Source organism: Primulina tabacum, chromosome 15, assembly GCF_025594145.1.
Source record: "Primulina tabacum isolate GXHZ01 chromosome 15, ASM2559414v2, whole genome shotgun sequence".
Lineage (NCBI taxonomy): Eukaryota > Viridiplantae > Streptophyta > Magnoliopsida > Lamiales > Gesneriaceae > Primulina > Primulina tabacum.
The window spans coordinates 21610625-21682713 of record NC_134564.1 but is presented as its reverse complement, the minus strand read 5'-3'; the positions used below and the strand labels follow the sequence as shown (position 1 = coordinate 21682713).

Here is a 72089-nt window from a genome sequence, read left to right as displayed (position 1 = left end):
TTTGTGGCCCGCAAGAAGAGTGCCCCTCCGCCTACGGAAGGCAAGTCTACCTCCATCAATGCCTCTAACACCACTGAGCAAACAACCCATGTTCCTCCACAAGAGATCTCGCCCTCCACTGCAGAAGAAATCACGTTGGCCCAATTTATGGCCAACCTGAAAAATCAGAAAAGTGACGCCCCTGTCGCTCCTGTTGCTCCCCAAGAAACTGAAAAGTCCACTGATTCCAACAATTCTGCTGATACTCCTGCTGCAGTCAATGAAGCCCCTGAAACAAACGAGGCAGTGGACGAGGATACTGTCAACGATGTTGCCGACACCTCTGACAACACTGATCTTAGCGAGTATGATCTAGACGGTAGCTACAACTCCAAGTTTTATACTGAGAAGTCACTCTCCAACTGGGATCTCTATACCAACAGGGAGTTTGTTGAAGAACGCAACGCTGATATGGCAGCCTTCTCCCGAAACAATTTGATCGAGTTTCTTAAAACTCGTGGTCTGCTCTCTACCGTCTCATCTGTATTGCCCTATTGCCATAAAGCTGTGGCTGAATTCTATGGCAATCTCTCATCGGGGGTCAGTGATCCAAGATCGGCCAAATTTGGCAAGGTTTTTGTGCGGAACAAGATATATAACTTTGACCCGCAAATCATTAATGATTACTACAGCACACCATCTGTTCCTGAAGGCCCTTCACCAGATCTTGATGAGGTAGTCTCTGTACTAACTGGTGGATTGATTGGCAAATTCCCTGCCCATCCACACAAGGTCTCAGCTGCTAAACTCACGACCCTATACTCTGTCCTGCACAAGGTTGCCACCTGGAATTGGACGCCGTCCACAAACACCACGGTGGTTACCAAATCTCAAGCACTGACTCTGTTTGCCATTGGCAATGGCACTCTTAATTTTGAGCGTATGGTATTTTACACTGTGATGCAGTATGCTGATGGGGGATTAAAGTCATCCAAACTCCCATTTCCCAGTCTGATCTATGGGATACTGGTGTCTCAAGGTTTTGTTCGCAATGTTGATGAGGGTCTGTCTGATTTTCGAGAAACAATCAAAATTTCCAAGGCCCTGTTCAAAGGAAACCGCAAAGTTGACCTTCCATGGAAAGACTCATCCAACGCACCGACTGCTACTGGACCATCTCCTGCGTCTACCTCTCGACCACCTAAACCTGGTTATGTGAAGATTACCGTAGCGGGTGCCCAGACCCATCTCGATCATGCTATTAAGAAAATTGCCCAGGCTAAGGCCGACTTGGCCTACTATGAGAGTTTGGCTGCTGCCATCAGTGTCATGTTAGATATGGCCGTTCATGGACAAAAAGGGGGAGATGAACAAACTGGTGCTGGTCGTCTGGGACCAAGGATGATGAAGAGGAAGAGGACAGTGAGGATGAAGAAACTGAGGATGAGGAGGATGAAGATGATGATGTTTAGATTTTGTTGGCTTAAATGTTTCTATCTCTGCTCTTAATTGTCTATTAATATTTCTGTTTGTATTCTTGTCTTGGCTAATATCTCTAACTGTCAATGGAACTGCTGCAGGTGTTGTATTAAGTGTTGCCAACAATTCTAACAACACCCCGTACTAACAGTATTTTTTTCAGGGGGAGAAAATCTAAAACTCAGGGGGAGTTGATTTGATCTTAACAAGAATATATGAGAAAATCTAAAACTCAGGGGGAGTTGATTTCATCTTAACAAGGATAAATGAGTTTGATCTCATTTTGTCCAAGAAAGGCAAAAAGGGGGAGAATGAAGGGAAATAAGATTTCGATTTTAAATGATATATTTTATTTATTTGCCTAATAGAGTTTTCCTTGTTAATTTGATTGAGCAAATATTTGATATGATTTTGCCTTCCTTAGATAATGAGATCTTAATTCAAGAGATATGGTATTAGTGTTTAAAAAGAGTTTATTCCTAATAAAACTCTCACTTTCCTTGTATTTTAGGTTTCTTTGAGGAGATATGATTCTTCACCTATAAATAAGAAGAAAAGCTCATTGATAGCCGCCGCTTCAATATCGACCATACATACACACACGTTGTAGAGATTTACAGAGAAAAATTATTCTCGAAGCCGTTGCTGTTTGGAGTGGTGATTCCCGTGTTAAGTTGAATGGTGCCAACATCTATAGACAACATCCGTAACGATGTTGACTGAAGATTGCATCTAGTTGATAGTGGTTTCCGGGATCAAGTTTTTGCTTTCTTGTTTTAGTTTTATTCTGGTTGTTTGTTTTTAGAAAGCATTTGTTTTCTCAACTTGTTGAGGAAATTGATTTTTGTCATAATCACTAGTGTTAGGTTTTTGTAAACGATTTGGTTTTTCTAGTGATTAATTTTTGCCATAAGGCACCGCACAAGTATTTATACTTGTGTATATTTAATCTTGTCCATCTATTTATTTCAAATCAATTTGTGTTATAAAAAGTTAATTTTCCGCTGCATATAGATGTTGTCCGAGATGTTGTAACATCTGGCACAACATTTAATTCTGATAAAACACAAATTTACTGTTTTACATCCTATACTGAAAGTCTTATTATTTGTAGCATCTATCGGACAAAATAATCCTAACAATTGCTACGTCAGCAAATAAATTTGTATTTCAGGAAGAACTAGATATCAAGAATGGTAATATTAAAAATTATTTGTTGGCATGGTGATATTATTTATTTTTCGCTCTTGATTTATATCGCGTACATACAATGTATGTGTCTTGACATCTACATCTTATGTGTTATTGATTTTGGGCATTTCATTTCTTAGGTACACGGTATTCCCGATTGAAAACAAAACATTCAAATCAATTATTTCCCCTAATAAACACGTGCAACTTGATCGAGTGTATTGTGCACACTCATTTTTCCAAATTTCTCACTCATTATCTTTCATCCTTTCATCCTTTCAACTGCCTATATATCATTTATCTTTCCATGTCCCTGCCTCCAATATTTTGCTTGAATTATTCGTTCTCTGGTATTTCTCTTGCAATTTCTAAATATTGTTTGCAAAGACTTCATACCAAATGACCCTAAGTGAAAAGGTTATTTTTCACTTCTTCTTTCTTTCTCCTTTGAGTATTTATTTCAGGAAACCTTGAAATTTTATTACATTTTTTAAAATTTTGTTACTACCAGTCTGGTCCTTGGTTTGACATGAGTGAAATATTTGGATTCAATCATGTTTAATTTATGCGTTTTGAGGCCTATACCCCTGAATAAGCAGATGACTTGTGGCTTGCAAGGTACCTTTAGGTTCTTTTTGTCGTGTTATTGGTTTTGTAGTTGTTTAAATATTAAAGATTGAATTTTTATGTTGCCCTTCTGAAACTATTTTGAGATTTTAAATGGTATCAATTTTCTTTTTAGGTTTCTGGAAAACTTCTATATAATCTGACCAGTTTAACTTATTTTCTTCCTGTTGCACCTTATTTGCATCTATTCAATGTTTTGTGGTTTGATCTGCTAACTAACAATGGAAAAGAATTTATCCTTCTTCCGTAATGTTGAAAATTTTCGGTCTATTTTTCAATTATCATTGAAGTTGCTAAGAAAAAATGTAGTTGAATTGATATGGTTTTATTTTAACCTTTTTGTCTTATAACATGTGCATCCTATCGAATGCTACTGACGTGAAGCCCTCAAATTGTAGTCATCAGGATGATCATTAGATACAAAAAACATAGCATGAGATTTGCGACTTATCTGACACCAATTAAATTCTTCTGTTCATAAACGATATATGTGTGCAACTAGGTTATGTCACTTGTATGTATTTCTGATACAATTTTGTATCACTCTATATGAGTACAGATGCAAGGACATTGTGGTTTGATGTTTTTCGTTTGTTTCAATGATATAAATTTTAAACCAACTTTTATAACTATAGTTATAAATCATTATGGTAAAGTTAATAATTATTTCAAAAACATTTATATGATGAGACATCACATTTGTGATCTTTGCCATTAAAGCAGATGTTTAATTGCATAACAGTATGTATTTGCATAACCCAAAATATTCACCTATTTTGGTATGTGTTCTGTTGATGTTTTCGTTTGTTTCAATGATATGAATTTTAAACAATCTTAATAACTATAGTTAGAAATCATTCTGGTAAAGTTAATAATTATTTCAATAACATTTATATTTTTAATATTGAATCACAACTATTTTGAATGTTATTTTAATTAAATCGTAATAACTTGGTTGTGTATCCTACATGATAAATTTTTCAGTCATTTTTTTTCTTATTTAATGTACGTTGATTCTGTTTCGGAATATTCTTGCATTTCTTAACTGCTTCGTGGGTGTTACTTCTCATTTTGATACCTTCTACATCATTAAGGCTCTTGAATTTGTGGTACACATGTTAATTCAAGCAATATAAAAATGGTGTAGACTTCATTACAGGTTGGGTCATCATTTCATGTATTCATCCCTCATCTCTGCACACCCAACCAAAAAAAAAAAAAAAACAAATCAATGTTGTTAAAAAATGTCTATTTTCTATTTTATCTTATTCTTCTTGGAACCAAATTGAATTCGATAAAACACGAATTCATTTTTTGATATGTCTGAATTCGACAGCACAAATACAAATTTAGGACGAATCGATGAGCAAGGGACATTGTGTATTATCAGATTTCGGCAACAAAGCGAAAGGTTTGATTTATCGAAAATTCACAAAAAATTATTTCTTATTTTTCCCAATTCACACGGTTTTTCATTTTCACCTTTTATTTGATGAAAATTATCAGTTGAAAATAAAAACATCTAATTGTTCTATTTGGTATTCATAAATCACCGTAAAGGAAACGCAGGAGAGCAAAAACTTATGCGACGGCCCTTAAAGGTAATGGTTATCTACTCACTTTTTTATTTTCTTTATTGTTATAAATTTTGTTTTGGTTTATGGGTTTAAATGCAAATGGTTTGCAAAAGAAGCGTATATTTAAGCCTTCCTTGCAATTCATCCATTTTGGTATTATATCTATTTGATTTACTGATGTTGTGCAAGGTTTCCCGTTGTATAATAATGGTTCTTGATATTATACAAAGTTTGCACCAGTTGACACAAAAATAACTGAATTAAATATAAATAGATGAGAACGTGTAGAATCGTCGTTCCCTTTGAAATTTTACAAAATAAAAAAAAAGCTTGAAACAAGTTCTAAATAATATCTTAATTATCTTTTTGGTATTCAAGCAATTTCATCAAATAATGTAAAGTTTTTGTTCTTTTCATTATCATGAGAATGAGATACGGGCTTCAACATTCACACATTAGAATTTTTATTCCTTTGTCACAATTTTGGTTTGGATTCGTAACTCAATTGTTCCCTGATGCCTCTCAATACATGAATGTAATATTCAACAAAAACAAAAAAATATGCTAATATAATGATTTCATTTGTTTTTGGTGTTTTGTTTTGAGGTATGAGATGTGTGAGCTTCTTCATTTACAAAGAAGGTTGTTTTGTTAGACAACTACGACACTCATTTAATTTTAAACTGATTTTGTCAAATTTTAATTTGGATCAAGAATATAATGTTGTCATTATGTATTTTTTTTAATCTTCCTGAAATAAGGTTGGTAATCTTTACTTCTTCTTTTTGGTAATGTACTGGTATAACTGATGTATATATTTAGCTAAACAATGCTAATGGTTGTACTGTACGTAAGGTGCGCATTTTTTGAAGCAAAAGGTCCCTTCTTACAAAGAGGTATTGTATCCGTATGTTTTTTAACTTTTGCTTTCATTTTGGTGTTTTACTTTGTGTTTATTGTTTGGAATGTGAAGCACACAGCATTCGTGTATCATTTGGTACACGATTTTCATGTTCCTTCCCAACGTTGTTTTCGCTGCTGACATTCTCATGCTGTAACAAAATAATGTATGGTATTATCATGATATAATATTTGATACTTATTTTATTTTACATTTTAAAAAAACAAAATATGTATTTTGAATGAAAAAATATAACTCGTATTATACTGTTGCGTATTTTCTTGATTGCTCGCAAGCGCACGACGTAAGTTATAGTAAAATATATTATTGAGTACAAGTGTCGATCCCACGAGAAATGTGTATATAAACTTATATTAATGCTTGTGATTAAAATAGTCCCGACTTTATTTAGAAAAATCAATTTAAGGATTTGATTTTATGAATGACTAAATTGAAAATGGATTTAAAAATAAATAAATATAGATATATATAACACCAAATTTTAGCAAATAACAATGAGATAAAAGATCTAGAGGTCCGATTTCACGCAACTATCTACCATGTGTAATTCTTATTAGCTTTGTTATAAAACTCCTTTTTATTCATTAGCAAAAAATCTTATTGTTATCTACTCCCTCTTCCAAGTAATAAGTAGATATTTGTTATCTAAAAATGAATTGTGACATTCCCATCAACAATTTACTATTAAATAACACAACAAGCACTAGATTCTCTATAGGCTTCGATAGCATTATAGGCCTTCCGAACTCTATAAATACCATTGATGTATTTGATCTTTTTCTTGTTTATAATTTCCTCTTCCGAGTAATAAATTGTAAACATATAAATCATTCAAAATATGGGCAATAAATTGAAAGCATTAAGATTAGAACAATACAAATGAACAATATGAAGAACTTAAATAACTTAATTTATAACTTCTAACACATGGTTTCTAGTTTTGTTCCATAATTCCTCTAGAATTAAAACTTAGTTCATAATAACACAATCAAAACAACAAAACATGGTTTTAAAATAAGACATAACAAATGAAAAACAAAGAAAAGAAGAACTTAGAACAAGAGTTTGAAGAGCTGATTCCGTTCCCGGAGTTGTACAAAAGATTTCTTCCAAACTTGATGAATTTGATCTTCAATCTAGTAGTAGCCTCCTTCACTCTTTCCTTGGCTCCCCAATACCCTAGATAGTAGCAAATGATGTCTTAATATAGTCCAGACAAGATAGAAGTCGTAGCACAAAAAATTCTCAAACTTCCACGCGCAGCACACAAAGTTATAGAATTTCCGGATTCTGTTTTTCGAAGACCGCGGGTGCGGTGAAGAACAGACCGCGGGTGCGGTCCTCTTTCTGGTGTATGAGTGCAGGTGCGCTGCCTATTTCACTGTGGGTGCACTAGCTTACCGCGGGTGCGGTACATGAATAAGCGCGGGTGCACTGCAGCTACTGTATTTTTTTATCTTTTTGCACTTTCCAAGTCAACACTTTTAATACTTCACACTCTTATTCTATACTTCCAAACTATAACAACAAAAACAACAACAAATCAAATAAACTTCTCAAGAATCACATAATTCTAAGTTAAAAACAAGTAATAGAAGTGAAATAAATTACACTTATCAAACTCCCCCAAACTTAGGATTTTGCTAGTCCCGAGCAAAATAAAAACACACAAACAAACAAGTCATGAAATTTTTTTTAAAAGAACATGGCCTCAAGATAATTTAACTAAATCTTCATGCAATCACAAGTTAAATCAATCCAACCAATTTTTCATCCGGATATAATCATGAAATCGATTAATTTTCTTAACTTCTAATCTCTTCAACTCATGTTTCAAAACATTCTCAATCAATTTCAATTTTTATTAACACAAATCAAGAGGTCTTTTCCGGTAAATATTGGGTTCAAAGCAATATTCAAGAAAGGAGTACCCAATAAATATTTAATGCAATGAGGTGTGTGTAAAATTGATTAAAATTCATACTCAATGTAAGTGTTTATCGATTGTCCATAGGCTTGATCCTCCCAATCCCTCTCCACTAGTAATATTGGACAACTATGACTAGGTTAATAGGATTTTCAATGGTTGTAATGTTAGGCCTTGGCTCATGGCTACAAATGAAGATTAGAAATTCAAATAAGAGAGTAAGTTGAATTTTTTTCTCTTTTGCAAACTCCACATTTTTCTTTTATCTCCATTTTTTTTATTCATTTCATATCTTTTTCTCCCATTTTTCTTCAACTTCTTCAATGAAACATCATTCATTTTTCTTTTCTTTTGTAGGAGAATTTCAATTTCTTTGATCCTTTGAATTCTTACTCCCTTGATAAGGTAGGAAATTAATGTGTTCAAACCCTAAGTTTTCGATCTTCAGCGACCACGGGTGCGCTGCTTTTTGTACCGCGGGTGCGGTGTAAATTACACCGCAGGTGCGGTATGGCTACTGGAATTTTATGTTTTTTTTTCATCAACTACCGCAGGTGCGCTCCAAAAGATACCGCGGGTGCGGTGTAGGTACTGGAAAATTTTATTTTTTCTTTCATCAACTACCGCAGGTGCGGTGTTTTTCCAGCGCGGGTGCACTATCAGAAATGGTTTCCTCCTCCAATTTTTTTTTCCTGAAAAACAACTGAAATTCAGAAGATTTGGGAAGATACAAGAACACACTATACCAAAAATACACAACCTAAAATAAGAATACAAGAATAAAAAAAAAAACAAAACCGAAAACGAAATGCAATAGAGAAACAAAAATTTGGGTTGCCTCTCAATAAGCGCTTGGTTTAACGTCTTCAGCCCGACTATGCCAATTTTGTTCATGGTGGTTCGCTCAACCCAATGATGTCGATATTCCTTACTTCTGTCCCATAGTAAGGCTTAATCCGTTGTCCATTCACCTTGAAAGTTCTTCCATCATTACACTTTAGCTCGATAGCCCCATGAGGATACACTGTTTCCACAACAAATGGCCCTGACCAACGCGACTTCAACTTACCAGGAAACAACTTCAGACGAGAATTGAATAATAATACTTGTTGCCCCGGTTTGAGCTCCCTTCGAACAATGATTTTGTCATGCCACTTCTTAGTCTGCTCTTTGTAGATCTTGGCATTCTCATATGCGTCATTTCGGAATTCTTTCATTTCATTTAGTTGCAATTTTCTGACATCGCCAGATGCTTTTAAGTCAAAGTTCAACTTCTTAATTGCCCAGAATGCTCGGTGCTCCAACTCAAGTGGCAAGTGACATGCTTTTCCAAATACGAGCCTATAGGGAGACATCCCAATAGGTGTTTCGAATGCGGTTTGGTATGCCCATAGTGCATCATCCAACTTGAGTGCCCAATCCTTCCGGTTAATGTTGACTGTCTTCTCCAATATTTGTTTAATTTCCCGGTTGGATATTTCAGCTTGTCCATTCGATTGGGGGTTATACGCCAGTGCCACTTTATGCTTCACACTGTATTTAGCCAAAAGTGAGTTGAAAATGTTATTGCAAAAATGCGTACCTTCGTCACTTATAATGGCTCTTGGTGTTCCGAACCTCGTGAAGATGTTCTTATGCACGAATTTAGCTACAACACGAGCATCATTAGTATTGGTGGCGATTGCTTCCAACCATTTTGAAACATAATCCACAGCTAATAAAATATAAGAATTACCAAAAGAAGGGGGAAAAGGTCCCATGAAATCAATGCCCCAAACGTCAAAAAGTTCTACTTCCAAAATATTCGTCAGTGGTAGTTCGTGACGTCTAGAAATGTTTCCTAACCTCTGGCATCTATCACGTGATTTTACTAAGGTATAACTATCTTTAAACATACTAGGCCAATAGAAACCAGATTGCAATACCTTAGCTGCTGTTCGTGTTGCTCCAAAATGTCCACCATAAGGTGACGAGTGGCATTGCTCCAGAATTTGGTGTGCTTCGATGCCATCCACGCATCTCCGTATAACTTGATCAGCACATCTCTTGAATACGTATGGATCATCCCATAGGTTAAACTTTGCATCGTGAAAGAATTTCTTCTTTTGGTGATAACTCAAATCTGGAAGGAGAGTACCACAGGACAAGAAGTTAGCTATATCAGCAAACCAAGGGAGTTTCGAATTTACCTCAAACAGCTGTTCATCTGGAAATGCTTCTTTTATGGTTCCTTCATCTTTTTTATCTTCAAGTTCGAGCCGTGACAAGTGGTCGGCTACTTGATTTTCACACCCCCTCCTATCCTTGACTTCAAAATCAAACTCTTGGAGCAATAAAATCCACCTTATCAAGCGTGTTTTGCATCCTTCTTGGCAAATAGGTATCGAATAGCTGCATGGTTAGTGAAAACAATTACCTTTGTTCCGAACAAGTAGGGTCTAAACTTGTCAAATGCAAACACTACTGCAAGCATCTCCTTTTCAGTAGTTGTGTAATTTTGTTGTGCAGCATCCATGGTTCGACTTGCATAGTAGATTGATCTAAAAAATTTATCACGCCTTTGTCCCAACACCACACCTACTGCATAATCACTAGCATCGCACATCAACTCGAAGGGCTCCTTCCAATCTGGTACTATCATGATTGGTGCTGTCACCAATGCCTTCTTGATCTTCTTAAATGCCTGCAGACAATCATCATCAAAAATAAAAGTGGATTCTTTTTCAAGCAAATTACACAAAGGTTTAGTAATCTTAGAAAAATCTTTAATAAATCTACGATAAAACCCGGCGTGTCCTAAGAAACTCCTTATCCCTTTGATGTTCTTCGGTGGTGGAAGCTTTTCGATTGCAACTACTTTGGCTCTGTCTACATCTAATCCCTTTGAAGACACTTTATGTCCAAGAACAATACCCTCTTGGACCATAAAATGACATTTTTCCCAATTAAGAACTAAGTTCTTTTCTTGACATCTCTGCAAAACAAGGGAAAGGTTATGTAAACAGTGATCAAATGAAGAGTCAAATACCAAGAAATCATCCATGAAAAGTTCCATGATGTCTTCCACCATGTCTGCAAATATGGTTATCATACACCTCTGAAAAGTAGCAGGTGCATTACATAACCCAAAAGGCATCCTCCTAAAAGCAAACGTGCCATAGGGGCACGTGAAAGTTGTCTTCTCTTGATCCTCTGGTGCTATAGCAATCTGGTTATAACCAGAATAACCATCTAAAAAACAGTAGTGACAATAACCAGCAAGTCTATCAAGCATTTGATCAATAAAAGGTAATGGAAAATGATATTTCCGTGTGGCGTTGTTCAACTTCCTATAATCAATACATACTCGCCATCCAGTTACAGTACGAGTAGATATTAGTTCATCATTTTCATTCTTTACCACAGTCATTCCACCCTTTTTAGTCACTACTTGCACAGGAGACACCCAACTGCTGTCAGAAATAGCATATATAACTCCAGCATTTAACAATTTCAACACTTCATTTTTCACTACCTCTTTCATGGCTGGATTTAACCTTCTCTGATGATCCACATAAGGAGCGTATGACTCCTCTATTAAAATCCTATGCATGCATATGGTGGGACTAATCCCCTTGATATCAGAAATCGACCACCCAAATGCAGTTTTAAATTTCCTCAACACTCTCAACAATTTCTCTTTTTCATCTAAAGTAAGAAAGGAAGAGATAATTACCGGATATGTCGACTTCTCACCCAAGAAAGCATAGCAAAGATGACTTGGCAATTCCTTCAAAACAGGGGATGAATGTATAATCTCTGAACACTTTTCTTCATCCAACTTCTCCTTTGCGGCTTCCTTCACCTTTGGCAACTCCTCAAGAGCCAAAAGTTGCTCTCTCAATTCCCAATCATCATCATCAACTCTACCAACAGTACTAGAAAGGCATCTTTCTAATGGATCTTTTACTGTATGACTTATACCAATCTCAGCAATACAAGAGTCAATTATATCAATGCTTTTACAAGTACTCACCTCGTCATTACCTTTAATAGCCTTATAGATGTTGAATATCACAGCTTCCCCACCAACTTTCAAGGTGAGTTCTCCTTTGTGTACATCTATCAATGCTTTCCCAGTGGCTAAGAAGGGTCGCCCAAAAATCAATTGGAGCATCTTGATCTTCCTCCATGTCAAGTATTACAAAATCAGCAGGGAAGATAAACTTGTCAACTTTTACCAAAACATCTTCAACGATTCCACGAGGATAGGTGAGTGACCTATCTGCAAGTTGCAAAGTTATAGTGGTTGGTTTTACCTCCCCAAGCTTCAAGTCCCTGTAAATAGAAAATGGCATAAGATTAATACTTGCTCCAAGATCACATAAAACTTTATTAACATGATTACCACCAATAATGCAAGGAATAGTAAAACTCCCTGGATCTTTTAGTTTTTGTGGTAACTTCTTTTGGAGAATGGCGCTGCACTCTTCGGTCAACTTCACTGTCTCGAACTCTTGCAACTTCCTATTCTTTGACATCACATCTTTGATGAACTTTGCATAGTTTGGCATTTGCTCTAAAGCATCAGCAAATGGAATGTTGATGTGAATCTTCTTGAAAATTTCCAAAAATTTTGCAAATTGATCATCAATAATCTTCTTCCTAAATCTCTGTGGGTATGGAAGAGTCGGCTTAAATACTGGAGGTTGTTCAACTTCAACTTCAACTTCAGCTTTGGATCCCTCGGTTTCAACTTCTTCAACTGTCTTCTCGCTTTCCTCATTCTCTTTGGATTTTTTAACCTCAAGTTATCTTCCACTTCTCAAAGTTACAGCTTTGCATTGCTCCTTTGGATTCACTTCAGTATTACTTGGGAATTGACCTCTATTTTGATCTCTCAATGCATTAGCCAACTGTCCAATCTGTGTCTCCAATGATTTCATTGTGGCACCCATATTTCCCATGTGAGTTTCCATGCCATCAAGACGAGATTCAGTCCTAGCCATCCTTTTACTAGATTCAGCAACAAATGTCCCAACTAGATCCTCAAGTGAAGGTTTTCCTTCCCCTTTTGATGTATTGAACCCCGGTGGAGGATTCAAAACATTCTTATTATTAGCATATGAAAAATTCTCATGATTTCTCAAACCAGGATGATAAGTGTTAGGGGGAGGGTTACCTCGATATCCTCTGTAGCCACCAAAATTCCTATTGTTGATATAATGAGCCTCATCAGGAATATGTGGTTCTTCAGTAACAACCGGTGCATTTTCAACCTCTGTTGTACTAGCTTTATTCATAGCTGCAATTTGAGTTGTTAAAGCCTGAAACTTGTGCGGTGAGTGATGTAATATGATCTATGGCATAAATCCCAGCTGGCTTCTTTTCTCCTGACCTCTCAGATGGCCACTGATAACTGTTAATGGTCATCTGTTCAAGAAAATCATATGCTTGATCAGGTGATTTTGCAAATATCGTGCCACCAGCTGCTGCATCCACAGTGCCTCTTGTTTGTCCATTCAAACCATTGTAAAACAATTCAATCTGTATCCAATCTTCAAAACCATGGTTTGGACACCTCCTCAACAACTCCTTATACCGTTCCCATGCCTCATATAATTGCTCAAAGTCAGTCTGCCTAAAAGTACTTATCTCAATTTTCAACTGTGCAGACTTCGCAGGTGGAAAATATTTAGCAAAGAACTTGGTTGCTAACTCCTGCCATGTAGTGATACTCCCCAAAGGAAGCGATTGGAGCCATCCTCTTGCTTGGTCCCTAAGAGAAAAAGAAAACAAACACAATCGAATTATATCATCAGAAACACCATTTATTTTTACCGTGTCAGTGATTTCAAGGAATGTTCTGAGATGTAGATGAGGATCTGCGGTAGCTGCTCCCCCAAACTGATTCTGTTGAACCATGTTTATTAATGCAGGCTTGAGTTCAAAGTTTTTTGCATTAATAGTCCCTCGTGCTATTCCTGAATAATGAGTATTTAATACCGGCCTAAAATGATCTCTGATGGGTATTGCAGGGGGTGGATTTTCATTATCTCTGTTGTCAGCCATTGCTTGAATCTCTTCTCTTCTTGCCTTTCTTAATCTTCTTGCGGTTCTTTCGATCTCAGGATTAAAGATAAGCAAGTCAAGATCAAGTGATCTTCGCATGCACTGTCAAACAAGGATAAGAAACAAATCAATGTTTAATGTAATACAATAAAAACAACTCTAAATTAAAATCAAGACTAATTGGTAACAATAATAATATAAATTTAAAATAAACACTCCCCCGGTAACGGCGCCAAAAATTTGTTGCGTATTTTCTTGATTGCTCGCAAGCGCACGACGTCAAGTTATAGTAAAATATATTATTGAGTACAAGTGTCGATCCCACGAGGAGTGTGTATATAAACTTATATTAATGCTTGTGATTAAAATAGTCTTGACTTTATTTAGAAAAATCAATTTAAGGATTTGATTTTATGAATGACTAAATTGAAAATAGATTTAAAAATAAATAAATATAGATATATATAACACCAAATTTTAGCAAATAACAATGAGATAAAAGATCTAGAGGTCCGATTTCACGCAACTATCCACCATGTGTAATTTTTATTAGCTTTGTTATAAAAGTCCTTTTTATTCATTAGCAAAAAATTCTATTATTATCTACTCCCTCTTCCAAGTAATAAGTAGATATTTGTTATCTAAAAATGAATTCTGACATTCCCATCAACAATTTACAATTAAATAACACAACAAGCACTAGATTCTCTATAGGCTTCGATAGCATTATAGGCCTTCCGAACTCTATAAATACCATTGATGTATTTGATCTTTTTCTTGTTTATAATTTCCTCTTACGAGTGATAAATTGTAAACATATAAATCATTCAAAATATGGGCAATAAATTGAAAGCATTAAGATTAGAACAATACAAATGAACAATATGAAGAACTTAAATAACTTAATTTATAACTTCTAACACATGGTTTCTAGTTTTGTTCCATAATTCCTCTAGAATTAAAACTTAGTTCATAATAACACAATCAAAACAACAAAATATGGTTTTAAAATAAGACATAACAAATGAAAAACAAAGGAAAGAAGAACTTAGAACAAGAGTTTGAAGAGCTGATTCCGTTCCCGGAGTTGTACAAAAGATTTCTTCCAAACTTGATGAATTTGATCTTCAATCTAGTAGTAGCCTCCTTCACTCTTTCCTTGGCTTCCCAATACCCTAGATAGTAGCAAATGATGTTTAATATAGTCTAGACAAGATAGAAGTCGTAGCACAAAAAATTCTCAAACTTCCACGCGCAGCACACAAAGTTACAGAATTTCCGGATTCTGCTTTTCGAAGACCGCGGGTTCGGTGAAGAACAGACCGCGGGTGCGGTCCTCTTTCTGGTGTATGAGCGCAGGTGCGCTGCCTATTTCAGTGCGGGTCCTCTAGCTTACCGCGGGTGCGGTACATGGATGAGCGCGGGTGCGCTGCAGCTACTGTATTTTTTATCTTTTTGCACTTTCCAATTCAACACTTTTAATACTTCACACTCTCATTCTATACTTCCAAATTATAACAACAAAAACAACAAAAAATCAAATAAACTGCTCAAGAATCACATAATTCTAAGTTAAAAACAAGTAATAAAAGTGAAATAAATTACACTTATCAGATACTAATCTCTCATCTCAAACCTTATTCATATTTCCACAATAGTTTATCCAATTAAAACATGTTACCATCTTCTGTCATCAACTTTCTTCAATGTATACCAATGTAATGCTGGTATCATGTTTTTGGTGAATCTGTACCTTATTGCATTTCTTGAATTATTGAAACTTAAATATGTCGAGACCAAAATTTAAGAGTTGTCTTCTAAATATTGTCACAGATTTAAATACTATTTAGCTTTAATGTCTTCTCCTTCTACACGGGCTACTACTCATACCAATCGCAATGACAATGAAAAGCATCAATTAAACACAACGCGACGACATAAAGATTTAAGATTGCAAGATAAATTTTAGCTTTTTAGGAATTGATATTTATATTTGATCCATTAATAAAGTAGGGGTCTTCTGAGTTTTAGCACAATGTTGTTGTTGAGGATAAGTTTTTTTAGGCATAGTTAGTGTTCATTTTGTAAAATTTAAAGTGTTCAAAAAGTACTTTTTTTATTTTACGAGAATCAAAAATTTATTTTATCTACTAAATATTGAAAAATTAATGCAATTTTTTTTATGAAATATTCAATTAATTGGAACATGGTAGATGATTGGTTAGACAAAATCTTTTGTTACACAACTTGGTTTGAAAATCTAATAATAAAGTACATATATTTTACTATTTTTTCAGCATGTTGCATGGCACGACTAGACATGTGTATTGCATATATTTATATGTATTTTATATTACATACACCGTTACTAGGAATACATATGTATTTTGTTTTAGTAATTATTTGCAGGACGACTTCAATTTGTTGCAGTTGATTCCCCAATGATCAGGTCGAGCAACATGGATATCAGTTTCTTTAATGTGTTTAGAAATGCTTGAGACACACTTTCCATGGTTGAATTAAGTAAAATTAGATGGAAAGTTGTAAAATCATAGTTTCCTTTGAAATTTTACCGAATTTTGATAAAAATCAATTTCGTCAAATAATGTAAAGTTTTTGTTTTTTTCACTTTGAGAATGGGACATGGCCTTCTACATTCACACATTAGATTTCTTAATTCTTTAGTGACTTTGCCACAATTTTGGTTTGGATTCGTAACTCGATGTTCCTTGATGCCTTCTCAATATATGAATGTAACTTTCAACACAAAAAAATTGCACTATGCTGATATAATTATTTCATTTGTTTTTGGTGGTTTTGTTTTGAGGTATGAGTTTTGTGGGCTTTTGCATTTACAAAATGTTAGAAAATAAATACCTCATGTAATTTTACACTTATTTTGTCGAATTTGATTTAGATCTAGAATATAATGTTGTCATTTGGTATTTTTTTTATTTAAGCTTCCAAAATAGGGTTAGTAAACTTTATTTCTTATTTTTGGTGCTATACTGCTATAACTGAGGTATATATTTAGATAAACAATGCTAATGGTTGTACCGTACGTAAGGCGCACATTTTTTCAAGTCAAAGGTTCCTTCTTACAAATAGATATATATTTAAATAGGCAATGCATGTTTTTCTTCTTTTGCTTTCACTTAGGTATTTTACATTTTGTATATTGTTTGGAAAGTGTAGCACACGACATCCGTGTATCATTTAGTTCACACAACACCACTGATCGCTGTTCCTATCAATAAGTATCCCACCATTGTGAGTTCCCATTCATTTTATTATCTTGAATTCAATTTCAAATATTTTTTTGCTTCCATTGAATTTTTGTAAACAAATTTGTTACAGTTTAGAGCCCTTTTGACTACTGGAATCTTGGGATTTTCTGGGGTGGTTTACTTTGTTACAGTATCATTGGCAACTCAATTTTCATTACTGCATTGTGCTTGCGTTGTGCTTAAAATACAGGTTCCGTAGAAAATATAATTTTGGATGGCTTTGTATGTGATTGTTTAGAACACAATTGCATTGTTCAGCTTAATTTTGTTGTCAAACACTTAATATTCTACCATGTTTCACGGAAGGAAAATTTCCATTCATGGTCTTTTTGAGCTGTTAATGCGTAATCCAGAATCATTAATGTTCAAATGGTATGGATCATATGGCTTTCTTTTGTGACAAATTTGGATGCATTTAATATGCTTCCATTCTCGGGACGAGTGAGTGTGTTTGGATTCTTGGGCAGTACTGAGTTGTTCATGATGAGGGATTATTGATCACCGATGATATGTTTATAGTTTTGTTTGTCATGTTAGACGGGATCTTGGGTTCTTGAATTTTTGTTTTATCGTACCATTTTTCAGTTTAGATATGTGGTCATCACTAATGAAATGTGCGGTGATGAAAAGATATTTCTGGGACCTGAAGTTTATATCTCTTTGATCTTGCATTTACCCTTTTCTGTTTTTGTTTTTTTTTTGGATAGAGGTTTTTTTTTTGTTGGGAAAGTTTCCTTTACTACACTGTTGCATTTAACTAGAGAAAAATCCCTCTTCCGGGAGAATGTTCTTTTTATATGAACCAAGAATGTCCTTTTTCAATCATTTCTAAAGTTGAAAATTAGATCAAATAGTCACCATTGTAATCAATATATACATCCTTATGATTCTTTGTTCCATCTGTGAACATTGTGATCAACCATTTATACAATCTCAATTTGACCAATTTGCTGTTGCTGGCCTCTGTCTTCCTCAGAAATATTACTGCCTTAGAAATTTGCTGCAAGTTACTATGCTTAAGGAATTATAGAAAGCGAATTTCAATCTTGGACCATTTAGTGACCTTATTATGTATATTAATATATTTCGTTTTGGTGAAACCACTCTCTGTGTTTATCTCATAACACTGCTTTTCCAGTTTCTACAGGATTGGATCGTCTTTCCACAATAAAGCATTTAGTTTCCTTTGGAGGATGTAGAGCCACGTACATATTTGAGAACAGCTAATAAATTGACCTATGTATATTTACGGCTTTAATAGTCATGGTTTTGATATTACGGCTTCAATTTATTATCACGTAAATATTTTGTATCAGTTTTGCTATATAATTAATTGTTTTGATATTACGGTTTCAAAAGAATATTATTTTTTATGATCAAAACCTATATCATGTAAGGTAACAAATTGAGTTTGTCATATTTATTTAAACTTTGGAATTCACTGCCTTTCATTATTCAAACACAAAATGTTTTGGTGTGACGATGGCTAAGTGTCATGATTATTTAATATATTAGCTCCATATATTCATCTACTTATAATATCTCGGTTTTTTTGGCAAATAAAGTGAGTTTGCCAATTTCTACTTTATTTGTCATGTATTTAGCGAAATCCTTGCAGTAGTTTACATTTTGTTCTGTCATATCGATTTTTTATAGCGCGCTTTAATAGATTGTTCTATTTATTTTGTATGTTTAGGTTGAACTATGGTATGATTCGATAAAATGAATATTTTCTTATTATGCTTGACCATAAAGGGTTTAGCTTATGCATAAAATGCTTAAAGATATCTACAACTTGAATTGTTTTTTCAATTTATCAGGTGAATGTATAAGACAAATTTTATGTTTTTAAATTCAATAAATTTTAGTTTGATGATATTATCGTATTTTTTAGACAAAATTTTTGAGTATTTGTTTACTTCTTTTACATTGAAGTTTATCATTATTTCATATGAGATGATATTACTGTTTCCAAATAATATTATTTTTTATGATCAACACCTACATCATGTGAGATAACAAATTGAGTTTGATATATTTATTTAAGCTTTGGTATCCCTTGCTTTTCATGGATCGAGTACAAATTTTTTAACTGTTATGGTGTTGTAAAATCATGATTGTTTAATATATTAGCCTCATTTATTCATGACACACGCAACGCGTTTGCCTCGATGGCTAGTATATTATTAAATTTGAGCACATCTTACTAACTATGGTTTCTTAATGTGAAACCAAAGTTTCTTTACAATTTTATCTGTCATAATATTTGTTAGCTAACTTTGATGTTGTGAGTTTATTAACAATGTTTGTACATACATATATGTAACGTCTCGAAAATTTGAAAATCCAGGTAAACCACATGCATGCAAGATATTAAATTTCTTTGTATTTTATTAAATTTTTTTAATGCATTAAATGCATGTTTATTTCATAAATTTGTGTTTTAATTCATGGTTTATTTAAACATTCATGCATTAGGATTTTAAGTTGTATTTCGCGCTCGAACGAGTAACAGAGACCGATGATATTCAGGAAAATATTTTTATTGAATAATTATTATTAATTATTTAATTTAATATCAGGGATATCTCCTTTTCATCATTTACACCATGTTTATATGTTGTTGTTTATGTTTTTGCATGAAATTTCGTTGGTCCCCCTTGTAGCAATGTTTCTGCAAAGGTTTTGACATGTATATGCGTATATCTTGTGTACAACTCATGTCTTCATGTATTTGTAACGATCATGAGCCATTAGGCTGAACCAATATGAGCCTCGGCCCATACCCAAGCACCACTACTGGTCATAGGTCATTAGGATGGTCCAACATGGGTCCCCATGCACCGTCACTCATAGAATATATCACCACTGGAAATGGTTTCTTTCAGCCTCCCCAACTCTTGAACCCAGGACCTCCAGGCATAAGTACATAGATTCTTATACAATCTATTTTAAAACTTAGACCGGAGTCCCGGTTTCAACCTGAAATTAAACCAAACATTTCCAAACTTAAACCATTCCTTAACCGTACCATACCAGCCTTTAGACCACCTAGACCAGACCACTTATGACCCTAAAACAACACCTGAAATTGCTGGAATTTTTCTGCGTGCATACACCGAAGCCCTAGTTGCACCCACGATCCCGTAATCGATCCTAGACCAAAAACCATTGTGTCCAGCCCTTAACCAACTATCCTAAGACCATGATCAAGCAGAGGACTCACTCCTAGACCAAAAAACCCATGCCTACTGCTCATGCAATCAGCCACACGTGAGTTACCCAAAAACAAGCAACACCCGATCCTACACGACCCTTGCGCCTCGAGCGACTCCTAGATCATGACCAGCCATGGATGTGACCTCCTAGACCATGTCTCAAACCCCTAAGGGACTGCACCATGGTTCGGTTCGACTCCCCAACAGCTGGCCCCCTTCCCAACGCCCGATCTAGCAACAACCATCACATAAACACGCTAGGATCGATCGGCACTCACCAAGACTCGACTAAACCTCGACTCCAGCACCTTGAAGCCACATATCTCAGCTTGTACAGCCCTTAAAGTCGAAGACCTAGCTGTCTGTTGCATGAAATTCGTGGAAAAACGTGAGTACGAGTCAAGCGTATGCATATTCCGTGACAAAACGATGCAAAAACGATACAACATAATAGATCAAAGAATTTATCATGCATAAACGCATAAATCAGCATATAATTATGTGAATGATAAGAAAAAAGAGATTTTGAGCATGCCTTTGCGTTTACACGCTCGAAACCTTAGATATCTTCGCACAGGACGTGCAACGGAGAGAAAGGGAGGGATTTTCTTTGAAAACGTGAGAGAAAGCTGGAAGTGGATGCTAGAGTAACTTGAAGAAAAGCTGATGAAGAAATTGGGAGGGGTGGCTATGTGATGTAAAGTAGGGTTAGGGTTGGGTGATGGTGATTAGGTGATATAATTATGCACTAATGGGCTTTTAGTAAAAATTAAAGGGGTAAAAAGGATTTTAAGATCATTAAACAGTAAAATAATCCCATTGATCTCAATCAAAAGCACTCCAAAAAAATATTTCATTTAGGTATAATTTTGAAAATATTGGCGAAGCCTCAAAAAGTCTCCCGATTCGCTAAATTTTGGGTACCGGTTAAAGATATGACCCAGCGAGTAAAAATACCCAACCAAGGCACATTTTCAAAAAAATCACATTTAAATACATCATATATTAAATAATTATTTACTAAATTTGTTTTTCCTAATTATCCTCAGTCTATGTTCCTCGTTCGAGCGAAAAATACTAAAAACCCTTATGCATGAAACTTTAATAAATCATGAATTTAAACACATATTCATGCAATAGATATGCATTTAATACATTAAAACAATTTAATAAAATACATAGGAAGTTTGATAACTTGAATGCATGTGGTTAACTTGTTAGAATAGATGTCCTAGAAGTTAACGGTTGGCTAGGAAATTTATTGACTCAAGTGTAATAAAAAATCTTTATTTTAATATAATTTCACTTTTTATGGTTCAATTTTTCTTTATCGGTATACCCATGCAATCAGCATAGATAAAGTCCTTGATTATACTTTAATACAAATGAATCGTAATTCGATCTTGAAACTTATTTGTAAACATTGTATATTATAAATTCGTTCTTAGTCGATTCGGCCGCCTAAAAACAAGGATAAAAGCCCCTTGAGCTTGAGATTAGCATCCGTGATGTTTTATACCGTGTTTCATGGTAAGGGCATAGAGATGTCCAATCATACATGTAACGTACCGTACTTTCAAACTATTTTAAAATTTACTGAAAAATAAAAATTTTCTTAAATAAATAATAAACTTTCAAAATACGTTAAAGTAATCTACTCGTCAAAAGTATCTGAATTAAAAACAATTACAATTGAAGTTTGCAAAAAAGTAAACTTTTAAACATCGTAAACAATCTCGTAAAAATCAGAGTATTTGAATCAAAATTCATAAATTCATAAAACATGGGCGGTCCTCGGGTTTAGCCTCTTGTGCAGTCCAAGCTGGCTCATTGGTCCCCACCACTTGTCTCCTCATACTCGTCATCACCTGCATCGATCAAGTTTAGTGAGTCTAAAAACTCAACATGTATAAACTTGAAGTAACAAGTAGTACATAATAAAACCACATACATCTTTAAAATAGAACGTACATACGTAAACTTGAACGTGATAACATAAACTTAGATGTGACATCAACATAAAACTTTTCATATACATGTTTGCATCATACATATTTGAACATCCATAAACTTCATCATTTTGCGTAGAGATATGTTTCAAAGCAAGTGACCCATGCATAAATGCGCCTGATCAGACTATACCACAGTACTGGGCTGGCAGGAAAAATCCACTACCACATACATGAGATCCCCGGTCATGCTTTACCAGGTGGATTGGTCTCTGGTCATGCTTTACCAATATCCAATCCTGATCTAAACTCGGTCATGCTTTACCGAGGTGGAGAGGTCTTCGGCCACGTTCACAGACTTCCAAACCCATTCCTAATTGGTCACAAGACATTTAGCATACCTAAAAAACATAAAATATTTTCTTTTGCACGTCAAACATACTTACATGGCGTTGAGGGATTCATTGGGTCTCGCTTGAGGCCAGTGCTGTGAAAGGGGAACGGTTATGGTGTCCGGATGTGCAATGGAAGTTTCGAAAAATCAAAATTTTTACATGAGTGTAGCAAATACCATAAAACACAAAATGACATTCATAGTTTGTTTAGAAATATACCTATCAATCACATGGATTGATGTTTGGCTCCAACCAAGTTATAAACAACTTAACTATTGAATGGTTGACCCAATCTACAAGCATCCAAGAGCACACTTTGCTCAAATGGATTCTTTCCTTTAAATTAAGTCCACGACTAACTAGGAAGATCACTTCAAATTTTGCACTAGAAAAATTAGAGGATTTTTTTTTTGAGAAGTGTAGGCTTTCCTCAACAATTGAAGAAGCAAAAATTGAGAGAATATGGTGTAGAAGTTTCGGCCATGGTGAGGGAGAGAAAAGGGGTTGGAAGACTTTTCTTGGTTCATGAAAAAGTTAAAGTGCATGTGAGACACATGCCTTGTTTATTGAAAAAGTTGTCTCCCAACTCTTCACCTCCCCATGCATATTATTTGGGCTTGTAACATTTATAAAGCCCATGGACTTTTATTTAAATATCTACAACACATTTGAGATCAATTAAATCTTTACTTGAATTTACTCAAGCCCACTAGTTGAATAATTATTTCCAATTAGGCTCTTCAAGACCGAATATTATTTAATAATTCAACACTTGAAATATTTTAATTATTCGGACTTTACTAGGTCCATTAGTGTTTAATTAATTCAACACTTGAATTAATTTAATTTAATCCTTAACAATGTTTATGATAATCACAATTTTCAAATATATTATTTATTTGAGCCAAATTTTAATTTAGGAACACTTCCATAAATTAAAAGCTACATTGCCCATAATCCTCTTATAAAAATCATACTTCAATTTTTCTTTGTGCTTATAAACTCCTTTATAAGTCATTCAACACATTGAACTATTTTACTTCTCAACGGGATCTAGAAAGTTAGCACTTATGTGACCCTCAATGGTTCGTTGATATAACTAGCAATGGGTTCACATCTTTATGTGATTCGAGACTAAACATGTCCTTATATGAGCATACCTCAGTTGCTCCATTCTTATTTATCAACTCCTTGATAATAAGAACGTCAAAACTCAAGTCTGATAGTACCCGACCAATCATGTTAAAAGCCTAGAAGCATTGCTTACATGATTCCCTAGGTATCAAATGATAGTGCCTGCAAGAACCATTTTATTATGGTTAGCGTACAGTACGGTCCCTTCATCTCATATATCCCGACCGATTTGAGAACTATTGGTATATCGAGAGCTGTCAAAGAATCGATACTATGTGTCATTTCGTAGTTGCATCGATGGTGTAATCCAAGAAACCCCTTTCTTAATTACCATCAACACTCTGATCAGAGATTTCAAACTAAATACACATGAGATCACATAGGATATCAATACCCGAAGGTAAGCGGTGAATCCTCGACTACAATGCATAGAATCCTATATGTTTCGACAGAACACCCAACCTTGCCACCTGATGACCCCATATGAATCGGTAAACAAGTCAAAGTGCAATGCTAGCATATAGAGTCACAATGTTTCCCGAGTCATAAGGACTAATGGTGTAAAACCATAAAATAGGACGTTTCCACTCGATAAGTGAGAACCACTTGGAAAGTCCTTTATGGAGGGTTGTTCAGTGCACTCTACAAGGAGCACCTATCTGCATGTTCTGACATCACAATGTCCATTACCAATGAAACATGGTACTCACATCGCAGATACTAGTCTCAAACTTGAGCAACCTTTATCCTTCTTAACGGCGGCTGAATCGACTAGGAACTGTTTAGAATATACAGTATTCCAAATATGAGTTTCATGAAACTCATCATATGAGCATCTCATATTCTTTCTACTATTTGTATATTCAAGGACTTTATCTATGCATTAAGCATGGGTATACCTATAAAGATTTTCCAAAACAATAATTTCAAAAATTATTAAAATAAAGATTATTTATACATAGAATTTAAACATGAACCCTCGGCCAACACTTGACTCGACGGGCACCTAATCTAACAATCTCCCACTTGCACTAGAGCCAACTACTCATATGCTTCAAACCCATCGATTCGCGATGCTTCTCGAATAATGGTCCATGTAAAGGCTTAGTTAGTGGATCAACAACATTATCTACGGAGTCCATTTTTTCAATCGACATTTCTCCTCTTTCCACAATCTCTCAGAGGATGTGGTAATTTCTCAATACTTGTTGGGATTTCTGATGAGATCTTGGCACTTCGCCTGAGCAATGGCTCCCTTGTTGTAACAAAACACCGGGACTGGAGTAACTCCATTAGGAATGACGTCCAACTCTTGATTGAAATTCCTTAACCAAACAGCCTCATTTTGCTGCAGCTGATGCAACAATATATTCGGTCTCAGTGGTGGAATCCGCAGTACAGTCTTGCTTGGAACTCTTCCAACAGATAGAAGCACCATTGAGCATGAATACAAACCCAGAGGTTGACTTTGAGTCATCGATATCGCTTTGGAAGCTAGAGTCGATATGCTTTCCAATTTCAGTTCTCCACCCCCATAGACCAAGAAAAACTTATTTGTCCTTCTCAAATACTTGATGATGTCTTTCACAGCTTTCCAGTGTGGAAGACCAGGGTTCGATTGATATCTACTCACCACACTTACTGCAAAAGCCACGTCAGGACGTGAAGATATCAACTCATACATGATACTACCAATTGCGAATGCATACGGAATGCGTGTCATCGCCGCTATCTCTGCACCAGTCTTGGGAGACATAGACTTGGATAGGGACACGCCATGACACATTAGTAGATGTCCTCTCTTGGACTCATCCATCGAGAACCGCTTAACTATGGTATCAATGTATGTGGACTGGGTGAGACCAAGCAATCTTCTTGATCTATCTCTATAGATCTGTATTTCCAACACAAAAATGATTCACCCAAGGCCTGCATCGAGAACTTACTTGCTAACCATATTTTAGTTGATTGCAACATCCCTACATCATTCCCAATGAGTAGAATGTCATCAACATAAAGCACCAGGAATGTCACAGCACTCCCACTAATCTTCTTATACACACAGCGTTCCTCAGGATTCTTAGTAAAACCAAACTTTTTGATTGTACTATTGAATCTTAGTTTCCAACTCCTAGATGCTTGCTTTAGACCATCAATAGATCTCTGAAGTTTGCATACTATATGCTCACTTCCGATAGATGTAAACCGTTCAGGTTGAGACATGTAAATCTCTTCCTTAATATTCCCATTAAGAAAGGCTGTGTTGACATCCATATGCCATATTTCATAATCATACCATGCAACTATGACTAGCAATATCCTTGTATACTTGAACATTGCAACTAGAGAAAAGGTTTTCTCAAAGTCAACTCCTTGTCTTTGAGTATATCCTTTTGCTATCAATCACACCTTGAAGGTAAATACCTTCCCATCCGCCCCAAATTTCCTCTTGTAAATCCATTTACACCCTATGGGAACAGTTCCCTTAGGTGGATCCACAAGATTCCACACTTGGTTCGAATGCATGGAATTCATCACAAATTCCATTGCTTCAAGCCACTTGGATGAATCTGCATCAGATAATGCTTCCTTGAAGGTTAATAGATCACATCCGTGGTTAGGCTCATCATGGCCCTCTTCAAGAAGAAGACCATACCTCATAGGTGGTCTCGAGACTCTCTCAGATCTTCTAGGAGCTTGTATCTCCTTAATTGGATCTTCGGGTGTGGGTTCTACAATCGTGGGTGTCTCTCGAATCTCTCCGAGTTCTATTATCTCTTCTTTTCTATCCAATAGAAATATCTTTTCCAAAAAGGTTGCATTCCTAGTAACAAACACATTTGTTTCTTGGGGATGATATAAATAATATCCAACTGAATTCCTTGGATATCCCACAAAGTCACATAAAATGGATCGACTATCCAATATATCTCCCACCACCTGATTCACATAAGCAGGGCATCTCCATATTCCAAGATAAGAATATTTGGGAGGCTTACCCATCCATATCTCATATGGTGTCTTATCAACTACTTTTGAATGTACATTGTTCAACAACAGTATCGCTGTCTCAAGCACATATCCCCAAAATGATGGTGGCAACTCCGTGAACCCCATCATAGACCAAACCATGTCCATCAATGTACGATTACGACGCTCCAAAACACCATTCAACTGCGGTGTAGCAGGCGAAGTCCACTGCGAGAGAATCTCATTCTCCCTAATATACTCTTGGAACTCGGCACTCAAGTATTCACCACCTCGATACGATCGAAGTGACTTGATACTTCGTCCCAACTGCTTCTCTACTTCACTTTTGAATTCTTTGAACCTTTCAAAGGCTTCATATTTGTATTTCATCAAATACACTTACTCATACCTCGAAAAGTCATCGGTAAAGGTGATGAAGTAGGAATGTCCATGTTTAGTGGTGATGCTAAGTGGACCACACACATCAGTATGGATCAAATCCAATAATCCTTTGGCTCGCTCCACGTGGCCCTTAAAGGGAATTTCGGTCATCTTTCCTTTTCGACAGGATTCACAAGTCGTGAGAGAATTAATATCAGACATATCAAACATCCCTACTCCAACTAGCTTGTTCATCCTTCTTAGGGAAATATGTCCTACTCGAGCATGTCATAATTGTGCCGAATTTAGAGTATCTTGTTTTCGCTTGTTTGTTATTGTTATTTTTTGGACATTGTTTAGTGGAATATATTTCAATTTTAAGTTGTAGAGATCGTTTTCAAGTTTTCCCATACCAATCAAACATTCATACTTGTAAATGTTGCAAACACCTTTGCTAAATAAACAAGAATATCCATCTTTATCAAGCATAGAAATGGAAAAAATGTTTCACCAACTCAGGTACAAACAAAACATCTCTCAAAATTAACTTAAAATCATCGTTCAACAATAAGTAAACATCTTCTACGGCCTTGGCAGCAACTCTTGCTTCATTGCCCATCCTCAAGAAGGTCTCACATTCCCTAAGTCTCCTACTTCTTCTCATCACCTGTAAATCATTACAGAGATATGAGCCACAGCCAGTATCTAATACCCAAGAAGTAGAGTTAATTGAAATGTTTACTTCAATGTAGAACATACCATTTTCAGAACCTTTCTGGGCAATATACTCTATGCAGTTACGCGTCCAATGTCCAGGCTTCTTGCAGTGATGACATACATCAACAGTCTTGTCAGCCTTAACTGGTATGGCTATCAAAACGGGACTCAGAGATTGCCTCTTCAAGGGAACGTTCTTCTTGGGACGTCGGAAAGAACGTTTCTTTCCCTTCCCATGTGGACCAATCTTCGTACCAGATGAAGAACCCACATAAAGAACTGACTTCTCTTTCTTGATAGTGGACTCAAAGGTAACAAGCATATTCACCAACTCCTCAAGAGTAGGTTCTAACTTGTTCATGTTGAAATTCACCACAAAAGGATCAAATGAGCTAGGCAAGTGACAAGAGTAACACGTCAGTGGTTAATTCCGATGGCAACACATTTTGCTTTATACTTTGGTCGACTGATCAGTCTTCACCTCTACATGGTCCATGGGGGCGGGCACTAGGGCCCGCCGTAGAAATACGATCGTCGGGATCCTTCTGAGGCCTTTTCCCGTAAACGGGGTCCCTCTGGGGCCTTTTCCCTACGACATCCCCACAAATCATAAGTTCACCGTTCTTTCTTAAAACGGATCCCCCACATAGCATATATCATTTATCACAGTCAATTCACATCCCTCAAAATATTTTTCATTTTATCTTAGAAGAATAAAATATCATAACTTTCCAAAAATAGCATTTTTAGCAGTAAAATTGCACAACTTTACCAATCATAAAATAACGTATTTTCATAAAAATCATCATTTTAAATCATAAAATATCATTTAATATGCATTATGATCCTTCGTGACGCTGCCAAGCTTTTACGAAATTCCCCAAATGTAAAATAACTATTTTACCCTTAGACATAAAATTTCCCGATTTAACTTTTTTTAATTTTAATGACATGTGCTTCTCCCAAATAATTATTTAATCTTAAATCTAATTTTTCATAATTTTATTCAGCTTAATTCGAGGCTTTTCATTTAATTCTTTAATTAACAATTCGTGAGGCGTTTAAATCCCGAATAAATTCAAAACTTAATATTTTATTCCCAAATTTTAAACATAGACTTTTTATTACCTAAACTACCGTTGTTAGCCATTAATCACCCACGTGGACCCATGGTTCAAGACTTTGTTATTTAATTCTCGTTTTTGACCCATTATCAAGACCACCGAGCCATCTCTCGATTCCACCGAGCCACGGTCAAGCCACCCCATGCCAGACCCTAGCCAACCCACCTAGGCACCCTACTGACCAGCTCTGACACATAGAACAAGCCCCTAACTCACATAAATAATCCTGGACCTAGACCTTTGGTTGCGCTCTTGAAGCATCCTCACGCCTAGTACTCCTAGTGACCCTAAGACTCCCCTACTCAAGTCACCACCGAGCCCACATGACCCTCACTGACCTTGGACCATGCCCAGACCCAACCAAGCCCAACCCAATCCCCTGAACCCATGCACGAAGCCCTGCAATCAGAACAAGCTGCGCGCACAGCCCCATCAGCGCATAAGAGTTTCCTACTTCGCATAGGACTCTATGCTCGAGCCACTCTCGAGTCCAAACCTTCCTAACCCTCCCTGTAACATCCTAAGCCACCTCCTAGATGACCTAGCTAAGCCCTCACAAAGCCGTGAGCCCTTGCCCGTTGCTTCCCTTGTGCGTGCATGGGGTAAATCCTAGTCCATGAGGACTCTTCCCTAGCCGCTGCACTCGAGTCCTAGCCATGATATGACTCTTCCCAACCCTTGACCACGACCAGCACGGACACCTTACTGAGTCCCAATCGAGCCACGCGTCGCACCAGCCCAAGCCGAGCCACTTTCACAAAGGTACTGCTAGGAAACCCTAGGTGCTTTGTCCCTTACCAAGATCGATTCCAGCATGTGTTTTCCTTTAATTATTCATGTTCCAATCATATTTCATCCTACGTTTGGCAGCGTACTCGTTGGAAGTCATAATACGATCATATATACGTAAAAACGTTGAAACTTTTGGAAATATTTGACAAAACCTTTAAACCGTTAGATGTATATATTTTTCATGCAAAAACAATTAAAACATGCATATTATGATTTGAATGATGCTAAAAGTGGTTTATAAAACGTGCATTTGCATTTAAAACGCTTGAATATTCAATCGTCGTCGAGGGTGCAAAGATGGACGACCGAACAACGAAGAACCCTAGCTTTTCTTCCCAATTTTACTCAAAAATTTGCTGTGTGTTTCGGCTGCAATATGGCTCCCAAAATACCTAGGAGTCCTTATTTATAATTTAATTAACATTTTAATGGGCTTGAGTTTTAGGCATCCAAGTATAAGAGCAATTAGACCTACTTAATTTAATTAAATTGGGCCCAATAACTCTTATTTAACTAGAACATAAAAGTTTATAAAATTAGTTTATCTTTTAAAAATTTCTTGTTTGCTCAAAACCGGCTTTCCTAGAAAAATCGAGCTCGTCTCGTAAAATAATTCGAAATCTAACATTTTTTGAAAAATTAAATCATTTTAATCATATTAGGAAGCCTTGAAAATATTTAAAGAAAAATATTTATTCTAGTTTTGTTCGTCTTCGGTCTCCTTTCCCCTGCCTATTAATGAATATTCAGGTAAAATCATTCAATTTCATGAAATCATGTCATATAATCATTAATCATGCCATCATAACTTTAATCATATAATAAATATCATGCAAGCATTTAAAATCAATTAAATAAAACAATTAAGCAATTAAAATATTTTGCATGCATGTGGTTTACGTAGGTTTGGCTTTTCGAACGTTTGCAAAAATGACAATTTTTCCTCTGAAACCCTAATTTGACCATTTTACCCCTGGACCTTAAAATTTCGACCCGAATCCATCCAAACTTATCAAAACACCTTAAAACATATTTTTAATCAATTCTTAGACGTAAACTCGAGCTCATACATTAAGTTCTACAATTTGTTTTAAAATTTGTCTTGGACCTGAATCTACCCGAAACTTAATCAAACTTTCCTAAACTTAAACCATGACTTAATAACACCTAACCATTCCCCATACAACCCATTTAAAATCATTTAGAACCCTCGAAAGTCCCCTGAACCTTGCTGTAATTTTCTGCACCAAGAATAATCAAACCCCAATGCACCTTTGGCTTCAAATATAAGATTCTATCTCAAGACCTAGTGGACCAGCCCCTAACCGACTATCCTGCGACCAAGACCTAACCATGAACACCATCTTGGACCGACCTAACCCACGACTACAACCCATGCATGCTAGACTACCCAACTCGCCCAAGCCGCGAGCTAGCTTGATCCCAACCACTCGATCCATGCCAAGCCCTACGACCAACGGCCCATGGACCATCCCAAGCCTCAACTCAGACTCGCCAAGATCTGAACTAGGGCCCAGACCAAGTCCATGCATGCTGCCTACATGCCTTCATCCGATCGAGCCATCATATGCCCTAAAACAAGAAAACACAATCGGCCCTTACACATCCTCGATCCAGATATGATATCAACACTTAGAACTCCTCTAAGAACCATGTCAAGAACGTAAGACTCATGTAAACTAAACCCAATATTTTCAGGAAAAAATAAAGTAAAACGACTTCATAACAGTAGATCCAGCAAATACCGTGCAAGATCAATTTAAAATACTTATTATGATGTGATCGATGAGAAAACAAAGGTTTAGGACGTGCCGTAGTGAAGAAATGATAGAAAAAACAACCAACAAAGTGAGGGAAAAACACCAGAGGGACGGGACAAAGATCCTACTAAAATCTCCTTGCAAAAATGCACAAAATTTGCTGTTTTTCGCATGTGGGGTGCGACCGAGAGGAGTGTGGGGAGGGAGGCTAGGATTTGAGGGAGTTTTGAAGAATAAAATGAGTGTCTATGGGCCTAGGTTTTAAATGTTGAGGTGGAATGGGTTTGGCCCAAAAATATACTAAAACAAGCCTATTAGGCCCAATAACACGCATGTAAAATATTTCGTTTTGGTATATTTTCAAAAATATTACCTGAACCCTCAAAAAGTCCTTCCGTTTTGCTATAAATCGACTACCGGTTTAAAATATGACTCGACGTGTAAAAATATCACATAGGGCCCACTTTCGAAAATTGCATACCAATTATATCATATATTAAATAATAAAAATAATATTTATTTAATAAAAACATTTTCCTTAAACTGTCCCGGTCTCTTTTCCTCGTTCGAGCATCGAATACTGCAAAGTGCACTAATTATGTAATTCTAATAAACCATGCCATATAATAATAATATCTTGTCATGAACATGCATTAAATGCATCTAAAACATTTAATTAAGTATTTTTAATAATACCCTAGATTAGCATGCAGTTAGGTTACATCGCTTGAATTTCTAGACCTTACAATCCCAATTATGGATGTGAGCCAAGGAACTTCAAAGATGCATTATCCGATACCGATTTATCCAACTGTCTTGAAGTCATGCAGTTCGAGATGAACTCTATGTATTCAAACCACGTATGTTCCTTGTAAATCCACATGAGGGAATTGTTCTCATAGGAAGCAAATGAATTTACAAAAGGAAGCTTAGGACTTATGAAAAGATAATAAAATTTAAGGCTAGATTAATAGCAAAATGATATGCTAAAAGACAAGAAATTGACTATGATGAAACTTTTTTTTCTTCACTCACAATGTTCAAGTCTATTAGGATTCTTCTAGCCATAGTATCATTGCATAACTACGAAATATGACAGATGGATATGAATACATCATTCCTTAAACGTGATATTAAGGGAGATATTTATATGTCTCAACCTGAAGAATTCACATCAGTAGGAAATAAGCATATAAGATATGCAAACTTCAGATATCTATTTATGGTGTCAAATGGGCATGTAAGAATTGGAAGCTTAGATTTTATAACATTATTAAATAATTTGATTTTGTTAAGAATTCTAATGAATCTTTTGTGTACAAGAAAATTAGTGGGAGTGCAGTGACATTCTCAGTACTTTATGTCAATAACATACTACTATATATGAATGATTTACGATTATATATATATATATATATATATATATATATATAAAGATGTATCAAAGAGGATGATAGGACTTAACCAAGTCACTTATATCGTTATCATACTAAGAAGATTCTCTATGGAGAAGTCTGAGAAAAGATATCTACCAATGTATCTTGGTATGACTCTATCCAAGTTTATGTGCCCTAAGACTGATGAGGAGAAAGAAACCATGACAGGCATTACCTATGAGTTTGTCATTTGTAGTATTATGTATGATATGATATCTACTATACATGATATAGTTATTACACTGACTTTTTTAAGCAGGTATTAGTCGAACCCTGGCATATTGCATTGATAATATGTTGAGGATATTCTTATGTACTTTAGAAAGAATGAATTTTTTCATGATCTATTGGAGTGAATAATTAAATTAAAAGGCTACCTTGATTCTAATTTTCAATCAGATGTGAATGAGTCGAAAACAACCTCTAGATTTGTATTCAATCTTAATGATGGTGTTGTCTCTTGGAAGAGTTACAAGTAAGACACCGCAACAGATTCAACCACTGAAGTTGAATACATACCTGCATCGGCTACAGCAAATGAGACAGTTTGGATGAGGAATTTGTTCGAAGAGTTGGACATTATTCCAAATGAAATTGATCTAGTCCCGGTGTACTGAGAAAATACTTGTGCCGTTGTGTAAGAAAAAGGCTCAATGTCTCATAAAAAATCCAAACATATATTAAGGAATTTCCACATGATCAGAGATATTGTGGGAAGATTAGACATAACGATTGATAGAGTCGCATCCGCAGACAACGTTGTTGATCCACTTATGAAGACCCTGTTAGGATCATTGTTTGATAAGCATCGTAAAACAATGATTTTGAAATCTATGGATAGTTAGTTGACTATAAAGAAAGTATGGTATTGTTAGATTAGGTGCCCAGTTTATTGACTCTTGCGTTAAACAAATTTTTATTTTAATAATATTTTGCATATTATTACATGAAATGAAAACATAAATTACAATCCAAATTAAGTTAATAAAACAAACAAATCTACTACATTTTCATTCCTTGTTTTTATTTTTTATCCATTCACATATCGTCTGAAGGTTTTGAAGTTGTTTGTCTGCCATCCCTCGTGTGTCCATTATGAGAAGTTGATGTGCTTGGATGATTTGTTTCACTTTTTTAATTTTATTATATTCCTCTAAATACGCTAGTGGTTGTTGCAAACTATGATTCATTTCTCCAATTTGTGTGATTTTTTCTTTATTTTTCCTCTTTGTTGCATTTGTCACACTGAACGAGATCGAGCTTCGCTATCATCCACATTAACATTTGTGTTTGGATTAGAAGAGTCAGTATGCACTCCTCATGATTCAGGGGTCATGGCCTTCGCTGCAAACCGATGGCCTGATGATTGTAGAGCACACATTGAACTACTTTTAATAATCTTCCACACATTTATACAGGAAATAATTTTATATTCTTGTATTCTTCATATGTCTCTGTCATCAAATTCTCGTCATTCCTGTTAGAGTAGATGTCCTGCAAGCCAACGATTAGCTAGGAAATTTATTGACTCAAGTGTAACAAACAATCTTTATTTTAATATAATTTAGCTTTTTAATGTTTCGTTTTGCTTTATCTGTATACACATGCAATCAGCATAGACAAAGTCCTAGATTATACTTTAATACGAATGAATCGTAATTCAATGTTGAAACTCATTTGTAAACGCTGTATAATCTAAATTTGTTCCTAGTCGATTCAGCTAACTAAAACAAGTATAAAGGTCGCTTGAGCTCGAGACTAGCAACGGTGATGTTGTGTACCACATTTCTTTGTAAGGGTACAGAGATGTACAAACACGCAGATGGGTAGTCATATGATGATTATACTGAACTACCCTCCCTCGGACTTTCCAAGTGGTTATCATTCATCGAGAGGATAAGTCTGTGGTTATGATTGTACACCATTAGTCCTTACGACCTGGGACAAAACTGAGGCTCTATATGCTAGGGTTGTGCTTTGACTCGTTTTTTGACTCCAGGAGGGTAATGAGTTGGCGAGATTGAGTACAGCTGCGACACATGTAGGAGCCAGTGCATTGTAGTCTGGAATTCATTGCTCACCTACAAATGTGAATATCATATGTGATATGATGAAATAATAGTGCATGGATCTCTGACCAGAGTATGAGATGTACGTTAGAGAAGGAGTTCTCCAATTATACATGCGATGCCACTATTTATTCTCAAATATGTGTCACATAGTTATCGAATTCTTATGCAACCTCGATGAATCAATGTTTGCAGATTCGATCGGCATATATGAGATGAAAGGAACCTTACTGTACGTTAATCATAAACGAGTGGTTCTTGCAGACACTATTAGTGATACCTAGGGGATCATGGGGCGATGCTAATAGACGCTCTTTCCATGATTCGATGGGTTTAATAAGAAATATGATTTCTGACATTCTCATGATCAATTGTTGATACATAGAATGAGGCAAATTAGGGTAAAAACGAATAAAGGATTATGTTCTAAATCACAAAGAATTGTGAACCCACGGCTAGCTGTATCCCTGAACCATTGAGGGTCACACAAGTATTGGATTATGTTGTCCCCGTTAAGATAATAAATTAAAGGAGTTGAATTTTTTTATAACATTGAGATAATAAATTCAAGGAGTTGAATTTATATAAAATTACGATATAGTAAATTCAAGGAATTGAATTTATGATAATTAAATTTTGAGAGAATAAATTCAAGGAGTTGAATTTATGATATTTAAAATTTGGAGAGAATAAATTCAAGGACTATTAAATTTTAGAGGTGATAAATTCAATTAGTGAATTTATAATTTAAATATTAAATTCAAATTTTGAATTTATAAAGGATTTAAATTAAATGTATACAAATTATTAAGGTTCTTAATTGGACTTTAAAAGAATTAATTAATTAATTAAACTATTTGGACTAGAATAATTAATTGATTAAGTCCTTTAAGTATTTAATTTAATTAATGGGCCCTAAGCTTATATATATAATTATATGTATTAGGTTTAGGGTTAATGAGAATGAACTCATGCGATTTGAAACCCTAGCCTCCAAGCAAGGAATTTCGAAAAATCCTTTCTCCTCTACTCTCAGAATTTTCGGCCACCACCTTTTGTTTTTCAAAGGGTTTTGGGCCTCCTCTCGTTTGATTAATCTTAACGAAAAATCCTTCTAAATTTCTAATGCAACTTAGAAGAGGAACAAGTAATCCAGTCGTGGACCTGATTCGAAGATTGAAGAAAGGAGATTCAAATAGCGTACGTGGGATTTACAACAAAAGCTACGTTTGTTTATACCGGGATGGTTGGAGTCAAGTGAAAATTCACTAAGGTAAAAGTTTAAACATCTTATGTATGTTTATTCAACCCAAACCTGACGAGTGTCCAAATATTTTGAATTTCAAAACTTTGGACAAAATTGATATTTTATGAAAATTAGTTCAATTTATCTTTTGAAAAAATTATTTTCGGAAAATTATTATTTTTTTGTGAAATTAATAATTAGAATATGATTTTAATTATTTTTGGTAAAAGTGAGTTTTACAAGAAATCAATTATTATTGAATTAATTGAAAATTAAATAAAGGTGTTTATTTAATTTATTAAATTCTTTAATAATTGTGGAGGTTAGTAATATAATTATTAGATGCATGAGTTATCAATTAATTAAATTTGTTTAATTAATTGATGTTAATATTTGATAATAAATGCATGAAGGATGATTAAGAGCCTTAACCAATGTGTTAGGTGTATGTTAGGATATTTTACTGTTTTATTCATTTTGTTAATATTTGATATTATTAAAATGGTCCTGGTTTATGGCCCGTTCCCACCCCATAAGATATATCCCTTATGTGCCATGGCTATTTAAATGTAATTATTAGAAATAGTGGGAGATCAAACTGGAAGATGGTGGGCCCGATGCATAAGATGAAGACTTGTAAATTATTGGAAGCTCTTGTAATAAGTTGCTTTTGCATCCCTGCATTCACATAGGTTTTGGACCTGAATCCATGTCTGGCTCACATGGATCTAATAGTGTTGGTGATCTATCATATTTATTTATTGTTGAATGTCATGTTATGATATATGTGCGATATATATAGTAGTATGCATGTATGTATATTATTAGATAATATATTTGCATGAATCCGAAAAATATACAAACTCGTGACACGTGATTTTAAAAGAAAAATGATTAGACAATTTTAAAAAAAATTAAAATCCTTCATTTTGAATAAGATTCAAAATTTGTACCAAACAGCAAAAGTAAATATTAAAAGAGTTTAATTTATTCTTGCCTTCCATCAACCGTGGTTGCATGTTGAACGCTACCCGTGGACAGTGTCTGGCTCATATTATTGGGGAGGCCTGGACGTCGGAAAGCTGTGACTTCCACCGGACATATGATATGAATTGAGTGGAAATCCCATGATTTCAACTCATATTATTGGGGGAATTCATGACGACCGTCCATTACAATTCAATATTGATGGGTCGGTTTGACACGTGAAAATAAACGACGTTATATTATTGGGTCCTTATTAAACGTGAGACGAAACACGCAGAGGTTGCATAGAGATGCAATTGGATTCTACCTTTTAGAAATTATAATTGACTGATATTATTCGGGATTATAATTGTCTATTTGGACTTTACGTGCTCACTAGAAAAATACAATTTCTCTTTTTCATCAGATGGTGGTGGGAATGTCAAAATAGTGAGAGAAAATTTATAAAATTAAAATCTATATTTTATATCTTAAAATTATTTTAAAATAATCAGCAACCATTATTCTGTTTTTGTATCAATATATTTTCGATTTCGTCACATAATCCATTTGTTATTAACAAGCTAACCGAACCTAATTTTCAAGACTGGTTGGAAAAATTGGTCTGAATTAGGAGAAAATGGCATACAAACTAATGTCAGTCCTGCTGAACTGACAAGCATACAAGATGGTAGGAACATAGCATGCAAGCTAAAGTGTAACATACTCGCTTTTATGTCAAATGAACTGTAGGGACAATTTGAGGAAATATTGAATGATGCTGACATTTGAATGCACGTGCAAGAGTTGCATGGTGCATGAAACTCATACGATGATGCACACCACTTTCCAGGAGCTCATGACTACACGCATGCAAGATGAGGCTCTGGCCCATGAGCGTAGTATACATATAACTGGGCTTATTGAGAATGTGGTGGGCCTGGAATATGTGATTCTAGCGAGTTACTTGATAACACAATTTGTTGTCTTTCTCTTCCTTATTTGACGGGGTTATGATGAACTTCAATTTTAATAAGATAGATGATAGCCTTGAAGAGCTAGTCAATATGCTTATGACTTATGAAACCACCATAAAATAGGAAAATATTGTTTCCTAGTAGGACTTCTTTTCAGGAACGAAAAATGGCCCACAAGGTAAGGGAAAGAAATGTTCTGCCCCTCACAAGAAAAACAAACCTAATAAAAGGCAAACTCCGAAGGACAGTTAAAGTGCCCACAAAGCCCGATAAGTCAAAACATATTTATTTCACTGCAAGAAGAATGAACATAAGAAATTATCTGGACCATAAATATTTTGAAAATGATAAGTGAATGTCCAAGTAAACATGATTTCAACAACAAACAAAAGAAAATTGAAAGATCCAAATCTCGCACAAATATGGCACGCTAGACTAGGTCATATTTCCTAAAGAAGGATGCACAAGTTAGTGGGATAGGGCATGTTTGACTTGTCAGACATAAATTCTCTAACTACTTGTGAGTTCTGTCAAAAAAGAAAAATGACCAAGAATCCATTCAATGGAAACGTGGAACCTGCGCATGGTCTACTGGATTTGATCCACGCAGACGTTTGTGGCCCGCTAAGTGTTAGCACAAAATATGGGCAATCCTACTTCATGACCTTTACTGATGACAATTCGAGGTATAAGTATGTTTATTTGATGAAACACAAATCTGAAGCATTTGAAAGGTTAGAAGAATTCAGATCTAAAGTAGAAAAACAACCAGAATGAGGTATTAAGACACTTCGATCTGATCGAGGTGGAGAATTCTTGAGTTCTGAATTTTTGGGTTCTCTAAAAGAGAATGTGATACTCTCACAGTGGACTCCAACATCGACACCACAATTGAATGGTGTTTTTGAATGTCGTAATCGAACATTGATGGACATGGTTCGATTCATGATGAGATTCACTGAATTACCTACATCGTTTCGTGGACTTGTGCTTGAAACTGCGGCCATGTTGTTGAATAATGTCCATACAAAGCAGTGGATAAAACACCATATGAGATATGAATGAGAAAAACTCCAAAATATACTTACTTGAGAATATGGGGATGTCCTGCTTCACGGTAGGAGTCAAATTGGATAGTAGATCCACTTTGTGCTACTTTGAAGGATATCCAAAGAATTCTGTTGTATATTATTTCTATCACCCCAATGAAGCAAAAGTGTTTGTTTCAAGAAATGTCACCTTTCTGGAAAGGAAATTTCTATTAGATATAAAAGGCAAGATGATAGAACTTGAAGAAATTCAACACTCCCTCAACTCTAGAAGTTGAACCTAATCCTCAACAACCAGTAGTTGAAGAACACGCTCCTAGAAGGTCTGATAGGGTTATCAGACCACTTGCAAGATATACATGTAGAGCCCAAATTCAATGCACGTAAAACTCATGCATTTATTTAATTGTTAAATTATTTATTTAAGTTTAAAATGATTTTTATCGATGCATGATTTATTTATTTGCATTATTTAAATTATTTATGTTTATGTGATGCACGTTAAAACATTTTCTCAAGTTTCATGTTTCAGACGATTATTCGATGCGGGATCGAGGAAAAGAGACTGACGACGATTCTTGGCGATTTTAAAATGTAGTATTTTATTTTAAATTAGGATTGGGACATTTTAATGATTTATTTAGTTTTTAGCATTTTAAAGCCTAAATTATTTATTTAATGGTTTCAGGATTTTAAAACTTTTAAAGTTCAGCAAGTGTTCATTTTATTTTAAATTAAGGGATTTTATTAGAGGTGAGTAGGGAGTTAGTATTTTAATTACCTTGTTAATTATGTAATTAAGCAACTTTCATTCTCCCTAATTACCTAAAATCACGCGCACACACACACTTACGTTTAACACACACGCACATTTCTTTGAACTCTATTCCATTTCTTTTGAAGAAAAACCTAGGGTTCTTGTTATTCTCTCCAGCCACCACCCTCTCCTTTGAATATTTTCAGCAACTTTACGCTGATTTTGTTACAGGAAAATCGTGCCAGGTTCGTTCTGGATCAACCCTAGAATCTTTCCCGCTTCGATATCGTCGTTTCGGTAATTTCAAAGATCAAAAGGCATGTATATTCTTTCGTTTATGCATCGATCTCGTTATAGTACATGTTCTTATGTTTATTATGTGTAAAAATTCATGAATTTTGTGCAAAGTTTGAGCAAAAATTGGTTGGATCGATTTTGAAATGATTTTAGATCTGGGAAACCCGAATTTTGCTGTCATTTCTATTTCTGCAACAATTCGGTCGACGTTTTGGAAAACTTTCAACATATAAAACTTACTTTTTGATACCTTCGATTTGACAGCACATTCGTAATTTTTGGACAAGAAACGAGTGAGTTATGATCGTTTTCGTGGGACTGCTGAAACTGTAATTTTCTTAAAATGTGTTCTTGACGTGTTCTTGAAGTTGATTTGTTGCAGGCTTCGTTGGTAACCGTTGGGTGATCGCTGCTGTGTTTAAGTATGGTGAGTGTGATGTTGGGATGATTTTGGTGTTTCGTTTCGTGTCGATAGGCACTTGGTTGTATTAGAAGTCGTAGGAAGCATTTTGGTGTCAAAAATTTCGTGTTCACGGTTTGAGTTGCGTTGTATGATTTGTATCGTTGTTTTGAGGCGTCATGGGAGTTTGAATCCTTGCCATAAAATCCTCGGATGGCTCTCAAGGTGTTGGTTCACGGTCCGCACGATCGAGTTAGGAGGATTAAGCCACAAGGGTAGTGATTTCCGTTGGTTTACCATTTTCTGAGTCTACACGGAGCCGGAGCCGGAGTCGGAGCCGGACCCTCACATGGGGTCCATGCCCTTGTTTCTTTTGGAGTGTGAAATTCCAGAGTCTACACGGATCCGGAGCCGGGCCCTGACACGGGGTCCGTGCCTTTGTTAATTCGTAGGTTAAGTTTGCCGAGGCTACACGGACCCAGACCCGGATGTGTACACAGAGTCCGTGTCTTCGATGTTTGTGAAAATATAGGGATTGTTTTGGGGTTCGATGTCATGGTTTAGTACGATGATTAAACGAGATCGAGTCCCGAGAGATTTAGAGCGTCATAAGAAATTTGTCATCTTTGGGGTGTGAGCATGAGTAATATCTCTAAGATATGAATGATAAGTGCTTGAACTCATGTCAGTATGTACAGCAGTGGCCCCAAGCGAGGTCCAAAGAATCCCTCAACGCCAAGTATGTATGTTCGACGTGCAAGGAAAAATGTTTTATTTTTGAGGTATGCTAAATTTCTTGTGACCAATTATGAATGAGTTTGAAAGTCGGTGAACGTGGCCGAGGACCTCTCCACCCTGGTAAATCATGCGGGTCTAGATCAGGATTGGAAAGCGGTAAAGCATGACCAGAGACCAACCCAACCGGTAAAGCATGACCGGGGATCTCGTGTATGTGGTAGTGGATTTTTCCTGCCAGCCTAGTACTGTGATTTAGTCTGATTAGGTGCATTTATGTATGTGTCACTTGCTTTGAAACATATCTCTACGCAAAATGATGATGTTATGCATGTTCAAGTATGTATGATGCAAGTATGTTTATGAAAAGTTTTACGATGATGGCACGTCTTTGATTACGTTATTATATTCAAGTTTCAAGTATGTACGCTCTACTTTAAAGATGCATGTGCTTTTATTACATATTACTTGTTACATCCAGTTTATACGTGTTGAGTCTTTAGACTCACTAGACTTGATCGATGCATGTGAGGAAGACTTTGAGGAGACGAGGGGTGGGGACCAATGAGCTGAGTGGGACTGTGCAGGAGGCTAAACTCGAGGACCGCCCATAGTTTTAGATTTTATGCATGTTCAAATACTAATTTTCATGAGTTGTGTTGATGTTTAAACATTTCTTTTTTGCAAACTTTGATGGTAGTTCTTTTATTCCAAATATTTTAGACGGTCAAATATTTGTTAACGCAATTTGATGATTACGATTTACTTAAGAAATTTTTTATTTTTCCGCAAATTTCAAGTAGCTTAAAAGTATGGTATGTTACAATACGCTTCTTCATTAACAAGGCCATGATGAGCCTTGTGTTCAAAGAAGCAATATCTGATACTGATTCATCCACAGTCTGAAATGGACTCTATGTATTCAAACCAAATCTGGGCATTGGTGGATCCACCTGAGGGAATCGTTCCTATAGGATGTAAATCGATCTACAAAAGAAAGCTTGGGGCGGATAGGAAGGTACTGACCTTCAAAGTAAGACTGGTTGCAAAAGGTTATACTCAAAGGCAACGAATTGACTATAAGAAAACTTTTTCACCAATTGCTATGTTTAAGTCCAGTAGAATACTACTAGTCATAATAGCATGGTATGACTATGAGATATGGCAAATGTATGTAAAGACTGCATTCCTCAATGGGAACATCAAAGAAGAAATTTATATGTCTCGACCTGAGGGATACACATCAGTAGGAGGTGAGAATAAGGTATGCAAACTTCAGAGATCAATATATGGTTTCAAGCTAGGCGTCAAGGAGTTGGAACATCAGATTTTATAGCACTAACAAGGAATTTGGTTTTGTTAAGAATCCTGAGGAATCATGCGTGTACAAGAAAGTTAATGGGAGTGTAATGACATTCCTGATACTATATGTTGATGATATCTTGCTCATTGGGAATGTTATAGGATTACTGCAATCAACTAAAGTATGGTAGCAAGTAAATTCTCAATGAAAGACCTGGGTGAAGCATCCTATGTATTGGGAATAGAAAATCTATAGAGATAGATCAAAGATGATCCTGGGGCTCACCCAAGCCACTTATATCGATACCATCCTGAAGCGATTCTCTATGGAAGATTCCAAGAGAGGATACTTACCATTGTGTCATGGTGTTACTCTATCTGAAGCTATGTGTCCCAAAACTGATGAATAGATAGAGATGATAACACATATTCCATATGGTTCACCCATTAGTAGTATCATGTATGGTATGATATTGACATGTCTTTATGTTGCTTACGCTCTGAGTGTTACAAGCAGATATCAGGCGAACCCTAGTCCAATGCAATGGAAGGCCGTGAAAGATATTCTTAAGTACTTAAGAAGGATGAAGAACTTGTTCATTGTCTATGGAGGTGGAGAATTGAAATTAAAATGCTACACTGATTCTAGCTTCCAATGTGACGTAGATGATTCGAAATCGACCTCTAGTTTTTGTGTTTTTGCTAAATGGTGCGGCGGTCTCTCGAAAAATTTCCAAGCAAGACACCGTTGCGGATTCCAACACTGAGGTTGAATACATTGTTGCATCTGCTTCAGCCAAAGAGGAAGTTTGGATGAGGAATTTCGTCCAAGAGTTGGACGTTATTCCTAATGGAGTTGATCCAGTCCCGGTGTACTGCGACAACACTGGTTCCGTTGCGCAAGCAAAAGAACAAAGGTCTCATCAGCGATCCAAACATGTACTGAGGAAATTTCTCATCATTCGGAAGAATGTGGGAAGAGGAGATATATCAATCGAAAGAGTCGCCTCTGCAGATAATGTTGCTGATCCACTTACAAAGACCTTGCCAGGACCATTGTTTGAGAAGCATTGTGAGGCATTGAGATTAAATTTTATGGGTAGTTGGCTCTAGAACAAGTGGGAGATTGTTAGAGTAAATGTCCTAAAAGTCAACGGTTGGCTAGGAAATTTATTGACTCAAGTGTAACAAACAATCTTTATTTTAATATAATTTAACTTTTTATGGTTTCGTTTTGCTTTATCTGTATACTCATGCAATCAGCATAGATAAAGTCCTTGATTATACTTTAATACGAATGAATCATAATTCGATGTTGAAACTCATTTGTAAACGCTGTATAATATAAATTTTTTCCTAGTCGATTCAGCTGCCTAAAACATGTATAAAGGTCACTTGAGCTCGAGACTAGCATCTGTGATGTTGTATACCACATTTCTTGGTAAGGGCACAGAAATGTCCAAACACGCAGATGAGTAGTCATATGATGATTATACCGAACTATCCTCCCTCGGACTTTCCAAGTGGTTATCATTCATCGAGATGATAAGTCTGTGGTTATGATTGTACACCATTAGTCCTTACGACCCGGGACAAAACTGAGGCTCTATATGCTAGGGCTATGTTTTGACTCGTTTTTCGACTCCAGGGAGGTAATGATGTGGCGAGATTGGGTACAGTTGCGACACATGTAGGAGCCAGTGGTGTGGATATCGTATGTGATATGATGAAATAATAGTGCATGGAATCTCTGACCAGATTATGAGATGTACGTTAAAGAAGGAGTTTTCCAATTATACATGCGATGCCACTATTTATTCACAAATATGTATCACATAGTTATTGAATTCTTATGCAACCCTCGATGAACCAATTTTTGCAGATTCGATCGGCACATATGAGATGAAAGGACTTTACTGTACGTTAATCATAAACGACTGGTTCTTGCAGGCACTATTAGTGATACCTAGGAGATCATGGGGCGATGCTACTAGAAGCTCTTTCCATGATTCGATGTGTTTAATAAGAAATATGATTTCTGACATTCTCATTATCAATGTTGATACATAGAATAAGGCAAATTAGGGTAAAAACGAATAAAAGATTATGTCCTGAGTCACAAAGAGTTGTGAACCCACAGCTAGCTGTATCCCTGAACCATTGAGGGTCACACAAGTATTGGATTATTTTGTCCCCGTTGAGATAATAAATTAAAGGAGTTGAATTTTTTTTATAACATTGAGATAATAAATTCAAGGAGTTGAATTTATATAAAATTACGATATAGTAAATTCAAGGAATTGAATTTATGATAATTAAATTTTGAGAGAATAAATTCAGGGAGTTGAATTTATGATATTTAAAATTTGGAGAGAATAAATTCAAGGACTATTAAATTTGGGAGGTGATAAATTCAAGTTGTGAATTTATAATTCAAATGTTGATTTTATAAAGGATTTAAATTAAATGTAATGAGTTTATTTATTATGGGATTGTAGTAGTACAAGACCAACATACAAATTATTAGGATTTTTAATTGACTTTAAAAGAATTAATTAATTAATTAAACTAGTTGGACTAGAATAATTAATTGATTAATCTCATTAAGTATTTTAATTTAATTAACAGGCATTAAACTTATATATATATATATATATTATATATATATATACACATATTATATATATGTATTAGGTTTATGGTTAATGAGAATGAAGTCGTGCAATTTTGAAACCCTAGCCTTCAAGCAAGGAATTTCGAAAAATCCTTCCTCCTCTCCTCTCACAATTTTCGGCCACCGCCTTTGGTTTTTCAAAGGGTTTTGAGCCTCCTCTCGTTTGATTAATCTCAACGAAAATTTTTTCTAAATTTCTAGTGCAATTTAGAAGAGGAACAAGTAATCCGATCGTGGACCTGATTCGAAAATTGAAGAAAGGAGATTCTAAGAACGTACGTGGGATTTACAACAAGAGATACGTTCGCTTATACCTGCGTAGTTGGAGCCAAGTGAAAATTCAATAAGTGATAAGTGCAAGAATTGCACTTAATTTATATGTTAATCCATTTGATATATGTTGGTTTCGAATAGAATTACGCCTGTTTTTTTTGTTTTTGTGTCGTGCAGGGGATAAACAACTAGTTGATGGTTTAGAGCAATCAGAGATATTTTTGAGCGTGAAACTGCGATATACGAGAGCCGCAGCGCCACAACAAGCGCCGCAACACTCATTTGTTCGAAGGACAAGCGCCACGGCGCCTACAAGAGCGCACCACGGGCGCCTAGGCGCTACTTACTCAGCGCCGCGGTGCTAATGGCGGTGAGGAAAGAGTAAATGAGCTTCGACTCACGACCCGGAAGAAAGGATAAAAAAAGAAAAAAGAAAACAAGGGTTCAGAAGAAGAGAACGCCGCTTTTGGAGAGAAAACAGACAAGAGAGCAGGAGCAAACACGAGACGAAGATCCGGAAAGCGAAGATCGATCACAAATACGAAGAACGAAGGATCTAGGTGAAAGGGGATCGGTTACGGTGCCCGGTTGGACAACGGAAGTTTTTGTAAAAATATTTTTCGACAAGAAAACAAAACCGAGCACCTCACAAGATGTAGTGTAGCAAATAACATAACACGAAAATATGTCATACATAGTGTGTTAAAGAAATTACCTATCAATCTCAAAGATTGATTATTGGCTCCAACTAAGGTGTAAACACCTTAGCTCTTGAATGGATGACCAATCTACAAGCCTCCTTGTTCTTGGACTCCTTCCTTCAAAATTAGGTTAACCACTAACAAAGTAGAACCACTCTAATTTTGCATTAGAAAAATTAGAGTATTTTTCGTTGAGAAGAATAATCTTTCCTCAACAAAATGAAGAAAAAAAATGGTAGAGATTTTTCATCAGTATTTTGGCCATAGCATCATGGAGTGAAGGGGAGAAACTTTTCTTGGTTGTGGGAAAAGTTGTTGTGTTCCAAAAGTATGCCATGCCTTGGACATTGAAAAAATTGTCTCCCAACCTTTCACCTCCCATGCATGCAATTCTATTTGGGCTTGTAACAATTACAAAGCCCATGAACTTTAATTTAATTGTCTTAAACAAATTTGAGATCAATTAAACCTTACTTGATTTTACTCAAGCCCACTAGTTGAATAATTATTTCTAATTGGGCTCTACAAGGCCCAATGATGTTTTATTAATTCTACACTTGAATTAATTTAATTATTTGTCTCTACTAGGCCCACTAGTGTTTAATTAATTCAACACTTGAATTAATTTAATTTAGTCCATAATAATGTTTATGAAAATCACAATTTTGAAATAAATTATTTATTTGGCCAACTTTTAATTTAGGAACACTTCCTCAAATTAAAAGTTACATTCTCCTTATAGAAGTCATACTTCTATTTTTATTTGCACTTATAAACTCATTTATAAGCCGTTCAACATATTTAACTATTTTACTTCTCAACGGGATCTAAAAAGTTAGCACTTGTGTGACCCTCAATGGTTCAATGATTCAACTAGCCTGTGGGTTCACATCTCCATGTGATTTGGGACTAAACATGTTCTTATATGAGCATACCCTAATTGCTCCATTTTTACTTATCAACTCCTTGATAATAAGAACGTCAGAACTCAAATCTGATAGTACCCAACCAATCATGTTAAACACCTAGCAGCATCGCTTACATGATTCCCTAGGTATCAAATGATAGTGCCTGCAAGAACCATTCAATTATGGTTAGCGTACAGTACGGTCCCTTCATCTCATATATCATGACCGATTCGACAACTATTGGTATATCGAGAGGTGTCAAAGAATCGATACTATGTGTCATGTCATAGTTGCATCGATGGTGTAATCTATGAAACCCCTTTCATAATTACCACCATACTCTGATCAGAGATTTCATACTACATATACATGTGATCACATAGGATATCCATACCCGAAGGTAAGCGGTGAATCCCCGACTACAATGCATCGACTCCTATATGTTTCGACAAAACACCCAACCTTGCCACCTGATGACCCCATGAGAGTCGGTAAACAAGTCAAAGTGCAATGCTAGAATATAGAGTCTCAATGTTGTCCCGGGTCATAAGGACTAATGGTGTACAACCATAAACTAGGACATTTCCACTCGATAAGTGAGAACCACTTGGAAAGTCCTTTATGGAGGGTTGTTCAATGCACTCTACCAGGAACATCTATCTGCATGCTCGGACATCACAATGTCCACTACCAATGAAACATGGTACTCACATCGCAGATACTAGTCTCAAACTCGAGCGGCCTATATCCTTCTTAGCGGCGGCTGAATCGACTAGGAACTGTTTAGAATATACAGTATTCCAAATATGAGTTTCATGATACTCATCATATGAGCATCTCATATTCTTTCTACTATTTGTCTATTCAAGGACTTTATCTATTCAACAAGCATGGGTATACAGATAAAGATGTGCCAAAACAATAATTTCAAATATTATTAAAATAAAGATTGTTTATACATAAAATTTCATTGTGAACACTCGGCCAACACTTGGCTCGACGGGCACCTACTCTAACACTAGGGACAGAGACGACACTTCGGATTTGTCATCTACTCTTTCGCATCTATACTTTCTAGTGTTTCAATGTCTAAATATTCAAACACTGTGTTGTTTCTTTTTAGAATTCGTCATGAACTAATTTTCTAGTCTAGAGCATGACGTAGCTTTGTTGATACGATGATTTGACGCAGGGGTTTGTTTGATTGAATTCCGTTTTGGTTTAATTGTGTCTCTGTGTTTATTTGACTGCAATTTACCGGCCAGAAATTGTGTGTTGTCTGATTAATTCTACAACTCGGGAGAGGAACTAGGATTAAAGATCATTAGAGACGCATCGTTGAATGTCTATATCGTTCGAAAGGCGTATAACTTTAGAGAGGCTTAGGCAAGAACATTGTTTGCATTTATCATTTTAATCTATATTCTTATTAGGAATATTTGAATCGAGGTTTGAATGATATAGTTTATTCGTCACTTGGGAAAGGGGAAATAAAATAACTAAGTGTTCTTGGCCATTAAATAATTGGAATTCATGGATATAAATTTAAATGGGAATAATTTTCGTGGAAACTTAATGAAATCATTTCTCTAGATATTTTCTCTCACTGTTATTTCTCAACTCGGTGATTAGATTAATTTTTTATTTTCAATTAATTCGTTTAAGCAAACCAAACATTTTACTGAATTTTCTAGATAAAGTCGGGACTATTCTAATTACAAGCAATGATATACGTTTATATACACACTCCTCGTGGGATCGACACTTGTATTCAAAAATACATTTTACTATAACTTGACGTCGTATGCTTGCGAGCAATCAAGAAAACACGCAACAAGTTTTTGGCGCCGTTGTAGGGGAGTGTCAAAATTTGAATTTATATCAGTATTGTTACCAATTAGTCTAGATTTTAATTTAGAGCATTTTATTTTATTTTATTTTATAGTTATTTTTTATTGAGTCGTTCATTTTCTCTGCTTGACAGTGCATGCTCAGATCGCACAGCCCTGATTTGCCTATTTTTGATTCGGAAATCGAAAGAACTGGGAGAAGACTAAGAAAAGCGAGAAGGGAAGAAATCCATGCAATGGATTAAAACAGAGAGGACACGAGATATAACCCAACAGAGGCTATACCTATCAGAGATCACTTCAGACCAGTGATCAACGCACATTATACTAACACTGCTCGAGGGACCATAAATGCCAACAATTTCGAGTTGAAGCCTGCACTGATAAATATGGTTCAACAGAACCAATTTGCGGGAACTGCCATTGCCGATCCTCACGTTCATTTGAGGACTTTCCTGGAGATCACGGATACGGTAAAAATTAATAATGTTCCTGATGATATTATTAGGCTGCATTTGTTTCCGTTTTCTCTCAGAGACAAAGCAAGAGGATGGCTCCAATCATTGCCACTGGGGAGCATCATAACATGGCAAGAGTTGGCAACAAAGTTTCTGTCTAAATATTTCTCCCTTGCAAAGTCTGCACAGTTGAAGATTGAGATCAGTACTTTCAGGCAGACTGACTTTGATCAGCTTTATGAGGCATGCGAAAGGTATAAGGAGTTGTTGCGGAAGTGCCCGAATCATGTTTTGAAGACCGGTACAAATTGAGCTTTTCTATAACGGGTTGAATGGTCAGACACGGACAACAGTGGATGCAGCGGCATGTGGCACGATTTTTGCCAAGTCTCCTGCTCAAGCATATGACTTGCTTGAGCAGATGACTAATAATAGCTATCAATGCCCGTCTGAGAGGTCAGGAGTAAAGAGGACAGCTGGAGTTTATGCTGTGGATCCTATCACATCACTCACTGCGCAAGTATCAGCATTGACTACACAGAAAGCGACTATGAATAAAGTGAGTACATCAAACACTGAGGGACCATCGGTTGTTGTTGAAGAATCACAATTTCCAGAAGAAGTTCAATATATAAACAACAAGAATTTTGGAGGCTATGGAGGATATCGAGGTAACCCTCCCCTAATACTTATCATCTTGGGTTGCGAAACCATGAAAATTTTTCTTACGCAAATAATAAGAATGTATTGAATCCTTCACCGTGGTTCAATACATCAATGGGGAAGGGAAGACATCATTTGAGGATTTGGTTGGAGCATTTGTTGCTGAATCTGGAAAGAGAATGGCTAGGACTGAGTCTAAACTTGACAGCCTTGAGACACACATGTCGAATATTGGTGCTTCCTTGAAAATCCTTGAGTCGCAAGTGGGGCAGATAACGAAGCAACTCACGTCTCAACCGTCAGACGCAGTACAAAAGACTGCAGACCCAAATCTGAGAGAAGTGAATGCCGTTTTTATACAGCACGAGGAGATTGGTGTGGTAAGCAGAGAAGAGAAATAGATTAGACCCACACCTAACCAGGATGAAAAGCCAACTCTAACCAAAAGAGTCCGAGGTGAGAAAAATGAGAGGTATGATTCAAATCAATGCATTGATATTTCTTTACTTCCATATCCCCATAGATTTTTACAAGCAGAATTTCAAAAGAAAAAAGGTCTTGACGATCTCAATAACCTACACACTAATATTGATTCTGTAGATCAGGGGGAAGTGAAATTTTCAGAAGTAACACGAAGAAATCTTCCTCAGAAGCTGCTAGATCCCGGTGATTTGTTGTGCCATGTGAAATAGGGGGTCAATTGGTGGAAAAAGCTATCTGTGATTCAGGAGCAAGTGTGAATATAATGCCAAGTTTTATTTACGAGAAACTTGGACTGAGCGGGATCAAACCCACAGAAGTAATCTTGCAGCTAACAGATAAATTGGTGAAGGTGCCATTGGGTTGTGTAGAAAATGTTGAACTTAAAATTGATAAATTGAGGCTACCAGCAGATTTCGTGGTACTTGACGTGGAGAACAATAAGAATGTTCGTATCATTCTAGGACGACCATTCTTAGCTACTGCTGGAGCCATCATCGACTTGAAACAAAGAAAATTGACAATGGATGTCGAAGGTCAAAGGGTGGAGATCAAAGCATCCAAAAGTTCTCACGACCCACCTTGAACAGGATTAGTGACAATCAGGCTGACGACGTTAAACCAAGCGCTTGTTGGGAGGCAACCCAACCAGTATCGTTTACTGCTTTTGTTATTTTATTTTCAGTAGTATAATTGCTTTTACATCTTCTTATTTTTATTGAACTCCGCATGTGACAATTAGACATTGATATGTGTTTTCTTATGCATGTAAAAGTTGAATCGGGCGTCGAAAAAAAATAAAAAAAAATTGGGAGACTCAGCGCTGCAGCGCCCCAAAACCAGCGCCGCAGCGCCAAGATATGCGAAGAGGCAGCGCCGTGGCGCTAGGAATCCAGCGCCGTGGCGCAAGACGTTCGAATAGAGAAAGCGCCTAGGCGCCAGTAATCAGCACCGCAGTGCCAGATGGGCTGAAGTGTTAGCGCCGCGACGCTAGTTCGTGCTATAAAAAAAAGGGATCCGAGGTTTATTTTCAAAAAAAATACACCAAGCGTCGCGGCCCTTACTTTCCTCCACCACTGAAATTTCGTCCCTCACCATAAATCCTCCACAATTTCTCTTTCAAAACACCACATTACACCAAACAAATCATCATCAACCCAAATCCACCAAAAATTTCTCACTCCTAGCACCTCTTTGGCTCAACAATCTCCAAGAGAATTCTTCAACAAGCCGACACCGTACGGATTGAAGCATATTTTGGGTAACAAATCATAAGGTAACAGCCTTTGGATAGTAATTCTTGATTTTAAACGCTTGAAATATGAAAGAATTGAGTTTTTAATTACGTACACACAGTGTTCGATGAATTGTCTCAGTGAGTTTGTTGTTGGAAATTGTTGGATTGGGAGTATTGCATGTTAGAGGGGATCTTTAATTGATTTATTGTGTTGGTATTGTGGGTGATGAATTGTTGAAATATTGTTGGGTGAGGCGTTATTGAAATTGTTGTTGAGCGAGGTCTATCTTGAATTGAAATATGCCGCCTAAGAAGAAGAATAAGCGAGATGAGTCTGGAGTTACCGAGTCGTCTACTGTCAGTTTTGATAGACAAAGATTCTAGGATGCAGTTGGCGCCGAGAATTATATGAAACTATTAGAGAAAAATATGCAGAGAGAAAGGGCATGGATCAGAGCAACCCAAATTGTACTACATTGGCTCGTGCTTGAGCAATAAATTGGGCGGAATTTTTTAAGCCCCCAATTGATGCTGTGATGTCCCTTGTTAGGGAATTTTATGCAAATCTTAAGGTAAAACACGAGGAATACCGAGTAAAGATAAGGGGGCGGATGGTTACCTTCAGTAGTGAGACTATTAATTCGTTATACTCGATGCCGTACTATGACCCTGATGAGTATATGATGTTTATACGAGAGGAATATCCCTATGAGGAGATCATTACCACACTATGTGAGCCGGGCACGGTTTGAAAACTAAATAATCAACGAGCCCCGGTTACATTTCCTGCGACGTCTATGAAGAGAGAGCCGTATAACTGGTATCACTTTGTAGCCTCACAGTTGATGCCATCTAGGCACGTATCGGATGTTACGAAGGCGAAGGCAGCGTTGGTATATTGTATTGTCACAGGCAGGACTGTCGACGCAGGCCGGGTGATTATGACGTCGATATTGCAGGCTGCTCGGGGCACATCCACAGTTATCATGCCCCACTCTTCTACCATTACAGATCTATGTCAGTTAGCAGGGGTTACATGGGATGATAGCGAGGCATTGTTGCGGATGAGAGTCAATATCTCATTGGTTGAGCCCCTCCCGATGGATAGAAGACAAAGACAGATTACTAGTGCTTCGGAAGAGGCGTCAGGGAGTAGAGCGCAGCCACCTCCCGCCACACAGGCACCCCATGCACGACAGGCACGTGTAGGGAGGGGACAAACCGCACACAAGCTTCTCGATGATCTAGAGCATATTATGAGGAGACAGTGGCGAATTACACGCGAGCACATGGACTACGTGCTTGATTTTCATCGTGTGCTTACACAGCAATTCCCTGCGACCGGTGCTTCTCCCGCGCCATTTCCACTGCCGCCAGCATTTTCCCACAGAACTATTGAGGATGACGTTGAGTATGATTATGAGGAGGAGGTTGAGTTGTCCGACGAAGACAGCGAGTCCTGATGCTCGCTGTATGAGGTACGTAATACCCTATTTTTTTTCTTTCTTTATTACTATACATTAGGGATAATGCACGTACTTAAGTTTGGGGGAGGTCGTTTACACTGCTTTCGTTTACTCTGCTTTAGTTTTGAATTTCAGTTGTTAATTCGTTTTTATTTTATAAATTGCATGATTAGTTATTCCCTGCACTGTAGATTCTAGTCTTTCGTTGTTTAATGCGTGCTAGAGTTGTTAGGATAAGTCATGGATAAGCTATCGGGAGGCCGATGATGAAAATAAAATCGTGATGCTAAAGCATAAATGTATTCATGATTACTTTGGAGTCACATTTTTATGCACTGTCATGTTTGTTGATATTATCGGTGCCTAGAGACAATTTGCGTGCCTGTGATGCTAATTAAACGATAGAAATCTGATTTTTAGTAATTCTCGCATGACATTGACTGACACTTTTGCAAACACAGAGATGATCTATGCAATTTTTCTCAATATCTTTGGGCCTTCTTTTTTGTTCATTATCAATTGTTAGCCCATTGAACCGCGGTTGATTGAGATGCTTGAAATTTCTTTTTGTGACTATCTCATAATACATTTTAGTTGAACAATGCATGTGATTGGTTTTTATGAGATGACTAATGGATTGAAGGTAATCTAGAACTTGTTTGAACACTTTTTGAGGCGAAATACGGATAATATGTGACATAGGAATGATTTAGGCAATCTTTGGAACCGTTTTGAGCCTTCGAGCCTACCAAATGAACATGAAATATCTCTAGTGTTCCATTTTGAACCTACTAAAAATTAAGTGGTGTGTGTCAATGACATACAATTAGCCCCCACTTGTATCTATTCTATATCCCACCACATCTACCAAATGAAGCTTATACACTTATTATCCTACCTAATTTTGAGAGAAATAAGTTCATTGGTGTTGTAATGATTCAAGTACTCCTTGAAAAGAAAGAGATAAATTAAATATGCAAAAAAGAGTTTAAAAAAAAGTGTGAATCAAAATTGGTGAAAAAAATATATATGGGAAATTAAGGATATGGATGAGAAGAAAACAATAAGTGGATGGTGAATGAAAAGAGAATGAAAATGAGTGAAATTGATGAAGTTCAAATATTTCTCTCAAATTTTGATCTTCAGACCTTTATTGTAGCCATGAGCCGTAGCCTAACGTTACAAGTCTACAAGACCTATTAACCTTGTCACATTTATCCAATATACTAGTGGAGAAAAGTTGTTCAAGTCAAGCTTATGTATACCTGATAAACATGGTAAACGAGTATAGACTTTAATCATTTGCATGCAAGCATCTTGTTGTGTGACTTCATCTTTGGTATACTTGTGTTGAATATCTTATGAGCCAAATAATCACCAATAAAGTCCTTTGTGATCTGTGTAAGTAAATGTGTATTTTAGTGAAGTGTGAGTTGCACCGAGCTGAAGATTTCTTAAGTTTATAAGGCGATCAGGCATTGTGAATTTATTTGCGCATTCGATGAGGTAAATAAACATTGACATATCACACACGCACGTGACTCTCGAGTAATTACGAATCACATGAAAATAAATAAATCTAATGCCACTGTCATTTTTTGCTTATCCATTACTATAGTTGTCAGCGTTAATTTCTTGCTTGAGTCTGCATTTCTATTTTTTCTTTTATTTTGCTCGGGAGTAGCAAAAGTTCAAGTTTGGGGGGTTTGATAAGTGCAAGAATTGCACTTAATTTATATGTTAATCCATTTGATCTATATTGGTTTCGAACAGAATTACGCCTGTTTTTGTTGTTTTTGTGCCGTGCAGGGGATAAACAACTAGTTGATGGTTTAGAGCAATCAGAGGTATTTTTGAGCGTGAAACTTTGATATACGAAAGCCGCAGCGCCACAACAAGCGCATAGGCGCTGCCCAAGAAGCGCCGCGGCGCCTCATTGCCGAAGAATAAGCGCCTAGGCACTAAGAACAAGCGCCGCGACGCCTACAAGAGCGAACCACGGGCGCCTAGGCGCTACTTACTCAGCGCCGTGGCGGTAATGGCGGCGAGGAAAGAGTAAATGTGCTTCGACTCACGGCCCGGAGGAAAGGATAAAAAGAAAAAGAAAACAAGGGTTCAGAAGAAGAGAACGCCCTTTTGGAGAGAAAACAGAATAGAGAGCAGGAGCAAACACGAGACGAAGATCCGGAAAGCAAAGATCGATCACAAATACGAAGAACGAAGGATCTGGGGACAAAGACGAAACTTCGGATTTATCATCTACTCTTTCGCATCTATACTTTCTAGTGTTTCAATGTCTAAATATTCAAACATGTGTTGTTTCTTTTTAGAATTCGTCATGAACTAATTTTCTAGTCTAGAGAATGACGTAGCTTTGTTGATACGATGATTTGACGCAGTGGTTTGTTTGATTGAATTCCATTTTTGTTTAATTGTGTTCTCTGTGCTTATTTGGCTGCAATTTACCACCATAAATTGTGTGTTGTCTGATTAATTATACAACTCGGGAGAAGAACAAGGATTAAAGATCGTTAGAGACGCATCGTTGAATGTTTATATCGTTCGAAAGGCATATAACTTTAGAGAGGCTTAGGCAAGAACATAGTTTGCATTTATCATTTTAATCTAGATTCTTATTAGGAATTTTTGAATTGAGGTTTGAATGATATAGTTTTTTCATCACTTGGGAAATGGGTAATAAAATAATTAAGTGTTCTTGGCCAATATAAGTTTAATTGGTAATAATTATCGGAGAAACTTAATGAAATCATTTCTCTAGATATTTTATCTCACTGTTATTTCTCAACTCGGTGATTAGATTAATTCTTTATTTTCAATTAATTTGTTTAAGCAAACCAAACATTTTACTGAATTTTCTAGATAAAGTTGGGATTATTCTAATTACAAGAATTGATATACGTTTATATACACACTCCTCGTGGGATCGACACTTGTAGTCAAAAATACATTTTACTATAAATTGACGTCGTGCGCTTGCGAGCAATCAAGAAAACACGCAACACTAAGGTAAAAGTTTAAACATCTTATGTATGTTTATCAACCCAAACCATACGAGTGTCCAAATATTTTGAATGTCAAAATTAGATTTTAAAACTTCCGCTGTAATGTGGACACGAGAAAACCAATGTCCCAACAATTCCATCCGCTTGTCGATCACTGTATCATTTATAGTAGATTCCATTATATCTTTTCACTATTTTTTTAACAAACAGACCCATTTCCAAAAAAACTCACCTTTCCGGCCATCACCCACTACCGAGTCTTCGTTTACGATCATGTAGGGTGTTGCAAGGAGCTTATCATCTGCTTATGTCCACATTGTTCTCTTTCCATGATCTCCATCAGATTCGTGGCCCGTCTCGGTTTCCTAATTGAGAGTTATATTTTTCAAGTTCAATTTGTGATGAGAATGGAGGAAATTGTGAATTTGAGAAGGTGTTTATGTCCCTTTATCATTGTCACTTGTATCAATGGATTGAATCCCCGATGGTTGAAGCAGACAAATTCCATGAGACTGAGCTTCAATGAAAAATTGGCGACTCCAACAATATTCTGAGTGACATTTATAAAACGGAATTCGAGAGCTTTACTCGAAAAATTTGGACATTGGAAATTAAGAAAATTTGGTGGAGTATAGAAAAAGTGGGAAATTTTGCAAGTATTATGTGAGAAATGAAAATTGAGAATGTTGTAAATTAAAATGAACTCAAGAATCTTTACCATTTGTATTTTCATTGAAATTTGGAGAATTCAACAAAACCCTAAAAGATTCACTCAAATTGATACCTATTCCGAAAAAATTGGTACATTTAGTTAGTAAGAAACTATGTATTGATAGATTTTTTTTTAAACTCAAGAATCTTTACCATTTGTATTTTCATTGAAATTTGGAGAATTCAACAAAACCCTAAAAGATTCACTCAAATTGATACCTATTCCGAAAAAATTGGTACATTTAGTTAGTAAGAAACGATGTACTGATAGATTTTTTTTTAAACTCAAGAATCTTTACCATTTGTATTTTCATTGAAATTTGGAGAATTCAACAAAACCCTAAAAGATTCACTCAAATTGATACCTATTCCGAAAAAATTGGTACATTTAGTTAGTAAGAAACGATGTACTGATAGATTTTTTTTTAAACTCAAGAATCTTTACCATTTGTATTTTCATTGAAATTTGGAGAATTCAACAAAACCCTAAAAGATTCACTCAAATTGATACCTATTCCGAAAAAATTGGTACATTTAGTTAGTAAGAAACTATGTATTGATAGATTTTTTTAAAAAAAAAAAAAAAAAACTTAATTGTGTTCGTTTGAGGAGTCTCAAACACAAAAAATAAAAATAAGAATAAAAAACCAAAAGTTAAAAAATTAAAAATGAAATGCCCGAACATAATTTAGTGCCCATACAACAGCTGGGGCATTTGGAGAAACGTCTCCTCAAAATATCCCCTATTTTGGGTGCACTAAGGTCCACATCAAACCCATTGCATGTTCACTTTTAAGGTCTGAATATTGATTGTAATGCATACACTAAATTCTTGAATTCCTGTACAAACAAAAAGCCTCCAACCATTTCATCTGAAGGACTGCAAAAATAATACTCAAGATTCACTCCTCACCAATAAGATCTCCCCATCGCACATTGTGCTTCGCGGCAAGATAGTGCGCCCCGACTGGTCCTCTGCTTCCATATGGGTACAATTCAGGTGAAATTTTCCGTTGCTCCAATTCCTTCAGCAGTGGAGTGAAGAGAGCCCATGCAGCATCGAGCTCATCACTTCTGATGAATAATCTTCGCTCTCCTGCTATGGCATCTAGCAGGAGTCTCTCATAAGCATCTGGGATTTCCCTCGGGTACCTTTAGAATGAATTCAAATAGTAACAGTAGTTGAAGTATAGATAGAACAGTAGAGCAACGTGAGAATCAAGATTCCACCCGAAAAACAACTATTCATTTAACCTAAAAGTGATGTATGTTTCCAAATTTTGGGACATAAAGCTCTAAAATGGCATCAAATCCAGGAGATTTCAAACTCGTGACATTTAAGTGTATTCCTCTTTATATTTCATTAAATTGGTCTGGACTGCTAGCATATGGGCTGTATTTGTCCGAAATCCCAGATCCCCACCAATATGCACATGCATGCTTATAATTCCGAGCCAATATTCTCCGTTCTATAGCTTACACATAATCGAGTTTTAAAATATAAAACTAAAGTTTCATCATATCTCATTAGCTCGAACTTTTGGAACAATTGACTTTAAAGGCTTTGCAATTAATATCAAAACGCTAAATGTAATAAGTCAGAGCATAATCTTTTTATGTACCTGGCTTTGTAAAGCAGGTTGAGATCACTGCGGTCTAGTCTCATTCCAAGACCAGGGACCTTGCTGTTGATTATCAAATATACGGCTTCATCAGGCTGTACACGAAGCACTAACTCATTGGTGGCTTTATCCATATCCGTCCCAAAGTTTCCTTTATATAGGTTACCTGGAACGTGTCTGAACTGAACTCTAATCTCCGCTCTGGTTTTTGTTAGAGAAAATCAGTATAACATGCAACAAAATACAACAGAAGTGACTCCATAAATACGAAGTACAAGATTTAACTACCGCTTAGTGTGGAGAGCTTTGCCCGCTTTCATTAAAAACGGTACACCATCCCAACGAGCATTATTGATAAAAAGTGCTGCAGCTGCAAACGTTGGAGTGATGCTGTCTTTTGGCACCATATGATCATCTGTATACCCAGGGTATGATTTATTACCCTTGTTGTGTCCCTTGTATTGACCAATAATCACATCTTCGAGCAGCAATGGCCTCATTGAACGCAAAACTTTGACCTGTTTAATTGCATTTCAGTTGTAACATGATCATTCAGACAAAAATATCTTGAAAATTCTTAGAAATTCAGAGCTAGTTTCAAAGACATGAAAATAAACTGTAATACCTTCTCATTTCTAATATCCTCAGCATCCAAGCTCACAGGCGTCTCCATTGCAAATAATGCTAACATTTGCAGAAGATGATTTTGCATTATATCGCGGATTATTCCATAATGGTCGAAGTACCTGGGAACAAATCAGTGGAGATTTATAAAAAATTGCGAAGAAAACATCGTAATCAAAATATTAGATATTTGTCAATGAGTCTCACCCTCCTCGTCCCTCAGTTCCAAAATCTTCAGAAAATATAAACTGAACATTGCGGATGTAGTTTCTCGACCAAAGAGGCTCAAAAACAAGATTTGAAAATCGCAGCACCGATAGATTTTCAACCAACTCCTTGCCCAAATAATGATCAATTCTGGGTCAAAGTTCTCGATTAAACAAATTTCTCACATAGTTGAACAAAGATACTTGGGCTTACCGGAATATTTGATCCTCATTCAAATACTGCATTAGACAACGTATCAGATCCCTCGACGACTCTGAGTCACGACCAAATGGCTTTTCGACGATGACCCTTGTCCATCCAGACGTTGAAGACGACTTAGTACTAGCACATCGCACCACATCCACGAATATGTTGGGAGGTATGGACAAATAGAATAACCTGTTTGATAGGTTACCACCCTGAAAAGATTCATCCCAGCATCATAATCTTCCGCATAAAATCTTTGAAGTATCAGCAATTAAAAAGCATATGAACAAGCAGATAACACAGGATTTCTTGCTATTTAAAACAGGAAATCACAAGCATTGGCATTGAGAAACCAGCATGAAATTTCAAAATTTTATGTGAAATTTTTTTAAAACACAAATCTTATACTCCCAAAAGCATTATAAGGCTATCCTCGTCACAGGATCAGTTCCGTTGGAACCCATGGCACATGGATCCCTATCTGTTAGTGTGGAACGTTGGTTTGTAATAAGATTCAATGTCTATTGAGCTATTTTAATGAATAAGCGCTTTACGACGCAAATGGAACATAGCGCATATGACCCTACCCTTAATACAGAGATTCATTCAATACCTCTTTTGCGCTAAGTTTGTGATGCAACCCTGAAAAATCATCCTCTGAATTGTATTGACCCGAATGGTAAAAGCATCTCTTCAAAAACTGCTCCATTTTAGCATCACAGTTTTCTCTGCAGATGAATATTCAAAGAACGACTCCAAAGAGTAAGATGTATACATCGGTTATTTTACGTACTATGATTAGTCCAATGTATACCTCCTGTCAATTCTGCAAGTTAAGGTTGCACTAATCATATTTCTTAGCTCCTCGTCGTTCATCTTAGTCCGAGAATAACCGAAAACAAAAAATTTCTGCACGAATATTGGGATAGTTCAGCAGTGTATCTAGATCCTATTATGAAAAAAACTAAATCGTGTCAAATCACTTCCGAAACCAAGGAAAGAAGTATAGGAGGAAATGAAGAAAGAACCTCAGGTAGCCAATCCTCATAATAAAGAGCAAAAAGAGCTGGAAAAATCTTCTTTTTGGCGAGATCCCCTGATGCACCAACGACGATAATGCTAAGAGTAGATTCCTCTCCTCCAACTTCAGAAAACCGTGTTTCTTCAGCCAGAGGATTTGCAGCCGAACCTTCTGCATACGCACTGAGTTTGCATGTTACTGCAGCAAATTTATAGCTAAAAAGGACATCATTTACTGAACAATCTATAGATAATTCAATCATCACCCGCCATTACAAAAAGCTTTCAATACGGGTTCGAGACATTTTCAAGTAAGTCAAAGCGTGCAACTTAGAGCTCTATAAATAAACCCAACCAAATATGTTTTAATGATAACATACATTGGGAGATAAGAAAACAACAATGAAAAAATCTCAGTTTATCCAAAAAACGAGTACAACCTTCAGAAGATTACATGTTACCAGAGTGATATGCAATTAATGTTCACTTACAGCAAGATGCATAAACAGATAACTACAAGAATCCAGTTATTTTTGGTTATATCTATACTTAGAAACTAAAATTATGTCCCATCTACTTGACATCTGCTTCATACCATACATAACAGTATAAAGAAAACCCAAAAAAGATAAATAAATAAACAATGAAATCATTTTGGGCAGAACTTAATAAATGTAGATACGTGCACACAAAATTCATAAAATAATAAAAGGAAATAATGAAGCAAAACAAAAGAACAAATCAAACCATAAAAACAATATAATTACTAGTAACAGCTGGAAAAATCTTACCATCTTGCAAAGAGACTGCATTAAGAGTGTAGCCATTGGAGGACCTGAGCCGAGAAAGATTTCTTCGCTGAAGTCTGGAGAATTTCTTGGGAACCCATTTGGAGAAATTAGTTATTTGCGATATTGTAAAATTCTTGGAGAAATACAAATTGTCTCCAACGGAAGAAAACGTGGTAGAAGATGAATGCGCACAGGGATTCAAAAGCTTAGCAGCCATGCAAATGTTTTGAGGATCAAAACAAAGAAAAGAGAAACGAAAAGAAGAGAAAAGAAAACGTTCTTCGCTTTGGTGACGCGTTCTTGAACATTTATCGTACACGAGAAGATGAAAGGTTGGGATTTACAACGTAGAATCAAGATATTTTTGCTATATTAGAATGCCAAAATACTTTACTTGGCTATTACTTTAAGTTCCAATCCTTTATATGAGGCCAGGAATTTTCCTTCCAATTGATTATCTCGAAGTGGAGAGAGAATTTGACTTGGGGCCAAAACTCGAACGAACTCGGGATTAATTTTTCAATATATATCATATCAGGATAGTTAATATGACACAAATTGTTTGATAGATGAAAAAGTACGGTCACAATTTTCTTAAAAACAAGTATCTTATGAGATGATCTCACTAATTTTTATACATAAGACGGTCAACCTTATCGATATTCACAATAAAAAAGTAATACTCTTAACATAAATAGTAATACTTTTTTATGGATAACCCAAATAAGATATCTGTCAAAATACGACCCTTGAGACCGTCTCACACAAGTTTTTGCCATTCCTAAACTCTCTCCCCTTAGTAGATTGTGGCCGAGCTCTTTATTTGCCAAACTCCTACATATACAAACCTAACATTCATGAATGACATATTAGACGAGTTTTTCGACATGATCACCTCGATATTTAAGTCACCAAGAAGTTCACAAAATGAAAAGAAACTAAAATAAAATATAAATGAAAATTTATGTAATTTTCTTAATGAATAAAATGCAGTGAAAACTTCATGTTTAAAATTTATAGTTTCAACCCTCGAAAATTTCTTTGGATGTATGTATATGAATATTCATAGGGTATTTTAGATTTAATATATTCGCATATTAATTGACTCAAAACCAGTCCAGGATTAATAGAGATGATATTTCTTGTATCTCCCTTCGAAGGATGTCTACCTTTGATTGTCAAATTGGGTCCACGATAAGAGATTATGTACCTTGTTTGGATTGTACTAGAAATCGCAAACAATTTCTACGTTGAAAATAGGACACAAGAAGTTAAAAAATTTGGAGGCGGTGTAGTGGCGCGGAAGGCGGAGGTGCAAGGAAGTGTAGGCAAAAATTTTGTTTAAAAATTTCGAAGTGGGCCGAGATGTTTTGAGAAGAGGATGGGTATTTTTTGTTGTGTAAAACACTTGTAAGTTATCAACCAAGGATAACATATTTATTAAAAATGCACAAGTTGTGTATTGCTAAGATTCCTAATCTTATTATCATTAGTAATCTTAGTTTTTATTGATTAAAATTCTCGTATTATTATTATATCATGTATTTATCAAATTTTGATAATGCATGATATATTTATTTTATATATACATCTTTATATATCCATATAAAAATATATGTGTACATATATTAATACATCCACACATGCACATAAAATATATGCATTGACATATTAATTAAAATTAAATAATTATTATTTAATTTTCTTTAATTAAATTTTTAGTTAATTAATTCTAGATCACTCTAAAATATTTAATGAGAATTTTATACATATGAGTAGTCACCACTACTAGTACTATTATTTAATTATTAAATCCAAATTTATTAAATAAATACTTGTGAACTAATTATAACACCAATCGATGATCCGACAGGTCCGATTTATCAAGAATACAAGTCTTGTTTATATAATGAAAATTCAAAATTTTCACTATCCATATTTGGCAGCTGCCAGTTCTGTGATCTCTTTCACCAAAACAGGCAGTTACACTCTTCTTCTTCAATTATCAATTAAGCTAACTTCAATTTCTTCCATCTTTTGGAACCAACTTATAAACTCTTTTATAAACAGTATGAAACTATTGGTATATCGAAATTTTCATATGAATTCGATAATGATGTGATGTATATTTGAGTAATAGTAGTGACATTATATGTGCAACTAGGAAAATATATTTCCATAAAACATATTTCTTGCTCTGACCAGATGTTTCTTGCACTATTAACTCATCACATTACATAAGATATTTTCACACGTAGGCAAACAATGAATCCCTGACAACAATATATTTGCTCCTACGTATTCGAAACTATACCTAACATCGCCACCTGATGACCCTCAATGTAATCAGTAAACAGATCAAAGTGTATGCTAGTATATAGAGCCTCTACATTGTCCCGGGTCAAAGGAATAATTTTGTACAACCATAATCACGAACCATTCCACTCGATAAGTGATAAACACTTGGAAAGTCGGAGGGAAAGTTGTTCAGTGTCTCATCATATTCACCCATATGTATGAATAAACATCTTCATAACCTTACCAATGAAACATTTTGTTTTCATCACAGGATGCTAGTTTTGACCTTAAACAATTTTTTTCTTTTTTTAGGCGGCTGATTCGAGTAGGAACCTGTTTAGAATATATGATACACTTCCTAATGAGTTCCATGATCTTACGTTGAGAGACAGACCTCATGATACCTGTTATATATTCTAGGACTTTACCTATGCAGCTTGCATGAGTATACAGAAAAATTTAAATGTCATAATTGGATAAAACAATAAAATATTATTAAAATGATGATCGTTTTTTACATTAGAGTCAATAAAGTCTAAGCCATAAGCTGGTTCGCTGAGCATCTACTCTAACAATTTATTGACAAAGTCTTCTTGATGATCAGGGATCGTGGGGAGATTTGTTTTCCGTTTGAACTTTGAATCCTTCCGAATCCAAGATTTATTCTTTTTCTAGGAATCTTACCTTACCTCTCTCTCTCTATATATATATATATATATATATATTGAGGGAAATATTTGATACTAAACATATCCACCATCCTCCAGATCCTCCTAGATCCTTCTAGATTTTCCTATCATTAACTCGTTCAAACACCCCAAATACCTCCATTTCCTTAGGCCTCTCTCTGCGAGACACTAACTCGGGAGCTCGGGCATTCGGCCCACGACTCCAGCTCAATGTCCTCGATCGAGCATGGTAGTTCGGCCTCTTACCATAGCCGAAAATCCTCAAAGCATCTCACCTTCCAATTCTACGTTCCATTTTACCTCTCACGCAGACCATGGCCTCCATTGGTTATCATGACTCGTGATCGAGGGAACTCGGGAGTAATGAAGCTCCCTCGGTCCATTACTTTGGTCTACCAATTGTGATGTCATAAGTCAGACCCTGTGGTATCCATGACGCACCGAGGTATCACCAGGTCCCCACTTCCCTACTAGGGCTAGAGCAAGGCTGTACCGAGTTCACTGTCTCAATATGAGCTTAGAAAGTAAGAAATAGGCGAGATAACTTAAAACTTTGGGCGGTAAGAGTTTGACATTCCGACGCAGCCCTAATCAGATCTAGAGTTGCATGTAATGGGCCCACCATTTGCCTTCTTGGGCCGTTGTTTCACTTCTTGAGATAATCACGTTCGTTCATCTCAGCCCACATCAACGGACATGATAAACACACTTTTCATGTATAAACTTTTATCTTCTCCTCATTCTACACTTTTGCATATCTCGAATCTCCTCAAACAACTCAGCATTCCCAATCTCATTCTCTCTCCTAGTAAGTCTATTGTTTTGTTGTTATTTTAATTTAAACTATGTCTCCTACCCCTCCATTATCCTTTTATTCCGCCTCGGGTGTAACATCCAAGGGTCGGCCAAGAACGAGTCCGTTTAGCTCAGATCTCTTCAGGCTCGTCGTGCCAGACACTCATCCCAAGCTCTAGCTCAGATCTCTTCTCACCCCGTCGCAAAGAACCCTGGGTCATCTTCCCCCTCGTCCCTAGAACTTGTCATGTGCTCCTCCCTCCATACCCATACAAAATCGTGCCCCGATTAGGGAGATCCAAATACCCCGCTTTACTCCGATCCTTCCTTTTTCGAGACTTGGTACCTACACACAAATATACAAAGTGACACCAGTGAGTGTTTAGACCCTCCGCTGGCTCGGGTGCATTCCTAACAACCATGCGATCTTCATTCCCACTCCTTTGACCGACCACACCAATCGCCCTCTGGCTACCATACTTTCTTTAGAGCCCAACTATGACAGACCTTTTCTTCCCCATCCCCGCCTTCTACCAAGCCGTAACTCGGCACTTCCAAGTTCCCTTAAGACAACTACAACAAATGAAACGTCAGCCTTTTTTATTAATCTAAGGTACCGTTTGGTTCAAGTACTGGTAAGTACTAATATAAATAGTCCTATAATATCACTTGTTTTGTACAAGTATTATTTATCTCAATCAATCAAATTATTAATCATTTATCTCATATCAATTAAATTCGTAATTATTTATCTCACATCAATCAAATCAATAATATAAAATTACGATATTATCGTAATAAATAATATTATTATCAATCAAATCAATAATATAAAAGTACGATATTATCGTAATAAATAATATTATTAATATTTATAACAAGGACAAAATGATAATATCATATTATCTCAAATTTAATCAATTAAATCAATCAAATCAAACATTATATTAACTATCATTTTCTATTTATGTTATTATTACAAAATATTACTTATCTTCATACTATATATCATATACTATGAACCAAACGGTACCTAAAAGTATTAGAATTTTTTTTAAAAAAAAAACACTCAATTTTCGGCCATATACATATCCCACATGAAAGTATTTTTATAAAATATTTTACCCTTTAAATAAAACATCAACCAATTAGTATTTTAAAAATCAAGTGAAATAGTCATAAAAATGAAATCGTCGCATGTTTTACCAAACCTAAAAAGTAATAAATTTGAAAAGTATAACATACTAAACCTCTCAAAATCTCTCAAAAGCATAAATAAATAGTCTTAAAATTTTTAACGTAAATCATGAATCATAAATCGTAAATGCGGAAGAAGTAGAAGCGCTGGTCCCAAAGCCTAAAAAGCAATAAATTTGAAAAGTATAGCCCATATTAAACATCTCAAAATCTCTCAAAAGCATAAATAAATAGTCTTAAAATTTTTAACGTAAATCATGAATCATAAATCGTAAATGCGGAAGAAGTAGAAGCTCTGGTCCTCGGGTTGTGTGCACCTTCAGTTCAGTCAAATCATTCATCAAGACCTTCCTCAAATTCACATGCATCCATCACACCTAGTGAGTCTAAAGATTCAACACACCATATACTTTATAATAAATAATACGTATAAAACCACATGCAACAGTGAAAATACTTCTAGGTAAAAATAACATTTCATGACATGCATAAATAAACCTTAACTTTTTTCTTTTTCCTCAACATGATATAACATAAAACCTTTTAACATAATCATAAACAGTTTTCCTTTTTCTTTTCCTTTGTTGAATTCAGATTGTTAATTGTGACTTTCCTTAAACCTCAAAAGTCGATGGATACATCTACATGAAACCGCAGTACTGGGCGGTGGGGGACACCGGCAACACTCTCACCGGTCAACTGGGCCCTAGCCTATCCTCTTTTGAATAGAAATACGATCGTCGGGGCTCCCTCTGGGGCCTTTTTCCCATAAATGGGCTCCCTCTGGGGCCTTTTCCCCTCACGATATTCCCATTCTTACCTTTACCTCATATCCTCATATTCGTAATGATGGAAATACGATCGTCGGGCTCCCACTGGGACCGTCGCCCTCACGATATCTCCAACATTATCGAATTAGTCACAATTACTTCATTTCCTTCAACGTTTTACATTCACATCACTTTAAAAAAAGCATGCATAAAATAACATTTTTCTTTTTGAAACCAAGCATGCAACATGTCCTTTAAATGTCTTCCTTAAGTCATAAAAATCCCATAGACATTTAAAAGTCATAATTTAATCATGAACATTTCATAAACATCATAATATCATAAAAATAGCATTTAGAGCACTGCCATGACGTTTACTAATTTTTGGTGTAAAAAGACCGTTTTACCTCTGGACTTGACATTTTACGTTTTTGACTTTTTCATGATTTCTTTGACTCTAACATGTCCCAAACAATTACTTAAGCTTACAGGAATTTTCTCATATTTTTATTTAGCTTAAATCGAGGACTTTTAATTTATTCTTTAAAGATAACATATTAACGCGTTTTAATCCCGAATTAACCAAAACTTAATATAAAATTCTCTAATTCAAAACTTAAACTTTTATAATTATTTAAACTTAAACCTAATTTCCATAATTTTATAAAGCTTCAAACTAGGCGTTTCACTTAATTCTTTAACTAACGTTCCGTGCGGCGATTAAATCCCGAATAAATCCAAAACTCGTTATTTTGATCCCAAATTTTTAACATAACCTTTTTATGATTTATTCTACCCTTGCAAGTCATGAGCCACCCCCGTGGACCCATGGGTTCATTTTTATCCTTTTAATTTTTGAAATAGACACCTTATCGAACACACCGAGCCATCTCCCAATTTACTCGAGTCACGCCCGAGCCACCTTGAGCCAAAACCTATCCAACCCATTAGACACCCTCCTGACCAAGCCCAGCTCAAAGAACATGACACTAACCCGCTCAAAAACTTGCAGGAACTCGACCCATGTTTCTGCATGTGTGTGAGTGTGCTTCCTTGTATGTCTAGGAATCCTAACCCAACTAGGACTCTCCCAGCCGAGCCACCACCAGTGCCCACCTGTCCCTAACCTTCCCTGGACCACGTCCAGACCATATCCAAACCAACCCAAGCTCCAAAACTCAAGCACGAAGCTTCTGAACCTAGGAAGCAACCTGCGTTCTTGAGCTTCTTCACGGTTACCGAGTTTCCTCGAGCCAGCTGCGACCCAGCCGCACCAGACCCTAGCTGAACCCCTGTCCATGACCCTTGGACCCTGATGGACCTACCCTGACTCGCCCTTAGCCCCGCTGCCCCTTCTCCAGAAGCCCAGCAGCGTACAGCACCTTGGGGGAAGTCCCACTTCACGTGGACTCTTCCCCAGCCCCATGCTCGAACCCTAGGCACCCTAGGACCCAACCATGTCCTAGACCTAGACCACCTCTGCCCTGAATCAGGCCTGGTTGAGCCACCTAGCCTCATGCATAAGAACCTTGCGCCTTGACACACCAAAACAAACTCACAGTTCTCTCCATACTTAGGCCCACGGCTTCAGTTTATTATTCCTTGTGTGCAGCCTTTTCATATGTGATCTAGGACCATGTAACTTGTATAAAATCAACCCCTTTCAATTTCTAATCATGGCAGCCCCTTAGGTCATGAAATTCATGATTTTTGGATCAAAACCCCCATGCTTTAAAAATCACATATGCTTGAAAAACAAAAATATATCCAAGTGCTCCTTGTTTTTCATGCAAAACAATTTTAAATAATAATTATACTGTGAAAGATGAGAAAAGTAAGAAATATGGCGTGCATTTGCGTTTTAAAAGCACTATTATTCGTTGACGATTGGTGAAGAACGGAGCAAGACCTTGGCTAGACTTTTCCCTTGAAGTTTCTCAATTTTTTCCTTGCTTTCTACATGTGGTGTGTGTCTCGTGTGTGTTGGGGTGTCTATTCTGAAAAGTGGCGTGAATTAAATGGTGTAGGGTTTTGGGTGATTTACATAATATATAGCTAATTAAATACTAACAAGGATTTAGGCCTAATAAGCTCATAATTTAGGCCCATTAGTCTTAATTAAGATTTAATTAAAAATATAAAAATATTTTTGTTAAAATAATTTTGTGAATTTAATAGCCGGGTTACTAAAAAGTTCGTATTTTTGTTTAAAAACTAATACCAAAATTTACGTCCCGGCGTATAAAATCACCTCAAAACTCCTTATTTTCAAAAATATGAAAAACCAACACCCATATTTTAAATAATTAAAAACAATTATTTAATAAAAACATTTTACGTTTTTTCAGCCCTCGGTCTCCGTTTCTCGATCGCAACTTGAATAATCCTTAAAAATATATTTTAATTCAACCGTGTAGAAAATATATTTTAAAAATGCAAATATGCACTACATACTTAATCCATGCAATTAAAATATTTAATTAAAATACACAAATAATTTAATAATTGAATGCATGTGGTTCGCGTGGACCTTCAAATTTTCGGGGCGTTACAATCTTCCCCCTTAAATTGAATTTCGTCCTCGAAATTCGCTTATCCTTAATAACCCAAAGTTTAGACTTAGTTCTAGTATCCCAAAAATTCACGCTTCCGCTGCGCTATTCTGATCAAACTTAAGTTCTAGAATGTCCTTACGTCGCCTTGATCCCAATTAATTTTACTTTCTAAATCCTTATTTTCAAATCGCAACTTAAAAAGACCCAAATGACTTACTGCTATTACTATTATAACCTCGAATTTCAATTTTTCTTACAATTCTCAGTATTAAAAGATGGATGACCATATTTATCGTATAACACTTTCCTTATTTTATACTCAAAATATTCATCAACTTATCATATTTCAACCTTAAAATCCCAAATGCCTCCGCTATTGATTAGATTTTTCAAGCTTAGTATTGATTCATCCTTAAAAACTCATGATCAACATTCCTTATAACACTATAACCAAGATATCCCAAGGTTCCAAATATTCTTAAAAGTCTAAATCATCGAAAACACTTATCAATTAACCCATTCAATTATCACTTATTGATAAACTAGTTCCCAAATTCCGTAATAATTACAAAACAAATTCATAATTTCCTCAAAAATTATCCTAATTGGTCCTTAATTTCAAAATCCTACGATTAACCCATAAGTTCTTAACATTCTTAATTCTCCTCTACGAGTTTCCCATAACATAAATTTCGATAATTTAAACTTATTTACCCAAAATCAATTGCTATAACCCATTTTACCTTTCATCAAAACTTAAAATCTCAATTTATACATTTTCTTACTCCCAAGTCATTGCAAATCCTCGTCATTATTTTTATGAGTAATTCACAAAAATTATTTCGACTAGTAATCATGAATCAAAAAAATATTTTCTTAGAAAATCTACGTCTCCCAAAAGCATTCATAATATTTACGATTAACTTATAGCCCAAAAAGTAGAACGTCAATAATAAAACCCAAAATCAACATAGTACAATTCCACCACAAAGCCAATATGCGTTAAAATCAAATAATTTCTTATTTCATATCGTCATGCAGGTAACATCATACTGAATCATATAAAGCATGTAAAGCTTACAACTTTGAGGCTTGACGACTGATCTTCTCGGCGCTGATGGTGGGACAACCCTTTACAGGACCTTTGCTCTGATACCAACTGAAACATCTGCCCTTTTTATTGCTTTAAAAGTACTGGAAATTTTTTTTAAAAACAATCAATTTTCGGCCATATACATATCCCACATACCCTTTAAATAAAACATCAACCAACTAGTATTTTAAAAATCAAGTGAAATAGTCATAAAAATGAAATCGTCGCATGTTTTATCGAACCTAAAAATCAATAAATTTGAAAAGTATAGCACATACTAAACCTCTCAAAATCTCTCAAAAGCATAAATAAATAGTCTTAAAATTTTTAACGTAAATCATGAATCATAATCGTAAATGCGGAAGAAGTAAAAGCGCTGGTCCTTGGGTTGTATGCACCTTCAGTCCAGTCAAATCATCCATCAAGACCGCCCTCAAATTCACCTGCATCCATCATACCTAGTGAGTCTAAAGACTCAACACATCATAATTTTTATAACAAATACTACGTATAAAACCACATTCAACAGTGAAAATACTTTTATGTAAAAATAACATTTCACTGACAGTGCATAAATAAACCTTAACATTTTCCTTTTTCCTCAACATAACGTAACATAAAATCTTTTAACATGATCATAAACATTTTTCCATTTTCTTTTCATTTGTTGAATTCAGATCGTTAATTGTGACTTTCCTTAAACCTCAAAAGTCGATGGATCCATCTACATGAAACCGCAGTACTGGGCGGCGGGGGACACCAGCAACACTCTCATCGATCCATTGGGCCCTGGCCTATCCTCTTTCGAATAGAAATACGATCTTCGGAGCTCCCTCTGGGGCCTTTTTTCACAAATGGGCTCCCTCTGGGGCCTTTCCCCCCACGATATTCCCATTCTTACCTTTACCTCATATCCTCATATTCGTAATGATGGAAAGACGATCGTCGGCTCCCACTGGGACCGTCGCCCTCACGATATCTCCAACATTATCGAATTAATCACAATTACTTCACTTCCTTCAACGTTTTACATTCACATCAC

General features: G+C 36.0%; 2 protein-coding genes across 2 annotated transcripts; one reads left to right on the top strand and one right to left on the bottom strand.

Moving 5' to 3' along the window:
• The first annotated feature begins 49530 nt into the window (after positions 1-49530).
• Positions 49531-51328, top strand: LOC142525962 (uncharacterized). Its single transcript, XM_075630242.1, has 4 exons — positions 49531-49853; positions 50056-50270; positions 50386-50637; positions 50955-51328. The coding sequence occupies exons 1-4, from the start codon at positions 49531-49533 to the stop codon at positions 51326-51328; spliced, it is 1164 nt and encodes a 387-aa protein (XP_075486357.1).
• Positions 51329-57866: 6538 nt separating this feature from the next.
• LOC142526658 (glucose-6-phosphate 1-dehydrogenase, chloroplastic-like) lies at positions 57867-62016 on the bottom strand. Its single transcript, XM_075631180.1, has 10 exons — positions 61651-62016; positions 60868-61031; positions 60654-60748; positions 60453-60567; positions 59846-60051; positions 59633-59782; positions 59427-59547; positions 59090-59319; positions 58802-59002; positions 57867-58331 (listed from the first exon to the last, which is right to left on the bottom strand). Exons 1-10 carry the CDS (start codon positions 61865-61867, stop codon positions 58082-58084), a joined length of 1749 nt encoding a protein of 582 aa, XP_075487295.1. The 5' UTR covers positions 61868-62016; the 3' UTR covers positions 57867-58081.
• Positions 62017-72089: the final 10073 nt, after the last annotated feature.

Bases quoted from the DNA above. Each gene is read 5' to 3' on its own strand.
- LOC142525962 (XM_075630242.1), top strand. From the start codon at position 49,531: ATGGTTCAACAGAACCAATTTGCGGGAACTGCCATTGCCGATCCTCAC. The intron at 49,854-50,055 runs GTATAAGGAGTT...CCCGTCTGAGAG, and splicing joins CTTTATGAGGCATGCGAAAG to GTCAGGAGTAAAGAGGACAG. The intron at 50,638-50,954 runs GTGTGGTAAGCA...CATGTGAAATAG, and splicing joins TATACAGCACGAGGAGATTG to GGGGTCAATTGGTGGAAAAA.
- LOC142526658 (XM_075631180.1), bottom strand. From the start codon at position 61,867: ATGGCTGCTAAGCTTTTGAATCCCTGTGCGCATTCATCTTCTACCACG. The intron at 61,032-61,650 runs GTAAGATTTTTC...GTGCGTATGCAG, and splicing joins TGCAGTCTCTTTGCAAGATG to AAGGTTCGGCTGCAAATCCT. The intron at 60,052-60,452 runs GTATTGAATGAA...GAATCTTTTCAG, and splicing joins ACAAACTTAGCGCAAAAGAG to GGTGGTAACCTATCAAACAG.